Source organism: Tyto alba, unplaced genomic scaffold, assembly GCF_018691265.1.
Source record: "Tyto alba isolate M040663 unplaced genomic scaffold, T.alba_DEE_v4.0 Super-Scaffold_9, whole genome shotgun sequence".
Lineage (NCBI taxonomy): Eukaryota > Metazoa > Chordata > Aves > Strigiformes > Tytonidae > Tyto > Tyto alba.
In genome coordinates, this window is record NW_024881330.1 from 34,270,657 (window position 1) to 34,342,745 (window position 72,089).

Sequence of the window (72,089 nt, forward strand, 5' to 3'; positions counted from 1 at the left end):
GCTGAGGGCTAGTGGCCCACCTAGTAGTTCCATCTCAGTGAATTCTTTCAATGTGTACACAAATGACGCAAAGAGGTCATGTTTCATTCCCAAAACAGAACTGGAGTTTACTCAGCCAAGGTGTTTGACTGAGCACTGTCCAAGTCCAAGCCCCTTTGAAACCAAAAGGAAAACCATTCATATTGTAACTATTAGGAGAAAAGTTAGTAGAATATTACAACTGTTGTTCTTTTAAAACATGGACACATTTTAAGACAATATACTTGTCTAGTTATTGTCCTGTCAGATACAGAAGTGTCACTAACCAGAAATGTCTGAAGATCCATAGAACAGTTGCTGATGTTCCTTGAGGGGTAAGATAATGGAGAGATGGAGAGGGGCTGCTATGTTTCATATGTTGTAGAGCCTGTTTTGCCCATACAGCTATCTTGCTGGAGAAAAAGAATAACGCGAAGTATTCAAACTCTGATCTTTTTTTTTATATCACCAACATGATACTTCATATTCTGGTGGCAGACTCTCAAAAGCAAGCATTAGCTTGCTCTATTCAGTATAGTATTGCGTTTCAAAGTTCATAAATTTCAGAGGTGTAAAAGTAGCAGTGCAAGCAGACTAAATACATATATTTAAAGTGGAGCACATTCTGCCCTGTAATATAAAGCCAAAACTTGAGGCTATTTCAATGACATAGCAGTTGTGGCAGATATTCGATTTCCTTTTTATAATCTGTTTTTCAAGAAAACTACCTGTATAATATTCTAGCCTACAGTGTAGGTCCTCTACACTTGTTCTAGTAAATTGTTCCATTTTTGTCAGGAAAGGTATGAATAAATGGTTTCGGTTTTTATTAATTCATATAGCCTTTTTCAGGAAACCATGCGATATATTTTAAAGGACACTGCCAATTGCTTTAGAAATTTGGAATATTTGTAACAAATCTGTATAAAGTCTTATGGTTGCCTGATGTCTTTTATTTGGAAAGCCTCTTGAGCTTCAGTCAGGGGGATAGCACACATATAGGTGTATAGTGTAAAAGACAGTATGGATGTTATGTATTGATGTCCCTTGCTTTATAGCAATATATTTCTTTGCCTTCCTGTACAAGAATAAATATAGTGCTGCAAAGCACCATTATACCAGGTGCTTTATTTATACCTGGTGCACACCAGGAAGAAATTCTTTCCTGTGAGGCCCTGGCCCAGGGTGCCCAGAGCAGCTGTGGCTGCCCCCTCCCTGGAAGGGTTCAAGGCCAGGTTGGACGGGGCTGGGAGCGACCTGATCAAGTGGAAGGTGTCCCTGCCCATGGCAGGGGGGTTGGAACTAGATGGTCTTTAAGGTCCCTCACAACCCAAACCATTCTGATTCTATACCATTACTACTGTGTTCATAAACACAGGAAGGTAGAGTTTGGCTGTGCTATTATACCAGTATATTTAAAGTGATGTAGCTTTCTATCTAGGTAAGACTTTAGGCATGTGAGTTAACAGCCACTGCATTCTGGCCAGTGCGGTTCCTCATTCTCTTTAATTTTCCTGTCTGCACACAGGCATCATTGATGATAGCAGCAGCCGTGCACTGAACTCTTGAAACACCATAAAAGACTTGATGTTGTGCATGAGGTAGGTAATATCCTGCAGTTTCTCTTGCACATATGTTTTCTTCTGCTCAGAGTCCCATTGACATTGCAGGTGAAAGCACAGGTGTAAATGGGAGGAACTGTTAGGAGTGTGAGGACAGTTTGTTGCTTTGCATGTCACACTCCGTTTTTAAAGCACAGTATTAAACAATGACACTTCTCTTTCCGGAGCTATTATTTTTAAAAGGAAGCCATGTTCTATCTTTTAATGTACTTTTAGAGGACCCCAATCTTCAGGAAGCTACACTTGCTAAGGTGATAATTAGTTTGCTCTCCTTTAGCAAAATGTTAATCTAAAAGGGTTAATGTAAGTCTTAAATCCCAAAATGTTAAAACCAAATTACACTATATTTTGAAAGCTAATTATACAAAAGCATACAAAAGTAAAACATCAGAGCATTATTACAATATCTCTCTATATATAATATGTGCAAAATTCAATATACAAGCTTCTTGTTATTCATCCATGGGTTTTTTTTCAAAATAATGTAAATCTTAACTTATTTAAACCAGTATAAGTAGTTTGATGTTACTCCTGGGAAACAAAGGTTGTCGGTACAAGAACCTCCATAGCTTGGAGGACAAGCTGAACATGGGACTCCTACTTTATATGGTGCTTCTCCAATCCAATTCCCCCTGAAAAAAAAAAAAAAAAAAGGAAAAAGAATGCTTAGTAATTTCAGATAGGAAGAAAAAAAAAATTCATTAACCATACTTGTTTTGAGTGATTGAAGTTAGCGTCTGCAGTGATAAATGCCCTGTTACTGACAACATACATTAATATATTTCTGTAGGTTACTGACAAACATTGATCTAATGATTCCCCAAAACCATCAGGAGAATGGCCATGTTACTCAAGGCCATCGGTTCGTTCCATATCCTTTAGTCTCTGTGGCGAAGTCCCAGTCTTCTTGCTTTTGCTACAGCCAAGTGATTTTTCATTATCTGAGCCTGAGACAGAGTACTTTTTACTGGAGAGCTATATTTATGGGAAATTAGCAACATAAACATTGGTGCAAGGTTTTCCTTGAGCACTTTTTTGTCTGGCAGTTATCTTAAAAGCTCGATTTTGGAAAGTGGAAAAACAAACAGAGCTAAACCTTATTCTTAGGTTGCACTACCCTAGGTCCAAATTGTGAAGCTCTGAGGCTGAATTCATGGTTAGAGGAAAGGGAAAATGAAAACTATTTGCACCAGTAATGTATTAAAAGGAACTGTATTTGGGCATTTGTAGGGGTCTCACAGATGTTAATGGGAAAAGAAGGGCCCCCATCTGGTGAACAGAGCTGTGTAATAGAGCCTGGGGGGAAAGGGCTACAAGTCTGGAGAGTGATCATGTGAAAAGAGGTAACTCTGAAAGATCAAGGAACATCTGAAAAATGCATCCAGACTTTTAGGTGCTTATATAAACCCCAGGCTTTTAGAGATTCATGTAACACTCGTGATGTAGGCAGAAAGAAAGTTAAAATTAGATTTTTATTCAAATGTTATGTCTGACTGAGCAGAGAACTTTCCTCTAGTTTGCATGTGACGTGGTATTGCAGTGAGTAATGCAATTATTTATGAAACATTTTCTCATCCCCCACCTCCCAGCCAATAATATTGGATCAAAAGCCCTGGTCAGGGTTGCGCCTTGGAAGAAAGTAGGAATCTCTCAAATAACTTGCTTGTTCCTACTTCTCTTCCAAATGGGTACAGCAGACTGAGTGCTCAGGAAATATATTTAGTTTGATAACAGATATGGAAATCAAGAAAGAGTTTGCTGAAAGCTGATTTCTGCTTCATTTTCTATGCAACACATGGCTGATTTGTGTGAGTCCATTAGATAACCAGAGGCAGGACCTTTCTAAATTTTATAGTTATCCTCTTTAACATTTTTTTTTTTCCCCCCATTTCAGAAGTATAGGTATTTTTTAGCATTACAGCATGACATCAGTGACAATTATTAAGAGTTCTAAATCCTAAGTCTTTGCCTAATTCCAATCTTAATAACTCTGGTTGGGGTGTAATATTCACCCCCTTATTTTTCACAGGAGTTTCTGATGTGCTGGTTACTCAGAAGGATACAGCCTTTATTGACCAGCAAAGAGATTTCTCCATGCATGCCCAAGGACTCTATGCCCAATGTCCTTAACCTAATTAATTCTTAGGAATATAAACTTAAGTCAGGCAAGACCACTCGATATCCTTTTTGTGATTGTGCAAGTAGATGTGAAAATCCTGATTCTACTCCCTATCAATCAAAGGTCTACTCAAAATCTCATCCAGAGAATAAGCTTGTATCTCCAAGCTTCTGTTTGTTGCTTGAGAAACAGTGGGATTTTCAGACTGAGAAAATATAAAATGTCTAATTCATCGCTAACCAATACACAATCAATGCATCAGTTTTCAGTAATGCTTAATGTATAAACCTGGTTTTTTCCTATAAATGAAGATGAAAAATGTATTCTAGGAAGTTTTGAATTTTTAATAATCTTTTTCAAATTGAGAGATATAAAAAATAATATTTGGGTTTCTCTTATAAACCTGGATTTTACTTTGTCCATGCTGTGGATCTAAAAGTCAGATACAGTTTTTGCTGCCTAATCTTTCCTCCCTCACATTAATTTCTTACCACCCTTTTCTAGTAGATGTTAAAGTCAAAAGGACAGATAAATCTCCTTGATTTACAAAGGCGTTTTTTTCCCAAGTCTGTTTTCTTACTAAATCCTATCCTTTTTTAAGTTGCAAAATCTTTAAAAATTCTTTTACTCATGTAACAGCTAGAATAATGACATATTCTTGCATTTTCTTTACCACAAATGGACCTGTGCCACTAAGAGTTTATGGAAAACATGCTCAATTAATTATATTTAGATTCCTATACAGAACTATGGCTTTGCTTAATATACAGTCAGAGAAACCAACCATTTACACTGTCCATGCTGCTTTTGAAGCACTGGGCCAAACCAGACCTCAAATTGAAGCTCTCCCAGAGCCATATGTTATTGATTCATTCTGCACCCAGATGCAAGTTTGGGGTGATGTCTAGGAAACACTGGGAGAAAATTCATTTCTTCATTTCAACAGAGACCTCTGCACAGCTACCTGATATAGGGCCAGCTATGAGTGTCTATGACCCACACTCTGAAGGACCCTAATTTGGAAGGAAAGATGAGATTTGTAGACACTGAGCTTAGGTAGGTAGACTTTGTAGGAAACCTATGCTATGGATGCCCTTATGCAGCATGGTCATAAGCAAAGGCATCTTGTGGCCACAGGAAATCAACGGCCTGATCTACAGTGGGATTGCTTACCTGAGGAAGTCTAGCTCATCATGAGTATTTACATCAGAGTGAAGAAATAAGTAACTGAAAGTAGAGTCATCACAAAGGAGGAAGTAAAAAAGAATTATAACAACAACAATAACAGAAAACAAGCTTTTGGTTTTGTTCCATACACATCGAGTTAATTCTTTTCTTTCTTGTCATGCATTTTCTGTATGTTCAGATGTGAAGTTAGGATGAAGGAGCAGCCCACCGAAAAAGCACAAATAGAGGTCAAGCTGCAGAAAAAGGAGTAGCAGTCCTATGAGAGGACCAAAACATGCATGCAGTGTAAAAATAAACAATATTAAAAGAAAACAACTCACTTTGGGGCATAGTTGCATACCAAGTAAACAGCTCGTCGCCAAACAGATCCCCAGACGTTCATATTGTGGCATGTGTGGATTGCGCAGCCTATACGATTGGAAGTGGCCCAAACCATCTGAATAAATATTTGTTATTGGTGAAGTCCAAATTGAAAAGAAATATATAGATATACATTTATTTGAGAGAGAGCTATAAATACATCACAGAAAAGTCCAGCTTTGGACGGTAGATTTTGAATAGAAGAATGTAATTTATATAACCTGTGTGTAATGGGTGCACATGGGTCCATAACATCGCATGGGGCACCTGGGGTTGCAATCCTGAGGATAAGGGAAAGCATAATCCTTCACCTCATCATACCATGGCTTTACCAGCTGGAGAATAGATCGATACCTGGGTTTATTTAAAATACAGAAAGAAAAACATGTAATTTTAGATTTAGGTATTTTGGAACTTTCTGCAGCTAATCCTTCTAATGCAAGTCATGCAAATACACATTTCTCTACACATCAGTAGGGGCACAGTATTAAGCAATAAAACTCTTAAACCAAATGAACATAGATGGATATCACGTTTTGCTAGAATATTGTATGACACTTGCATCAGTCTAAGATCTGGATCTCAAAGTCTGTTCGAAGGCTGACAAAATAACTATTTTGTAGGGTATCTGCCTACCTTCCAGTTCTTACAGACAGGTTCTGGCCCAAGAATCTCAGTAAGTAGGAAGGTCCATGGTCCCAAATGCATGTAGCAGCCCAAGCCTCTGCAGATTTGGCAAGAGTTTCATCCCAAACCTGACAAAATAAAATATTCTTAGCAGTAGAACAGAAAAAACAAATAGCAATCACAGTGCAAGAACAGAAGAAGCAAGTATCCTAAGTCACAAATATAGTATCATAATACATCAGATCTGTAACTGGGCAGAGAGCTCTTGAATTCAGAAAACTATCGGGTGGCATGTACAGGATCTAGCATGATTTGCCCTATTGCTGGACAGAATTCCCACCCACATCATCAGAGGAAGTCAAGTATTCAGATCTACCTTTTTTCTGGAAAAGTCCTTCACTGAATAGGCATTCTCCTACCATTTTCTCTTCTGTGTTGATGAGATCCATGTGTGGAGAGGAGTGAAACATTGGATGGGACTCAGACAGAAGGTTAAAACGAAGGAGAGGCACATGGGGAAGAACAATTCAGCACAGGTATTACATACCCCACAAAACCCCAACACATTTGAAATAGGATCTCAGAAGTATCTATAGCCAAAGAGAGTGTGTGGCAGCTTTTCATATTTGAGGCCACAAGGTCAAGGAAAGGGATTCCACAAAGGCAAAGACTATGGATAGTTTCCAGGTGCAGTATGAGTTTCACCTCTTTATTCTGCATGGGAGCTGACATTGTTCCCTGCCTGGAATAAAAAGATAACAGCTCTGTAAGATGAGACAATTTTAATTCTTAAATTCTCCAATGATAGGAACATGACAAGTGAATTTAAACACTGTCTCCTTTATATGCTTTGCCTGCTCACTTACATGCTTGATTTGTAACTCTGCTATTTTCTCCATAGCAAATAGGCTTGCCTCAGCAATAATGGAGATATCAGCAATAGAACCTACTGCACTGCTAGAGCTCCAGATAAAGAATATACTGCTGTTATATTACAAGTACGCACAAATCCTAGTATATCTTAGTGTTTAAGTGATACCCAAGTAGGATATAGATCTTGGAATTAGATGTACGTTTTGAATACCCCAGGTTGAGTGTTTTGGTGCAGGACAGTTTTAGTGAATTGTAGACAGACTGGTGGGAACAGTGGTAAAATTGCCTACCCAGCCGAGCGCAGGCTTTTAAACACAAACCCAAACTTATAAATATTGAGCGACTATGAAATAGAGTATGCTTTCTGAGGTATGAAATAAGAGGCAAAGTCAGAAATAAGCTTATCAAAGGATAAGGTAGCCAACATCACAAATATTTTCTGTACTCTGAGCTAATAATGATTTCTAACACTGAATTCATAGTTTTAATTTTGCAAACCTGTGTAGTGAAAAGACTGACTACAGATCACGGACTAGGACTCTGTCTGGTAGTTTGGAAAATTACTTTAAGTGAAAAGAACAACGTTTAGTAAATTTTACAAAATTGCTATGTCATTGAACGAAACTTTTGCTAATATGGAGGGGGTGAGGTACCTCCTACATTAAAGCTGAAGGAGTGCAAGAGAGATCAATATGAACCTTTGACACAAATCATCTTCCATTCAAGTGGAACCACCTTAGGGAAAGTAAGATGGATAGTACTTACAGCAGCACGGATTTACTTCACACCTGTTCGTTAAAGGTCCCAGAACAAATTCAAAGCAAATTGCCAGTAAAAGGACAAAACAGAGAAGTGTCAGGACGAAGCTTGCTAAGAAGGAAAAGTCTTCAAACCAAGGAACACTTTGACTTCAGCTCTGAAAAATGAAGGGAGTTTCTCAGAGGAGTTAGAGATAAGTCTGTAACTTGGGAAGAGGAGCCTAAGCTGGAGCACTAGGGTACAACAGAGGGGACCCGGGACTGCTATGGCACCATCCAAAACCCTGAAAACGCTAAAGGGCCCAAGGGGAAGAAAACTCTGTACAGACATTTCTTCTGCTTTGTATCTCTGCCGTTAAGTCAACCAGCTGCATGTGGCCGGCATATAAAAAAAACCTTTATAATTTCTGCGGTATATCAGTGGTCCCAAAAAGAGGGCTTAAAGAGGGGGCAACAGTAGGTACAAGCAAAAAAGCGTGCCTGGGGAGTGTGCCTGAGAGGCCAGGGCCACAGTCAGTGTTTGGAGCCTGCCCAGGCCCAGGGGAACAGAGGAGCACATGGATCCAGCGCGTAGGTCCAAACACAGCTGCCTGGTGTGCATCCATACGGGGCAGCTCCGCCAGGACTGTGACACCCCATAAACACCCTTCTTTGCTGGGATTAATCATGTTTCTGGCACGAACGCTCCCTGCCAGGAGGCTGAACATGAGGTTTGCGTGCTTGCTCCCAAGTGACCTGGCTGCAGTCCCACAATAATCTAAATGTGTACTGTATTTGCACAAATAGCACCAAGCTCCTGATTTCCACCCAGCATATTTTCACGTACTAAATTGCCTTGCAAAATAGCATGTTAGGTGTTTGAAAGAAATGTGAAGACTGGACTAGATTTTCACTATCAATGCCCTCTCTACACTAGGCGCAGCCCCCGCCTTGGACAGCGAGAGCATTGCTAGTCTACTTTAATTTCTCCTCAGCTTCATTTTCTGGTTCTCAGGAATCATCTGCAGCATTTGATTGGTAAAGTTTCAGTGGGTTGTTTCAAACTCAGTTAAAAAGTTGTGGGTTTGGCATGTAAGCATTACTGTGATATATAGTGCACTCTGCTTTCCATTATCTATTCACTCTTGACCACTATCTGGACATAAGAAATTTTTGGCAAACATAAAAGGAGAAAGAAAATAACCACTGAATAAGAAATAAGAGAGAAGAGAGCATATGCGACACCTTTTAATTTCCTCCATTCCTCATTAGCAGGCTGGTGAAATGCCTTTTTACAGAGTCCCCTCCTGCTACATAAATCATTTGTATTTCATGGGAGAAGATGAAGTGCTTCACCCTCCATACTTTATTTTCTTAGAAAAAAAGGTGGTCTCATACCCTCTAGGAGTAGCTCTAGATCATCTCCATGAGAAAGGCAAATAATTAATATAGGCTGAAGCAGAAAAAGTAGTATCTCATAATGACCTAAAATCTTCTAAACTGTAAGAGCCTGTTCCATTAGTTCACCCTTTTCAAAGAAGTCTGATCCTGAGTCCACACTTGTATTAATCTGTATCTCAGTTCAGTCCCCTGTTTTGGGCATGTAAGAGAACAGTGCAAAGACATTTAGATATTTGAACCTATGAGGCTTCATTGTTGTACATAAATAAATAGCTTACAAAGAAACAGAAAAATATCCTAAAAGAGAAACTGAAGTAACTTGAAAGTCAGAGGGACAGTTTCTGTATGAGGAGAAATTAAAAAGCTCAAGGTAACTAGCAAAGAGTTTAAAAAAAACAGTGCGATAAACAAAATTATAAACTCTGAAATGATGGTGAACCCTGTGTTTCTACTAAACATGTTAGAGAAAGCTGTCTGACATGAACACAAAACTGCAAAAGGGAAAAAGGAGAAAGATTTGCATACTCAGTGGGTCAAGATCTGAGGAGGTGACTCATCCTCAAATGCTAATCATGTAAGCTCCCAGTGCCAAACTATGCTTAGTCTCTCCCTGGGGATAGCAAATCTTCACTTCTAGGTCATTAGTAGTTGGGGAAGCAGTCACCTTCCTTCCACCCAGCATAAAGATCCCCCCCAGACTCTCCAGATCACTGATCTGATCCAGCATGGAAACCTTCCCCACTCCCCAACTGAGTCTAACTGAGCTGCGATAGAGTTAAAGCATCTCACCACACTTCCATTGGCAACTTGAAGTGAACATCCTTTGGCCAATTTATTTTTCTTTCTTCAGCCAAAAATTATTTTCCTAGAAAGCTGTCCGACTGTGCTCTCTGCACTGCTCCCTGCAAGACTACACTTCAAAACTACACTTCACTTGAAAATTGTCAAGAGGACTGAATACGGGGAACAGGCCAGTGCTTCTACATGGGAAGTTTCAACAACTAGAGACCACTTTATGAGGCTTTATGAGGTAGCTCTGGGGTGTTCTCTGCACTCACACAGCACATGCTGGTTGAGAGTTAGGACTAAAATCTTAGCATTAATAAAGTCAGTGGGAATTTTGCCAGTGAGGCCAGAATTTCACTCAAGATGGGGGTTTTTGTTTGTTTCTCTCTGTAAACAGTAAAATAAATCCTTTTATTCCCATAACGTATAATGAGCAATGGAGTGCAAAATTAAATATCTTCAATGTTGAATGAAATTTCTTGAAGAAGCAAGCTTCCTTCCCCAAGGGAAGCCCTTTAATGTTGTGGGTCACAGTTCCCTCATACCCTCCCTTTCTATAGCTGTTGCTATAGCTGTCACTCAGTTGTTCCTAGATAGTTTCTATGTAAAAGGGATGGAGTTGTCCTTTTGTCCTTTGTTGGAACATCTTTGTTGGAACAGGAGGTCCTGGTCACAACTATCCTCTTAGGTATTAAAATGATGGTGAAGCTGAATAAGCATTATGATGAAGAAAAAGAAGAGAAACAACTACAATATTACAAAGATCTGTCCACAACATTTGTTGAAAAATAATTGGTTCTTCCCGGCATACTTAGCTATACTTAAATTTGAGGAATGGTGTACATAACCATTTTTCACCATAATTTGAACTTAGAAACACCGTTCTTCTGCTCATTCTCATTACAGTCAGAACTGTACTAATATCAATCGTTCAAACAGAGTAGCTTTCTCTTGACACTCTGCTCAACATACATCTTGGGGGGCAAACCCTGTTGCAGAACAGGAGGTAAAGCTGAAAGCAACAAGGTACTTCAGAAAGCAATCTCACTACTTTATCTGTAAGTAGAAAACACTGAACAAGTTTCCCAAATCAGATTGAATGGAGCACTCTTAATCTCAATCACTTGTTCTGACTGCAAGCTTTCTAAAGGACTGTTGTATTTATTGCAAATGTACTACTACTCTGGATAAACTTACCCTGTGGTAATTTTACCTGAAAAGGAAAAAGTTTCATATTCCTAGTTTTAAATGAACTACTGCAACATTAGCACAGCCTGAACACGCAAACTTTGCTGAGAACATCTGTGAATGATGGATATATGAAGTCATAGTTAAATTGCACTGACTAAAACAGAGCAGGGATTCAAAGCAGTGTTCTCGGGGTCTGGAGCCCATCATTGGTAATAATGAAACATCTGGCCTCGGGATTTTGATGGTGTCAAGGAACTGTGTCATTTGGGATCTGTACCTTTATTAAATCAGGGGGCATATATTTACTGTAGGCCTTCAGTATGACTAGGTGAAATAGTTAATGTCAGACCCTCCTTAAGGACCTTCTGTTTTCATGGAGCACCTCTCAGCTTCTCTGCACAACAGCTTGGAGTCCTTTTAGTCTGGCTTCATAATATTTGTACGTGTAACTACACAAAGGTTAGGAAACTAAATCTTTTTCTTGTGTAAGGTCTGATTCAGGAGCTCTGGATATCAGTGAAGCTCATGACATGACTATGCTTTTTCCTTGAATTAACCTCTCTCAGTAAGATGGTCCAAACACAGGCACCACGGTCTCGCTGCCTGGAAGCAGTATTAAAACACTGACTTTCAAGCTGACTTTGTGAGATGTCAGCTGGCAGCCCACAGGGCTCTAGGAATCAGTCTGTGTCTCTCAGAGTTCAGCCTGGCCATCCAAAGGATGCCAACACCTGGAGAAAACAATATGTCAATTTATTTTCTTAGATTTTTCCATGGAAGAGCTAGAAACATAGTACCAGTGCATTTAATGAATATTAATTTAATAATTTGCTGATTAGGAGGAAAAGCTCAATCATAGAAGTGGCCACATACGTCTATTACTTTAGCTTCTCGATCACATGCCTTAAGGTTTCTTATTGCTTTAGAGAGAACTTTCTTAACATTTAGCAAAAAGAGAGGAGAGAGAAGGTTTTCTTACTCTGTCAAGGCTTTCTCTCGTATTTTGAGTGATGCAAATGAGTTCTGGGATGTTATAGATCATCCAAAATATCACTAGCTAAGTTAGGAAAGGAAAGGACAAATGTCTTGGAACTTTACATAGACCCTTGATGGATGCTTTTCTTAAAAACAGACAATCCTTACCTCTGTAAGTGTAAAAGTATTATATTCCTATACTGCTACTATGTATACCAGAATATGTTAATGACTTGTTTCCCATTTCTGCAAGAGGGTATCTCCTCACTACTTGAAAAATAAGCAGAATTTCAACATTACATAATTTTAAAACGGGAAAAAAAAATGCTGCTCTATAAATATAAAAATGGGCATCAATTTCTATTACATCTCTTCAACACGCTGTCAAATAAAAAAGGAAAGACAATTCATAATTTTCACTTTCCATGTTGCTGATACCTATCCTGAGATTTATGATCTGATTGGTAAATTCTGTAAAACATACTGGTTTTTTTTTCTTCCCCACAGAAAGCAATTACTGGCTTCTTCCAAAGTCATCAATAAGATCTGTCAACACTTTACTGCATTTACTTCCCTTAAGAGTGATGTTATATTGTCTTTTTCTGACAACTCACTAATTCAAAAGTAAAAATAAAGCACACGCAGCTAAAATGTTTATTTCGGCTTTCTTGCAGGTAGACAGAAAGGACTGACTGAAGCAGTGGAACATCTCCCAAGTAAAAATGATACTTAAACCAGTAATATCTTTAGAGCTGAAAAGACAAACTAATGTTTTAGTTGTCCCCCACTAGAGATGCCACACCTGAGAAAGAATGACTGGTACTGTCACCTGGAATTGCACCCCTTTGTAAGTTGTTCTTAAAGTTCAGAATTTGGAAGAAGAAGAATTTAAGATCCATTATTCCTGGCAAATATGGGGAGTGAGAAAAAAATACCAACCTACCCTTTGGTAGTCTGGTTCTTCATTAGGCAATGTGTGGAGAAAGGAGAAGTATTACTCAGATGGGGATGACCATTTAGCCAAGGACAACTTTCCATGAGAAAGCTAAAATATTTTTAATTAAATTTTTTTCCTGATTTTCAGAGACAAAAATCAATCTGTTTCCAGATTAATCAGATATCTTCCTTGGAGTCCAGAATGTAGATTTCCAGTGACAGAATAAAATATCTAACTTAGTATTGTTATACCTTTATGCATGCCTTGCTGTATGAGAGACAGACATCATTACCAATGCAAATCACAATGAAATCTCCTCTTCTCTGCAATACTCTGAAATGGTTATTCATGGCAACCGGTAGCAAGAATTTATGATCTAAATACAAAGGAAGCAGAATACACAGTGATATAATGTATTAATGCTTTTCTCATTCTGTATGGACATCTGTATGTAAACTGGATGTTTTTAGAAGCATCTAACTTTACAGCCCTCATTGTCTCAAAGAAAATATGAAAAAAGGGTGAGGAGTAGGAGCGCTCCTTCCCTGAGATTGCCAGCAGATAGACTGCTAGATAGACAATATGGGCTAACTGGGGAATCCATAAAGATATGTTTTTAACCTGGTAGTTTAGGGGATCTGATAATGATCATTTCAAAGCATTCAAGCAATACAGAACTGTGCTTTCCTTCTTCTTTTGCCATCATAATCTTTCCTGGCTCAGTTTCATTGCCAGTAGCAAGGAAGCTCCCCTCACTTGCACAAGAATACAGTACATCCTCAGCAGAACATTGCTCTTTAATTTTCAATACCATCAGCGGCCCTCAGTACTTTACTGTTTGGTTTTCATGTTTGTTTGTTGGTGGTTTTGTTTTGTTGTTTTTTTTTTTTTTTTTTTTAATATGACATATCAGCTAGGATAATATTCTGCGTATTTCTCAGTGGCAAAACAAGTACTTTAAGCAAAACATACACCTCCTGGTCGCTCACTACCCTCCGAGGAATTCCCCGAGTGCCCATGGGGCGAGGGCTGCTGCCCGTAATGCCGCGACAGCCGCGGCATGGCTGGCCCCTCGGCGGCCTGCCACCGACTGCACGGGGGAGTCACAGGCACCAGGTACAGGTCTGGGCACAAATCCAGAGCGAGCAGGTCAAGTATGCTGTTTTAATCGCTCTGCTCTTCAACAGCTTCTTTACACCGCTACAGTTACGTGATGAGATTGCAAGTGGGATATGCAATTTGAATACAACAGAATGGCAATTGAGTACATATTGAACGGCAACACCGTTGCATTTTGTAGTAACGGAAAGCAGCAATTTGCTGGACAGTTTTGACATCTTATTTGTCATTAATATACGTTTACTGTGGACTCACATTAGTATCTTCAGATTGTTATTTGGCACAAACAAATCCACAGTGGTTTCTACACACCTCAAGAAAGATGGCTGGTAGAACCTTCTTTTAGCAGTGATCAGTCAAAAAATTAACCTTTCTACCTCAGACTTCTGATCTTTTTCTCCATTAGCCCTGTGCTTCCATTTGTTTGCCCAGCTGAAAATCAGAAGCTCTTACTTCCAGAATGGCAGCAAGTGGGAAAGAAGAAAACCTCGATTCAAGCGATTTCTTCCTGTGAGAAAAACGTTGGGAAGCAGAGGGATGAAATCCAACATGTCCAGCCCATCTGTGCAGCTGCACTCTGCAGCTGCTAGTGCAAGTCCCAAGGTGGCTTAGCAGATGTAGGCTGCTACCCTCCAACATGCAGGTCTTGTCCTCATGGGTCACTCAGCCCTGCAGCCTTGCACCAGCCACACCAGTTGCCCGTGCAGTGGCCATTTCTCCAAAATCCCACAGCAGCATGCAGGGCATACTGGAGTCCCTTGCACAACTTTTCCCCTTTTGTATAGCCAAACCTGTAGCATTTTCAGGCTCAGATGATTTCTGTAGGACCCCCCACCACGTCCACTACCCCAAATCTGGCACAAAGCTTAATAAAACAAGCCACCAGCCCTTCTGCTTGCATGCTTTTTCAGCAGAGTGACTGAAAGAGCCTCATCTCTTTGCCTTCACTTTTTTCAATACATACTGTGTGATGAAAACATATGAGCTCATTGGAATTTATAGACAGATTTGGCAAACTTTATATATTTATTTGGGCTCTGAGATAATTTGGACTCTAGGCTGTCTCTCTCTCTTACTCTAAGAATATGAATATTTTTTGCTCTCAACTGCCACCTGTTAGAAATTTTACTGTGCATACTGTAATTGGTGCCTACCACATGTGCAAGTCCTTTCCCAGTTGCATTAGGTAATAATTAGAAAGTTTACACAGAAAATTGCCAAAGTCTACCCTCTAGAGAAAACAATCTTGATGAGAATCGCAGTTCTGTACTTTCTTTTCTATACATTCTTTTGCAAATAAATAGAGGGTTAATACATCAAGCTGCTTGTCCAATACTCCACTGCAACTCAAAGTAAAATTATGCAATGCTTTATAGTCAATATACTCTCATATAACCAAACCTCTAAACATCTGATTCAGACTTCTGAAGGGCTCCTCAGTGTTAGGTTTGTCTTATAGTAATCAGGGCATCACAACCCAGATGTCCAAGAAACCTCATCACCAGAAATTATTGTCTTATGAAAATTCAAGTCTAGAATTCATACAGAAGTTTATATTCCTGGTTGTCTGTTTCAAATTCAAAGTGCTAACATTTGAAGCTCCTCTGCTGCTGATAGACAATTTGCTTCTTCTAAAGGTTGTCCGCATTTCTTTTCATGTTTGGCACCAGATTTTTAAACAATAAGAAACAAATAAAATGGGTAGGCTGTCAGATTTAATAACAATAAGCTTCCCTGATATGCTATTATTTGTTTAGCTTTTGGAGAAGTTAAATATCAGAGCTACATATCTTAAAATATTCAGTGCTTTCCTAACCTACTGCAAGGCATATTTTAGTTGGCAAGAGCTTATCTCAGAAGTGGTAACAAAAAGGACCAAACTTTGTCTAGCTCCATGTCACCCCAACAATTGGTCATAAGTCTGAAGAGGAAGGTGTCTGACCTCTATCATTTTAAATATGATCAGAGCAAATTGCCTTTTCTCAAAACCACAAAATGTGAATGAAAAAATGTATTTCTTTTGTGGTGTTTCATTTCTATTCTATATGAAAAAAAAAAAAAACCACATTTTTTACTTTTTTTGTTACTAACCACTGTATTTTTTCATTAAAACAAAAAATGACCTTAATTTCCTTAAAAGTTTTCAAAGAAAATACTTATTGTTTTCTAAGTAGCTCTAACTGAAAGATATGTCAGCATGACACAAAAGAAAACACATCGGAGCTTCTTCTTTCTGCAGGATAAAGAATAAGAACAATAGTTCTTTATTCTCAGAAGAAGAAAGCTCAATTTAAGATTCTTCCTCTTGATACAGATTAACAGATATCACTGTACAGACAGAGATGCAAAACCAATTCATTCTCAGTTAAGTTAAAATAGGCCACAAGCCCCATCCCAGGGCACCTGCAGATGCGTTCATACATGGAGGTGCTGGTGCTGACGACAGTATTCTGCATACAAAAACCAAACAAGTGGTTATCCTGGGGTTTCCATCTTTTGCTCTCTTTAAGATACACATTTCCACAGACCTGGCTAGGCTATTCTTCTTTTCAGATTTTCTTTTCAGGTATGGAAAGAGGATAAAAATGTTGAGAGGTTTAAGGTTACTATCATCTCCATTCATGTATGAAATGAAGTACTGTGTACTTTGGATCAATATTCTTGTGAAAAATGCCCTGTCTCTGTTTTTAGCCAAGAAGTTCAAGAGGTGCTACATTTAATAATAAAGGAATGTCTAATTCTGAGGGCTCTGGGCAGGCTGCTTTTCTATCTGAGACTTTACTAGGGTTTTTTTTGTTTGCTTAAACTCCTAGAAGGCTTTCTGCTAATACTAAATTTAAATAATGTAAATATTCTCTTCTAAAACACCATCAAGATGGATGTTTTACAATTCTCATGCATAAAACATTGGAAAGGAGTTTAATACCAAAGTAAGTTTAACACAGTCATTCTTTATCACATTATTTATCAACAATAGCATTTTGGGAGAAGTTCCTCAGATTTTTCAAGGAGTGTTTTCCAGGAAACGTCCTTTTCATTCAACTCTTAAACAGGTCTTCTGTCACCCACCCTGAATGTAACTGATGACTTGCATAATTCATATAGCTAGCACCCACTTGGATTTGACCCTAGGTGAACACCAGTTTAGTTACTGAGACTCTGTGGGGGTTCCTAGCCTTTTGTAGATGAAACTGCTAGAAAAATGAGCAGCATCCTGAATCTCACTCATAGCCAAAGAGTAGGACAGTGGTGCAGTAGGAAATAGGTAAGTGGATAAACTCATCTGTGAGGCAAAAAGAGTACTAGGTAACTCTACTGTGCCAAAATTAGCAGAAAGTAAGTTCCACCTACTCTTGCTTGCTTTCAGCTGTCAGTTGCCGTGTTTTGCCTCCACTGCAGAAAAAGGCTGAGTATGTAACATGACTGCTTCCTTTCAAAGCTGTCATGCAGACAGACACCCTTAACTGTAACCATGTAAACCACATCAGTTCCTTCTGTTTGCTTCTGATTTTCTGAGAGGATTGATATTCCAGAATGCAAGAGCCCATGTTCTTCAGGCTCCCGTGGTGTTGGGTTATGGCACCAGGCAGAAAGGACATACTCAGTTGAGCTAAACAGAAACACAAGTGGTAGGAGGGAGAAACTGGAACCAGTAAACACATTTCGCCATTAGACCCATTCTCATTTGTTCTCACCTCAGTTGTGAATTCCCAGCATGAAGCACGGTAAAAGTTACAGCAAACTGGGATAGGTGGACTACACTGGGGAAGCTCTGAGCTCCTTGATATCTCTCCTCCCAGAAGATGGGGGTGGACTATACTTAGATTTACTTTATGTTCTGGCATGATGAAAAGCAGATTAAGATCTTTGTACCCTGAATCATCATCTGATTACCTTATTTCAACCTTCATCATGTATATAGGATTTAAGGAAACAGGGCTATTTAATGGAAAAAGTAGGCTGCCAGTAACTTCTAGAGTAAATTCTCAGTTGCATTATGGCCTTGTGTCTTTAAGCATGCATAGTTAAAATGATGGGTCTAATTTGCTCTGACATTTAAGTGTGCTGTTCACTGATTTAACAAAAGAGCTGTAAATGGAGTGCAACTCTAATTTGCTCCAACATGCAGAAGTATTGTAAGACATGCACATGGAAATTAAGGAAACATTATATGCATGCATGCATCTTAATTAACACCAAGAAAACTGTCAGTAAATTTGTAAACAGTAATGTTTGAAATTAAAAAGGAGACAGTTTCTATTGAGCAGTTAAAAAGTGCATATGAAGATTAATTATCTGAGTTTTAGAGTGAAATATTTAGGTTAGACATTTGGAAATAATTTCTATTCCTAAGGTGAAATATTTGCCAAGAGATGTGACTGAGACAGCATCACTATATGTGTTCAGGAGTAGACAAGATGAAAACCATATGTATTTAATGCAGAAGGAAGTCCTGCAACAGAGCAGGGATAAACTATATGAATTAAGATATCCTATCCAACTCATTAGACATAAATCTTGAAGGAACTAGCCCTGCAATCCTTACTCACAGGCATAGATGATTTCAGTGGGACCATGTATATGAGCCAGGGCAAACAACTCAAGAACAAAATGTCCTCTAAGATTTGGAATGGTCTGTAACATTGACAACAGCAAAAAAATAGGTAAAAAGTTGAGAAGCTTATTTATCAGAAATGCTTTTGAATTGGGGAGAAAACCAAATTAACTCACTTTTTTCCATGTCCATTTAAAAGGCTTTAGGTATTAAATAGGACTTTGGAAAACTTGAAGTAGTTTTTTTTTTTTTTTTTCAGTCTGTCTTACCCATCACCTATTGCCCATTCACAGAGCATTTTTAAGATCACCTTGACAGCAAGAAAATTTTATCAAGACTTTCAAATTTAGGAGTGAAATAATAATCTGTGACCACTAAGTGAGTTATTTCCTTGCTTCTCTGACCTGACTTGGTAAGCTGTCTGCAGATCTTCACAGACAGGAAGCAAAGTCTCCAAATTCGTCACCTCAGCAAAGAGGGTCACTCCTGGGGCACAGAGTGCATGGATTTCCCCCCATGACTCACATGGACTCCATCACAGGACTACAAGAGCTTCTTTTGGAACACAGTTATTTTTCTTTCAGAAAAACAGTTCATTTCCTTTATCCGTTTTATCACAGTATTTCATGTGGATTTACTAGAAATGAATAGGCTCAATTTCTCCATTCCCTTCCAGCTCCTCTGCCACCAGCTCATGAGAAACTATCTTTACATTGCCATGAAATAACTCCTGGGTATACAAACTAACTCATTCCAGGCTAGTCTGGGAATCTTTTACTATTTTGAGTCCTACAAAGTGACATGTTCAACAAGGGGCAGATTTTCCCAAATATAAAAGTGCATTTATGCAATCCCTGAACAAAAAGGAATTGAAACTGTATCAGAACATCTTCTATACATAAGCAGACTCAAGCTTATCTTGAACATTTTTCTGCTCTCAAAATCTTCAGACATCATTCCACAGACATCTAGCTTCATGTTTTTGAGTGTGCAATCCTGCTTCATCTAGCACACTTCAGACATGATACTGCCAGTCCATTAATGATTATGTGGATACTGGGCTCAGGACTCATCCTTGCTGAGCCAACAGTGAACTACTCACAGCTTATCTTTTGGTACGGCTCTTTAAGAAGGTGATCAGATCACCTTAGAGTACTCTTAACTAGAGCAGATTTTCCCACTTTGCCTATAGGAATGCCATGGAGGAGGGAGTTCAATTAAGGCCCGGCTATATCATAGTTACTGCTTCTGCTTGGTGCATGTTAAACTGTAAAGAGCATGCCTGTATGTAAGCACCTGTTTGACCAGGTTTTGCATGCACACAGTGACGTGGGTTACAACAAAGACCATATGAGTTTTTAAGAAACTGACCTCAGGTGGGGATGACTGTAGGTAAGGTAAAAATAACATCTGATTCTCATAGGAACAAATATTTCAGTAATGAATGTTTTAGGACCCTACAGATAGTACCAATGCATACGAAATGACATATTTTATGAGACTCAAATTTCATCTGGAAACATATTGCAAATCTTTACAGGCCTACCAAATAGCTGAGTTGTTCCAGAAAGGCAACACAGCCCTTTGTAGTACATAATTAGCACTCAGATAAAGGGATTTTTTGATCACAGACTTCCACTGGATTTGCAGATTTACATACCTTTCATGCTGGAGAGCTGCAGGCAATTCTATACCTTTACCGATTTACGAGTTTTATGGAATCTCTCTGCTCTCTCCAGAAAAAATATGCAAAGTCAAGTGGTTGATTTTCACCCTTTGTCAGGTCAAAAGTAGGGTGTCATCTTTCCTTCTGCAGGTATGTCATCAGCTTTTAGAGCACAAGCAAAGACTGAATAATAAGTCTTAGGATGAGGAAGAATGAATCATGTCATAAGAAGACCCAGACTAAAAGAGGATGTCATTACTTGTACATTATAGGCCTGAAAGTTCTTATTTTCCTTGACTTTTCTTTACATACAGACTGACTCTAGATTTGTACTTGAATAAAACTTCCAGCTGAAGCCATGGCAGAACCAAAACCAAAAGGAAGACTAAAGTTTGACGCATAGGGTGCTAATGTCTCAAGAGAACGATTTCCCAAAGTCTAACTGGCTTAAGGCACACCAGTTTCTTTTACTAGGGACAGACAACAGAACAATGTCTCCCATCGTTGCTTTTGATTCCCCAGCTGTCCACTTTCACTGTGGACTTCATACAAGAGGCTGGAGAAGCACTCAGACCCACCCATCCCAAAGGGAATTAAAACACTCCCCCAGCTCTGTTACTGGAGTGTTCATCTGAACCCCCCCTGCCTAACACATGTGCATTCAAAGCCATTCTTCGAGACCTCTCATCCAAAGTCCTGCAACACACAAACCTTTCAGACAGTGGGGGCAGACAGAATAATGCACAATTTGTTCCAAGTATCTATAAATGCACTGAACATGTGAGAAGCAGACTGCATCAAGGGAAGGAACAGAATGTGCCAAGGAGGAAAGCCCCCCAAAAAAGCTGGGTGTGGAGAACTGGAATCACAAGAACCAACCCATACAGATAAATCCTTAATTCTTACCAGTGGAAAAGGAAATGCAAATGGAACTGTACAGAAGTGAGAATGTGATACAGCATTCATTAGAAGAACAGAGTTCCTAACAGAATTAGGAAAAAAAGAACAAAACACAATTTGACTGTGGAGAGAGAAAAGATGAGAAAACATCTTTTTCTTGTGCTTCCAAACTGCTTAGTCCTTTTCTACTTCAACACACTTACAAGAGATTTCCACAGTCTACCGCATCTGTAAGTAATTCCAGCTCTCTAACATGTGACAACCTTCTTAGTCATTGTTGAGGGAAATGGGAAAGGCCACTTTCATCACTACCGCTGCACTTTTCCATAGTGTTCAGGACAGGAACACACTTTTTTCAGCACGGTGTACATTGTGTACCGGTAATGACAATGTGTTTGTTACCTTATTTATGAAAATGAGTATTGAGTACAACATCTTTTCTGTATAACAGCAACAATATTATGTCCCCAGAAGACACAAGAGATGCTGTGCCATACACTGAAATTATACAGACACCGAAGAATGGACTAAACAAGTTCAAATGGGCATTACTGATACAGGGGTCCCCGGTCTTGGTATGGCTTACACCACGATGTCACCTTTAAGACATTCCTATCAAAGCTTTTATGTAGCCACAGAGATAAAGACTTGATGATGATAAATTTGTTGAAGTTGATAAATAGATGATGCCATGACAGCAGAGCAAGATATGTGTGATGTTACTCGCTGGGCTTTTTTTGCCTCTGTAAAGTTACATGGGACACACACAAACTGACTAAATTCTGAAAGAGAATTGGTAGCAAAGGGGCTGGCTGCCACTTTGGGATCCGAGTCACGTTGCACTCTGGATCATTACCTACATAGCTTGAGGTGCTGATCTGAATTCTACAGCATAAAGTCACAAAGTACTTTCCGACTGGGAAACCAAACACGAAAGAAAGCCTTAGACCTTACCCTTGAGAATCCTGATGGGACTGATGCTGATGGGTGCACAGGCACATCCTGTGGCTCACTGGTACTTGTAAAAGCGATAGTAAGAAGAGCAAGGAAAAGAATAGCATGCAAATTGTAAAGAGCATGGCTTGAGTCTTGATTTTGTATCAAACGTTACACAGTACCATTGCAGAGCAAAGCTGCAGCAGAATACCCAACCAATACAGGCAAAATCTTGACATTTATGCATATGAGTGTATTAAAAGAGATTTAATCAAGGAAGCTTGCTTTCTCTTTTGAAGTTTTTTTTACTGAACAGGCTAAGAACACTGCACTTACAAAACTCTTGGGAATATGACAGGGTGCTGGCTTCACTTAAGCAAACTTCAGGAGCACATTTCTAAAACACACAAGCCAGGGAAGGGCATGGTAGGCTGCCATTCCCTCAGACATTACAACAAGGTTTATTTATGTAAAATCAAAGGAAATGTCAGTGGAGAGCACAGCAATGAAAATGATGACTGAGCTTGACTTCTGACCTCTCTGTTTTTTCTGTCTCCGACCTTTCCACTTAACCAAGCTTCAAACTCAGCCTATGGTATAGCAACAGGCCTTCATACTGCAATGCTTTGAGTGTACTCAGCATTTTGAGGTGCTGCTGGGATGTGCTAAAAAGATTATATGATCAAATCCAGATTTAGGTAACATCTGTGATAGAAAGATGTCCAAATTATTAGTCATTAGCTGCTAAAAAGGAGGAGTTGCTGTTACTATTATCCCCTTTTTATGTCAAGCTGATGGTGTCCTGTTTCTCAAACCTGTTAACCATCTGTTGTCATATGAGAAACTCTGCAAGCAGATATTATGGTGCTGACACAACTTGTCTGTGCTTTCAAAACAGTGTGAATTCCTTACTTAAAAGGTAAAAAAAAATTTTACTTGGCCAACCTATGTTTAACATTAGAGCTCCACAGTATGCATGCATTCAAAGCTGGAACACAAAATAGCAAACACGCTGCTTTAGCTAGTAGTGCCAAGTATGAAATCACAGTGAATTAATAACTTCTATCATACCTGCAGGAACAGATAATTCACATAATGAGTATCTGCCAATAAAGGGAAAAGGTGCCTGCCACAAACATAACATTTTGAGCACACTGGAATCCTATATACTAGAGAAACATTTAAAAGCAGCATTGTATTTGATGGAAAAATAAAAGTATTAGGTGCACACAAACAATAGGCAGTAAGTAAAACACACAAGCATGAGACAAACAGTGCATCAGGCTAATTACTTTGCAAACGCAGTTTTACCATATTGTGTCCAAAAGTACTATGTGTGAGAGAAATCAGAAATGGTCATTGGCTACCTTTCTACATACACCAGGGCAATGACTTTCAGTGTACTCCACAAAAGCAGTGGGGCTATTTATGACAAGCACTTTAAACACAGTCATCACACATTGCGATCACATACTATTCCTCAAGCCAGCAAGCGGTTAACTCCCAACTTCATTTACTTGGATCCCAGAAGCTTCATTGGGACTACTCACGGAACTGAAGATTCAACAGGGCAAGTAAAAGGTTCAGTGTTCAGTATTTAGCTTTTGCTTGCTTAAGTTAATGCAACTTAAAAAATGTAAGGAAAGAGCATTTTAGTAAACAATAATAGTTAAAAATCATTTATATACTTAATCAAACCCTCACAATTTTTTTAAGAAAAGTGAATCAGTGTCTTACAGTTTGTGTTACTCTGAAGTAAACAAATGTCACTTACCATATATTCCATGTTGGAAGCAGGTGGGAAGACTTTGCCTCTGACTTGATTATGATAATCAAGAATGGCAATCATGTCATTCTGTGAAATGTAGCGCTTCCGCCTGGCTTTGGGGATTTTTGCAGAGTCCAGATGAGCTGCCAAAGCCGTCTCAATGTCAGTGAAATTATTTTCTGACAGGAGTAGGTCAGTGGAGTTGGGTAACACTAATGCACTTGTTTCACAAAGAATGGAAAATAAGAAAGCACAACTGATTGCAGCGATTACTGTCATTTTGGGGCCAAAGGAGAAAGATAGGCCACAGAGGTACCTCTGCCTTAAGTCAGGGCAGTAGAAAACAGATCTGTAGAAAAGAAGATGTCAAAGATGTGATTCTGTACATCTAGGTAGCAAGACAAAGTGAACTGGCAGGCTCTGATCAGAATAATGATTCTGTCTGTCAGCTCAATCATAAAAGCAATCCAGTCAGAACATGTTACTGAGCAATTTTCAATAACTGTATTAAGTGATAATATGTTCTTACTACAACAACACCAAGTGAAGTACATGATCAGAGCTAGTACTACTCCTGAAATAGTGACAGTGCTATCACACCAGATCACTCCATAAACCACACTATAAATCTTAACTGGGGAGACTGCAAGAAACCTCACAGCATGTTTTCCACTGAAAATTAAAAATACATCCTAGGCTATGCCTACCCCATACACATGGATAGTTTTGACACAATGTGGCACAGATAAGCTAGTATGCAAAAGACAACATATAAAGCATGAAAGCAGGACATCTTAGAAATAGCATTCAAATCTTTAACTTCAGCAAAATGTGATGAGCATTGATAAAACTGCATGCAGAGCAAACTTACTGAGCTGAATGGCTTACCTCTGAATAATACCAAGAAAAAAAAAAAAAAAAAAAAAAAAAAAGAATACAGTCTATTGTTCTCCCAGTATATATAGCACTCTCCTATATGATGATATGAACCTTTGTGAAGGAGTGTCTCTTATTACAAACTCCCAAAGAACAAAACTCTGCTGGTTTTGAAGCTTCTGGCCACAGGAGCTGCTAACAGCTTTTATATGTTACAGTCTGTAGGAGCCAGAACAGGCAGTTTCTCTAGAGATCCCTGCTTAGCCAAAACGAGAGGGGAGGAGCGCAGCGAAGTACAAGGCAGCGATTGGGTGGCATCCCTGGAGTGTAGGTGGTGGTTTGGATATTGAGTCACACCCCCAGTTTCTATAGTACAAAGAGGCAACATGCAAGACTTTTTTTTTTTTTTTTTTTTCAGCCGGTACTTCCTACCTTTTTTTCTCTGTGGCCCTTTTTTTTTTTTTTTTTTTTTTTTTTTTCGTCCCCCCTCATTTCACGAGCATCACGCTGGCTTGGCAAACGTTATTTTACGCAGCCCCTCGAGCACCCGAGCAGCAGCAGGGAGTTTGCAAACCGCCGCTGCCCCAGTCACAGGAAACGGAACCCGTGCAGCGCCGTCCCCCCCCGCCCCCAACACCCCCCCCCCCCCCGCCCCGTCCCACGCCGAGCCGTCCCGCGGGGCAGCGTGGCGTGGGTGCGGGCCCCGGCGAGGCTGGGGGGGGGGGGGTGTCCCGTTACCACACCCCCCCACCCCCCGAGCCACGGGAGGGCGGGCGAGCGGGCACCGCTCCGTTCATCGCCGAGCACCGCACCGCCGGTGCCCGGGGGGGGCTGCGCCGCTCCCCCCCGCCCGCTGCGCTCCCCCGTCGTGCGCTTCCTCCTCCTCCTCCTCCTCCCTCGCCTGCTCACCCTCAGAGGCACAGACACGCAGGGCAAAACGCAAGGCAGGTTGTGGCTAGCCGGTATCCGTTACCTGAACGTCTGCCCGTGAGAAACTACGGGAGCAGCAGGACCGAAAAGCTCTCGCCAGTGCCTGGGAGACATCTGTTTCACATTAAGTAGCATATAGCTGGAATTATTTAAGCACGGAATGGTCCAGCCACTCACACGGCAGAGCTGAGGGCATAGCACTGAGGCCATGACGAAAGCTAGCGGAGAGAAGCAGCAGCAGCCAGCAATTGTGTGCTGGGGACACGGGGTGGGAGCAACGCGGCGTCAGGCTGGTCCCCCACCGGGGCGAGGGGACCTGGGGCAGCACGTCAAATGAGACCCTTACCGAGGTGATCGCAGTGTTTTGTGGCATCGTAAAGGAGCTAGGAGAGAGAAACACAGCCGGTTTGGTACTACACCAAAACTTCTCGAGTGCTTAAAAGTTTCAGTAGCTCTACTAGAGAAGCAGTATGGGAATCGAGTATTAAGGAGGCGAAGTCCAGTAGTTAGAGCACGGGGCTGGAAGCCAACGCTCACGCTCTCCTCTTGGCTCTGCTGCTCACTCGCTGTGTGGCCTAACCCAAGCCATTTAATCTCTGTGTGCAATCTCTACAATGGTATAATAGTCTTCTACAGACATGTTGTAAGGCTCAAATAACTAGTGTTTGATAATGTACTTTGTGATGAAAGGTGCTAAGTAAGTATAAAATATCATCACTAATTATATTACTATATGTATACCCAGCCTGTCCAAAAATGCTCCTTACAGGTATTCCTTTACATGATTATACAAGAAACTTTAACGCATCATTTGTCTTTGCAGGACTAGATGTTGGATGATTTGTTTCATCCAATTTTCCTTCTTCTGAGATGAAGTGCATATTTCTTTATGTTAATGTCAAGATCTGTCCTCCCATTGTTTGAATACAATGGGAAGAATTCTCAGCTCCTTTGAATTGCTGCAGGTCCTTTGATTTCATCCGAGCTGCAGTAAGTTATCAAAGGGAAGACACCAGCTTAACATCTCACAGAGGGTAGGTTTTACTAGTTAGTCACACTATACATTGCTATAATTATTTCCTCATACTCACTCTGTGGCCGTACTTGGAGGCTGTTACGACATAGGGCTCTACACAGAACAGCTAATGTTGTAAAATAGCCATAACGTTCACAGCTGTAAAATTGAGCTGTACTTCCCTAAGAACAGGCCAGCTTATGAGATTTCTTTTATTTCCATTGCTTGTGGTTATTGCCTATTTGTTTCCATGTCTAACAGGCAGTCAATGTAACTACTCACCCAAAACATAAAAAAAAAAAGGCCACGAGCAATACTAACAAGCGCAATAGCAAAAGGTATGTTGTGAACATGAAAGGTCTTAGGATGTGAGAGTGCCTTGACCCAAGCCTGTCGTACTGATAAGTTCCCAATTAAGCAGCAGTGGCAAGTAGTGAAAGAGCAATGGTAATTCTCAAGCTTGACAACTAGGATACCTTAGACAATAACTTGCATGTGTGCATTCAGTTTTCTTCTGAAAGAAATGAGCCAGTGACCTGACGGGCAGTGAAAATTAACAAGCAAGACCAATGAAGCCACACTAAAGTCCTCATGAAGGTCCACGCCAAGGAGAGGAATGGATAAAATAAGGAGAAATTAAGAAAAGAAACATCAAAGATGTCAGCAAGCTTGTAAGAAGAAAGATGAGAAGTGCATGGAACCAACTGTAACATACACAAAAATAACTATTTCCCGACTCTTCAGCCCACTTAGAAAAGACAAAGAGAACAATCAGACCAGTGACAAAAGACAATTACAGGCCAGAGAGAGACATTAGTGAGACCTTGGAGCGAGTCAAAATATCTGTAAACCTTATTAAGAACAGAATGTGCCAGCCGAGGCAGCCACAACACAGTTACTGAGCAGTCTGGGGGGAAAAAAAAAAAAAAAACAACCCAGGGCAATAATTCTTGTACTTAATGTCAGCAAATGTTACCAATGACAAAAGTTATACAATCAAGAATGAGAATGAATGTAAAAGAAACTGAGAAAGAAAAATAACTCGGTTTATCTTCTGGAAGACTCTCTTAATTCTAGGAAATGGACTAAATTTTAAGGTTTCAGTAGAAAAAGCATACTTTTTCACAGAAACAGTGTTCATATGTAGGAAAAAAGTAGAAATGGCAATACAATATACTAGCATAAGGTCTAGATACTATATAGGGAATAGGCTGTACAGTGGCATGGGTCAAAGAGAAGAAGATATAAGTTTATGAAATACATCTTCTTTAACTTCATTGCACAATAAAAGTGATGACTCACAACACTCATGGTTCCTCTGCAATGTATTCCTTGGATTAAGAATATAAATTCTGGTCTTCTAATAATCCATTACTCAACAAAGTAGCATGAATTTTATAATTTTGACTGACGTATTTTAGTAAATGAATTATGACTGCATAGAAGCTGAATCATCATCATTTAAGAATAGCTTATTTACATCAAATTGCTTTTATGCTGGTTGCTAACATTAGACTGTGAAGCTTGAAACATTTAGTATTATTTTATTTCTAACTACCTTAAAAATACCTGCCTGAAATTCCAGATACTTTTGATGCTACAACTTTAATGCCAGACAATTTGTTCATAAAATTAAAACCTGAAGTATGTATTTTTTTCCTGTTCTGTATCTCTAGGCATAGTAAAGATCAAAAAGTCTCGCACATACACATTTCTCCCTCTTATTTTTTATACTTCATCATACTGATAGCTGTCATACAGAAACAGTGAAGCATTGAGAAGCTAAGTGGCGTGCCTGTAGTTACTCCCGGGTCCTAGACTACAGATCTAATTCTACCTCTGGATCATCCTGGGAAAGAAGTTAAGTTTCCTACTGTATCTCAAGGACAAAAAAAACCCCAAAACCCTGGCCTTTTTAGCACACAGTGAAATGAGAATAGGGAAAAAAATATTCATTCAAGAATGCTTTGGCAGTATCTACCTCCTTCTGGCAGTATAGTGACAGGAGTGTCATCAATTACAGCAGTGTCATAGATGTCTGAAATCACAAGCCAACCAGGCCTGTAGTGGTAGTTCTCAGTTTATGATTATAACAACTAATTATAAGTGTCCAAAGGGCTGTCTAAGTTCCTGAAAAACTAAAGGCAGCCAAGGATCAGTAGAGCCTAGAAATTATTTCAGTTTACTGAGGTAGATTTTCTATTGCCCAGACACAGACTTCTAGTTTCTTTTAAGTTGCCTGAACATTTGAGATGTCTGCTTCATAGATATGACACGGGACTTAAGAGGGTCTGTGCCTTTGTGAAGTACAGCGGGTGACCAGATGAGGGCATCTCAGGTTGCATCAGATGCCCACCCTGGCAGGTTGCTTGAATAACTCTTTCAACATCATTGACTGTATTGACCATATCTTTGTTGACTACACTGGGGCCTTAAGCACTCAATTTATATATAGGCATTGCTGTTGGTGTGTGTTCATCTTGAACTGAAACCTATCCAATATATCACCACGTACTAGAACCAAATTCCACCCAGAAATCAAAGCTTTAAACAAAGAAGATTGAACAAGTATAATATGGATAACCATATTCTCAGTAGTAAATGTTTTTCCTGAATTTCCAAACAAGCTTAAAATATAACTTCCATCAAGCACAAGCATTAATATTCTTAATATACTGTGGAGCCAATGGCACAGAATTGGGTGGCAAAACTAACAAAATTGGCGTATGGAAGGCTCGTGAAACAATTTGCTCAGTTTTGTCTATTGTTACTGGAAATATATCAACAGCCTAGAAAAGAATTAGTAGAAAATGAGAAACAATTATTTATAATGGGAGGAAATGCTAATTACATGTAGCAAGAACTCTGCTTTGCCAAGAAATTACTGCTGAGTAGAGTGTATGCTAAAGAGCTGTGCCAGGCATAATATAACATTTCTTAGAAATGAAGTAATTAGCACACTTTGAGGCACTGATAAAATCAGTATTCTTCTCACTAATACATCATCAGAAACCACTGGACACAAAGAAGAGAAGCAGAAGGGTTAAGAATTTACTAGGCTAAGTGTACTTGTATTAAGCACACATTTTCCAGACTTTCTTTTGGTTACTGTGTCACATTTCACTACTCTGGGTATCACTTAGGAATCTTATCATAAGCAACATAATGAAAACAGATGGATGCATCAGCGTTTAACTTGTTTGGATAGATAAACTATAAAACAAAATCTCCCCAGCCATCAGTGTAGTATCTGCAGTGCTTGTCTTGTGGGCTCACCATGACCAAGCCTAAGAATTTTTTTGTGTTTTAGCATAGCTCCTTGATAATGTAGTCCCTTTATATGGTGCTTTAAACATCTTTATATTTCAAAATGTAATTGAAAAATCCAGTGTATACCAATACTAAAAAAGGCAAGATTTCTCATTCCAAGTGCAGAAGTTCACATTTCATTTCTGCTGGTTTGAAGCATCCTTTTTAGAACTTTGTAGAGTACTGAAGTGAAAAAGAGTAATGTTTGGCTAGATGTTCAACATCTGTCAACTGCAAATCAGGTTCTGATTCTAGCATTGTGTAATTTTCAACACTTCTAATATTTCTTTTTTTTTTTTTTTTTTTTGTGGACAGATATGTAGCAACTTGACACCAGTTTTGAAGCATGGGTGTGTATATTCTGCAGTATTTTTCCTGACCTTTAGAGGGTTCTTCCTTCATGTGCAACTTCTGTGAGCAAAAGAACTTTCTAAATGATGTATGACCTGAATATGCCCAAATGAACTTTGCTTAAGGAAATTAAATTTAAACCTAGAAAAGTTTCTAAATATTTACTTTGAAGGCAGTATGGTTTAGTGAACAGTTCACTGTATTGGAAGCAGAAAATGTAACATCAGTTTTTTGATCAGTTGCTGACTTTCTTTGTGACTCTGGGCAAGGTAGTTTACTGATTACAACTTCAGGCAAGAGTCTAAGTCTGTGTCTATAAATGCCCTTCTGTCTTTTCTTTCTACCTATCATCTCATCTATTTTCACTAAACTGATAACATTTTGAGACCCAGAGTAGAATATAGTATTGTGTGAGTATTGCTATTTTTAACCATTTTTTTCCTGTGATAGATGTCTGCTTAGATCTCTCCTTCTCACCTTCATAACATTTTATTTTTATGTTACAAACTTGCTCAGCATTATACTGTCAGACATTCTGACACAGGTTTTCCACAGACCACCATCTAAGGAAATGGAGGAAGAAACTATTTCTCAAAACATGAAAGGTGAAGTAATGAGTTATTAAATACCTAATAGCTAATAAGCTAAACATTTCAATGCAGTAAAAATTCCTCATAAATGCAGCAGAAAAGTTAAGCATAGATTTCATCTCTTCATAAAAATGAATAAATCAACTTAAAAATAAAAAAAGGTAAGCAGAAGGCTTTGTGGTTTTTTTAATGTATATATACTGTTGGGGCAGAGGTATGAGGTGCATTTATTATTCCAGAAAAGTGAAATGGCATAAGGTAGTTATCAGACTGTACTACAGATATTTTAGGAAAACAGAACTCCTAGAGAGAAAGAGCCTTTTGAAAGATATCAGTTTCCTATGAAAACTAAAAAAGAGGATGAAACTTTTCAAACATTTACAACAGAGTTGAGACTGTTGAGTTAAACATGTAATTTTGAGGTTTTATGGAATCCTTAATTCAAGACTAAATTGTAGTAAGAATCAGACACCCAAAATGGAGAATGAGATTACTAGGAGAATGTGACTTTAACATAAAAGACAACTAAAATATACCAAACTTAAGCTAACAGACACAATAGTTTGCAGAGTAGTTTCCAGGCTCTTCTAGATCTTCTGAGACCTTCTAATATCTTCGGGGACTTGTAGGAAGTCTTCTAGGAACATTGGAGTGACTGATGGTGCTGGGAACAGGTAGCTACTCTACGCTTTTTCTTCTACCATATCTAGCAGTTTCTAAATACTTCTGTCAGCAATTTATGACCGAAAGGTGTATACATCTCTTATCTTCAGCTGCCTCCTGATTTGGGAGTGTCAAGCAACCATTCAACTAGTGCTAGGAAGAGACTCTTAGAGCTGTCAGGCCCTGACTGCAGCTCCTAGAAGAGCAATTTGCACGGCTGGGTGAATAGAGGGAGGCTGGTAACTGAAGACATTGTGGCACCAGTAACCATAGGGCACTGTCCCCAGCCCTATCTGAAGCATCTGCCTCAAAGCAGAGGCCTTGACCCAGACAGATTTCTGGAGGGAGGATGTGGCCATCCACATCCTAGCCTACAGGCTGACATGGTGTGAGACTGTGTCCTCACTTGCAGGAGCCATGTGCTGGCTGAGGAGCCAAATCACCACATTAAGGAGGTTTGGGACAAAGAACAGACTACATAGCATCTGGGAAGATGACAGGGATCCAGCAGAGATGAGAGACTCAACCTTAACTGCACAGAAGGAGGGGCAGCTCTACTGTTTGAATTATTGTAAGTGGAGAAGGTGAAAAAAGTTGGAAAAATGCTAGACAGGCTGGAGGAATGGGCCAGCAGGAATTCATCAAGGACAAATGCCAAATCCTTCAGCTGGGAAGAAACCCTTGATGCAGGCTGGGCCTACTGGGATACTGACAGGGGGCATCTCTGTGGAAAGGTACTTGGGGCTTTGGTAGACAAAATTAATATGAGCCAGCAGTGGCAGTGGCTGATGTCCTCACATCAAAGGCTGACAGCTTGACAGCTTCCTGGGATGTAGTGACAGAATCAATTATTCACTTTTATTTAGCAGTTTCTAGGCAACATCTAGTATACTGTAGTGCATCTAGTTTCCCCAGACACAGCCCACCCAATACAAGAAAGACACTGATAAGATGGAGTGACTTCAGCAGAGGGCCACCAGGATGATCAGGGGCTGGAGCATTTGCCCTGAGAAGAGGCTAAGAGTAGGTCTTGTTCAGCCCAGAGGACAGATGACTTTGGGGAAGAACTGGCAGAAGCTATGAGGGGGTAACTGAGCAGATGGAGCCAGAATCTTCACAGTGGTGCACAGCAGAACAAGAAAAAATGGATATAAATTGAAACAAGAGGTTCAGTCGGAATAAATTAAGAAGCTTTTCCCTCATGTGGACGGGCCCTCAACAGAACAGGTTGCCCAGGGAGTTTGGGCAATCTCCACTCTTGGGAGCTTTTAAGACCCAGCTAGGCAAATCCCTAAGGAACCTGGTCTGAGGTCAGAGCTGACCCTGATTTGAGACTCCTTCCAACCTGAGTTACTCTATGATTGCAGGACAAAGCCAGATCAATTTATTGGAAGAAAAGCAAGAGAATAATATTGTAGACTGAACTTGTAAAGCACAATCCCACAGGAATATCCAACATCGTCAGAAGTGACAGCTTCAAAGGGACTGTAAGGCAAAGTGAAGCAGGAAACAACTCTTGTTTTCAAGAAACGACAAAGACTGTATATGGTATGTAAGCAAGTATAGCCCTAAACTGTGTTCTGATTTTGGACAGAGGTTTTATTTTGGAAAAGTCTGGACTGCAGCTGGAAAGAAATAAGATTAGAAATGCTCTAGACATGAAAACAGCATTTGCAGTACTGGACAGAACTGAATGCAGCAGCATTCAGGGAGCAACCCTTTGAGGAAGCCTTTATAAATTATAAGTGAGATGCACAGGCACAGATTACATCTATATATGAAATATATATATATATATAAAAAAAAAAAAGGTTGAAAAATATCCAGAATCCTGGAACACAGTTAAAATTTAGTCATTTGTGAGGAAGATGATTCCTACTTATTAAATGTAAAGGTAAATCGAAATCGTAGAAAGGCAAGGCTTAGAACTGTTTCAGAAGATCTACCTGAAAGGTTTATAATAAAAAGTCAAGAAGATAGGGAGCAAAAGCTATGATTAAGGACAAGTAAAACTGATTAAAGGTAGAAAGAGAAAAGCCAAAAGAACAGATGCCATAGAAGAAATTCTAAAAAAATGTCAATGTTAAACTTTCGTACAAACTCAGAAAAAACCTCACAATGAAGAAAATGTTTAAGCACATGATAAAGAAAAGGTAGCCTCAGAATTAGTGTGTAATGATAGCTTCTCTTCCTTCAGGATATACAGTCATAAGACAAGTTGGCTTTTGTGTCCAGTAACTACAAGACTGATGAGATCCACATCCTTCCTTCTTCATCTCCCAAGTCCATGAAGCTGCTCTCAACACACTAATATATTGACATCCTTCAGTTTCTGAACTGCTTAAGTGCAGTCTTCCAGCGGTGGAGCAAGCTCACCCTCAGAAAGAAAGGAAAAGCAGAGTCCCTGACTCTAGTCTATCCTTTAAGAAAAACATTCATTGCTGTTGAGCTGTTACTGACACTCACTATAAGTGCTTGTTTTGCTATGAGAAGGTCAAAGATACTGACTTTGTCTGACTTTGAACTTCATCTCAACCCTATGACACTAGAACCCATGGGAAAGAAGCCTTGATCTACAGAAGGCTTCTTCCCATTTTAGGAAGAACTTGCTAACTAACCTTGTACTTAGGTCAAGTTACTCTGATTTCTAACATGATTTCATGTTTTGTTTTCCAAAACTTTTGAAGACCCTGCTATGCTATGCTTTCAGTACTATGCTTTGGACCGAGTAAAATTATTTGTTGACAATGTGGTATAGTTTAGCTTTATCCATAGTCAAAGTAGTCAAATGACATTAAAAACCATTCATTTGAACCACTCTAAATGTAAAACACCACTCCTGTTTACTAGTTGTCAGTGAGAAAATATAGGCTGTTTATCCGGCTACAAATATATTCAGTGAAGTTGCCATCTAAAGGACTTTTTTATGAGGAAAAAGCAACTCTGCGGGTTTTGTTTGACTCCTTTGACTATAGTTTATCCTGGTGTGACTATAGTTAAGCTTGCAACAAAGATGGTGAGAATTTGCAGAATACTGTGTGCCCTGTGATAAAGAACAGATTCATGTCAATTGGATAATTTTTCTTCACTCTGAAGAAATTGGGTAATTTTTCTTCACTCTTCCTCTTTCCAAGGAAGGATTAGTAATCAAAAAGTTTTTGATTTTTTGTCTACTTGTGAGGTAATACTGTCCCTGCTTCAGTCATTCTTGTATAAAGATAAGGTAAGCAATCACAGGCCTTTTGGGTGAGGAATCCCTCTTCGTAGATGTGTGAAGGAAGCTTGTGCTCTATGTACTTTTTCATTTCATCTGCTTCCCAATTGTTCAAAAGTCATTGTGAAGTGAAAAATGTAACAATATTCAGCGAAGTATCTGATTTTTATCAGAAGAAACAGGAGTCTCATATTCTTCTTTTCCTGCTTATGGTTACATATGGCCTTCTGTTAAGAAATGTTGTTATAAGCATTTCAAGCAAGTCTGGCCCTAATGACATTGAGAGAAAGAGAAATCCATTAGCATCAAACATATGTTTGATACTGGTTACCTCTGGAATTTTTGCCTTACATGAATTTGTTCCTCAGTGCTGATACTTTTGGTGCAGATACCCTAATCACTTTAGATCCTGGATAAAGCAACTTTTTTTCATTTTATATTTTCTATATAAACTGAAACATGCAGCCCATGGACAAAATGTTTTCATTAAACAATACGTAAAAGCCTTACTTTCAACAAAGAGGTGGAAAGTACACTGTGTAGAAAGCAAATGTGTAGTGCTGCGTTTGAACTGAGTCCTTTCATGTTAAAGAACTTTCACGTGTTTCTGTGTTTCCTATTAAAGCTGACTGAAGAAATGTTCAGTCCTGTAACCTGCTTAGAAAACTGCAGTGAACTAGCTCCATTTCAGGCAAGGCTCTTGGAAAGATTGCAGCACCTTGATGGGAGCATTCATTGGGGAAGAAAGATAAATGGCACGTTTTAGTTGTCAGTGAACCACTGACCGAAGGCATTCTGGGGAAACTATACCTTATGAGGCAGATAGGATGGGTAAAAGGCATTTCCTACCGCTGAACAGATGGTTTTATCAAGCTTGATCCTGAATTAAAATGTTGGACTTAACCAAAGGTGTATTTTTTGTTGTTGATTTGTTTCAACTAATTTTATAGCACTTATTCCTTGGGACTAAAAGATTTGAAGAGAGACGCATTTCAATTATTTATATCACCTGAATTAAAAATATTGTCACTGGAAGGGTAACTATTTTACTGCTTCATTTTGAAATCACTCCTGTCATCAGTAGTTTTCCCCTAAACACATCTGCATTCAATTTGGAAAAAACTGGCAAAGACTAAAGGAGACACCTTCAACTCATGTCAATCTTCTATGTCCTGTTAGATTATTTACACTTTTATGAATACAGGCAATACAATGGCCTCTTTGACCTCAAGCAAAGATCTCTGACAAAGATCTCTGGTAATACAACTAGACAAAATATTTTAAAAAAGGGGAACGGTGGTGTTGAGTTTGTTTTTACAGCAGGTTTGCCAAGTGATGCAAATGCAAATTGGAATTCCACATTCTGTATTAACAAGAGACAGAGCACAACATTATTCTTTGATGCCCTTCTGAATGTTTTTTCCCAACTGTATACAACAATGCTGATCTTTTAGTAAGAAAATTACATTCCTTTCTTAATCAGAGTTCAAGTTCATAAAATATAATAAATTCTAATGTTAAAATCCTTTAATTTAGTAAAACAAACCCATTGTTTTATCAGACATTTTGATATAGTGCTATTCAGAGTGATTTCACAACATTATTTTAAGCACTCACATAAATGACTTAAGTTCAATGAAAGTGGAGGTAGAAACAGCTCATATGAAATCAATTAAGTTCCACTGATTACACTGGGGTTTCATTTGGTTTCTATGTTTGCATGGTTACTCTGTGTGTTCTTTTTATTAATTTGCTAATAACTATTTTATACTGCATAATGACCCTAATCTAGGAAGATTATATTTTACAAGCTATATACAGGAATAGTTTTTCTCAGCACTGTAAAGCTGCCACTCTTCATTTCTCCTCCTGTTGGCATTGTTGGCCCCTGAAATCAGGCAGCTTTCCTGACTGAATCCCCAGGCTTTTAATAGCCAACACTACATCTGTTAAATAACAGTGATGTAAAAAAACATGGAAGGCACATCTAAGCTACCTAAGCAAGGCTGAAAGTTGTGTTGGCATATTAAATAACTGAAGTAGTTTAATCCACATATAATGATGGCTTCCATTTGTACCTGGGGCTACACCTTGAATTTACTTGCTTACAACAGTCATAACCCTGTAGCAAGCTACTCCTATACATTTGTTATGTCTTATAGAACATCTTTTCTCTTCTGAAAGAAAAAATAGAGCAAGTATTTCCTGAATGCTAGAAAAAATAACTGAGAATTGCTGATGCAGAAGTTAAAGAATTAGTGATGCTGTGTCCTACTGAGAGACACCACTTGTTAGTCTTGTACTGATGGAGAAAGCTAAAGCCATAGGAATCATTCGTGTTCTCAGAATGTTCTAACACTGCTCCAAGGCTAGCTGAAATTGTAACTTAATTTGTACCTATATAAAACAAGTGTTATTGGCTTCTCATCTACTTTCATCCTCAAGAGATGTTTGAGACTGGGAAAGAACACTGAAGTTAGGATGACATGATCTATCCCAATGTATGTTAAGAACTGCAATCTGTATTTCAACATAAGTCTTTGGAAAGCAGAGCCCCAGATCAGAAAATTTCACTTTACAGATGTTTACAACTTGACTTTACCAATTCTTCAAAATGTATAAAAGTGATGGATCCCAGTCAGTGTCAATACACTAGAGAGAACACAGTGGCTTTATTTAAGCATATTTCATACTCTACATCAACTGAAAGGACTTTCAGTAGTACACAACATATCACAAACTGAACTATGTTGCCTTTATCCTAGTAGTACAAAACAGTTCTGGCCAACAAGAATGAAGGAAATTTTTCAGAGGAACAAGGATAGTGTATGTTGTTTAGTCTTAAAGAGACATCTCAATATGTGTGTTCCAAATATTTTAACTTTCAGACAAATTAATTCACTTGCAATTTTGTTTGCAGTTTCAGTTAACTGATCGTTGAAGGTGTCTGCATCAACTGAGTCACACTGAAAATTAGTGAGACTAAAACTCCTAAGTCAGATACTAATATAAATCATACCAGGTAGATATGCCAAAAGTCAACTATTGGTCAACAGTTACTTGCAGGTGCAAACTCCAGATACAAATAGGAAGATGAGCATCTTGTTTTCATTAGACTGCTAAAGTCAAATACAAACATGACAATCCACCACCATTATCCTGAACTGATTTTTCATCTCCTTGTGCCAAAGCCAGCTGTGCCCCTGTCAGCACAAAATATTTTCGGCAGAACACAGCAGAAAAAGTGCCAAAACCAAAAAAACCCACCCAGCAGATTAAAAGCTAGAGCATTTCCTGTCAATCAGCAGGGGAAATATAAGAAGGCTAAATACAAGTATCCAAGTTAGAATACAGCTAAAACATCTAGGGAAATACCTCAACTCTTCTGCAGAGCTTAGTGTGATCTTTAATGACTATATTTAGTCAAGTACTCAGTTTCAAATTTTATAGGAAAATCTGATCTTCCAAAATGATACTGGGTTATTGATTTATTACTGGCTTACAAGAACAAATGCAACTATCTAAATCACCATTTCATGTTCTAATTAGTCTTACTTTGAACCTTTCCTCATGCCTGTGCACTTTCTCTAGCAGTGAAAAAGCATTATACCAGGAGTAATATGGTGACCATGCAGGTTCCTTTAGTTATTTTAAGTTCTAGTGTTACCAGTTGCTGAGCAGCCCATTTTAGAGTCAAGGGCCTTATTTCTCTAACAAGTAGATGGTAGATGGTGCTGTGTCAGCCTAAAGATGGTACATTTAAGGACATTTGAGGATGAGTGAAATCACTGCTGATGGGAATGATTAAGCTCTGACTGCTGTGTTTATAGTCACTGTACTGTGCCATCAGTGTGTTGTGGTGCCATAAATATAGTTGCATAGGAAATTAGATTTTATGAGTATTTTTCTTACAAACTTTTCCATTCCAAAGCATCATTTGAAATTATGTTCATATTCAAGAAAGCATTTCTAGATTTTCAGCATGGTTCTGTAAGGCTAGAAAAAAAATAATGATGCAGCATAGGTGCAGAATTGGATGGGCTAGCAACAGTGCAAAAACATATGTAGTAAGAATGCAAAAATAACTTTTTGCATTTTCTGTCTTTGCTCCTTTAGTGTTCTCCATTAAGAAAATAATCCGTATAAGCAAACACAGTCTACACCAATATATGCTGTAACACCTTAGCTTCCAAGACATGAAAAGGGTCCAATTTTCACAGAATAGTCTTCAATCAACATAAAGATTAGAAGAATTAAATGGTTAAAAAAAGAGCGTGGGTATGCCAACCCACATACAAATAGTGTCTTCCCAGTACAGGCCTCAATATTTATCAGTCAGAGTCTGATCTTGCATCCACCTCCACCCTGTGGAGCAGATTATCAGGATAAGTTAGCAATTCCAAAAAATTCTCCACAAAAAATACTACTACTGTCCCACAGCCATACTCACAAGGCATTATCCTGATTTGGCCAATATCTCAGTGTAACCAGTGGTGGAAGAATTTTGCTCTAAGATCAGAGAAGACCATATTTTAATGATGTTGTCTGGGATACACTGAAGTCAAATGATGTCTGTAGTTAAATGTGACTATAGTTTCATTCCACATATTCATGCTAAGTCTACATATGGTACAAGGCAATGAAGATGGAGGCCATTCATTCCAACAATTCCCTTGTTCATTCTCAAATTAGCTTAATTTCTCCCTCTCGAAATTTTTAAAGAAACTTATCAGACCTGACAAAACAGAAGCCACAATTGCTTCAAGTCTTAGATCACTGTGACAAAAGATGTGTTAGTTAAATCTCTCAGAAAGTCACTTAATATTTGCAAGACTGTTAAATGCAATGGAGTGAGTGCTGGTACACAGAATGGTGTACTTGTTCGTAAAGTATATGCATGCAACTGTCCAGAAATCCTTGCCAGCTTTATATATTGCCAAGAGAGATGCACTTCAACAGATCATCATTTATATTAGCAGCTGGACAAATGAAAGCAGTATGACGCATGAACTGGTTTAAGGAGAAGCCCCAACCTTTTACTAAGATTAACTGGAAATACCCCTTGTCATTTCATCCTAAAGTGTTCCTAAATAGATAATTTGAAATAATAAAAGGGTATTAATAAGCTGAAAAAGAGATAAATATTTATGTCACACCAAATTTTGAGCTGAAAATTATTTCTTCTGTTCTTTCATGTTTTCATCTCTCTTTGAACCAGGTGAAACCTGAGTCTTTCACCAAACTCGTCAGTTTGCCTTACTGAAGTTCAGTGCTGTTACTTCCACATCTGGGGTAGCATCAGTAGGAAACAGGTCTTTTTGCTCTTGCTTTGGCATTTAATTGCAACTTTGCCATTTCAAAAGCTGAAAAATACATGACAAGGTAGTTCACACTCTCTAATGAGCTTAGCACATGTATTTATTAAAATCTAAAGAAGAAAAAAAAATATCCCAAACTAATACCAGCTCTGGGGGCCTTATTCAGATGTAAATTACATCAGCATTAAGTAGAGCAAATGATATGAAAATGGTGATACTACATTAACACTGCCAAGTGACAACTGGAAGGAGGTTTGATATATTTGAACTCCAACCACAAAGTGAAACTGAGTGCAAAAGTAGTCTGAAATTAAGATTTCCAAAGCTGAGTATCCCTGTGACACAAATGACATCCAATTTTCTGCTGAATTATATTTTAAATGACTGCTAAAGTTCCTTATATAAAATTACCTACTAAAACCCAGGGAATTATTATGGAAGAAACATTTCCCATCAACATCTGGGTATTTTTAACTGCTCCATCTTTTTGATTGTTCATATGCTATAGTGACTTCATCACAAAATTTCCACATCCTACCAAAGTAGTGTTAGCTCTGTACAAAAGAAACTACTGGATGCCACTGCCACTGTCAAAGTTTTCATCTTAGGTGAATTTTGTCACTATTCTACAACTTCGGGTGTTGTAGCAAGTAGCAGCCAATAATAACCAGAATTGTGAAAAGCCACCATTAACCTGTGGGAAATGCATCCTGAAACTGAGATTGTATTTATCACAGAATTCATGAATCTTTTGAGTGAACCTGAGACCTATTTCTAAGGACTCTTTTTGCAACTCATGTTTTCATTTCAAGTATGATTTCCTTAAATTTTGCCCTTTACAGTGATATTCAGTTAAGATGTTCTGACATTATTGCTTTCTGAAATTGTAAGAAAAATGCAGAGTTTGAGAAGCTTTTTGAAGAACTGCTAAGAGAAGTTTCACAAATCCCTGGGACTTATGCTGATAATATTAATTTCTTAATATTTCTCTTCAGAAGAAGATCTATTTGCATGAGACCTAAAGATTCAAACTTAAGAAAAAAACATACAGGAACAGAAAAATTACCATATTTCCAATGAATTATATCTATGTAGCAGAAATGTTGAGCTTATATGGCCTAGCAGGAAATACTATGGTAAAAACTATCCCCATTTTTCAAGGTATAACTTTGCTGCAAAAGACAGTATGAGACTCCCTTCTTATTAAATATCAATGACTTCTGAAGCAAGCATTCTACTTTCCTAAGTAGAAATACTGTCTCTAACTGGCAGTCTAGATACTCCCTAGATCTAGATGGAGTCTTCAATTTCTGTTGGTTTTCTTTCAGCATCATCACTGGTCACGAAACTTTTAATGTGAAATTAAGTGATCAGAGGCATTTCTGTATCACTTCAGTTTTGTTGTAGGAGAGCAAGGGGTAAATTTTAGGTTTTCTTTAAATAGTGTCCAAACTTCTGCTTGTTATAATGACACAAAATAGGATCCTCACAGTATCAGATTTGTAAAGGAAAAGATAGAACTAAATGTGCAGCTCTATCTTTCATATTTTCCTGGCTCTGGAGAAATTAAAATGTAGCAAAATGTTATTTTTGTCAATAAACCAAATAGAAATTACACAAAATGCAAACACAGGAATCCAACCTATGACTAAGGCACCATTTTTAAACTCAGAGAAAGATAGTATTTTAATTGAAACTTTATTGCTATTTGTCATCTGCACCGGATGCAGCATTTTCCTGGGGGATGGTCTGAAAGCATAAGAGCGATGCCCCCCTGAGAACTAATTTTTTCATCGCTGTCTTTTACACATCTCACTAAATTCTGTCAGGAGAACAAGATACATCTCTTTGACCCTAAAAACATAGGGATTTAACTATTAGTTTACCATGAGGGAAGGATGAATGAGAAAGAATATCATCTATCATATCAACATACCAACATGAGGTAGTTATATTACCCAATTTCAGTGTTTACTTTATATATCGATACTAGGAGCTTAGGAGGAAATTCACATAATGTAACATAGTCTGATGAGACTTTCCCCTTTCTTCCCTTGCTAGTCAATGGAGAGATAGTAGTTTTTCAGAAGAAGAATCTAGTTTAGCACCACTGATTTAAGAGGGAACCTTTGTAAAATTCCACATCTCCTTGGTCTCCTGAGTCTCCCAGTATATTCAGCAGAGAAACACAGGTGTTTTCAAGCTGCACCTAATGAGCCTTTCACCAGCAGTCATGTTATCTGCTCCTGCTGATGCCAGATGAGGATGAGACTCAGAAGCCCACCAGCCCTCCCTAACCCTATCCTTTGCTTCTCTGTTTCCACAAGACTACTGGGCAAGTGCAGTTTGGACCCCAGTGTGAACCGTGGCATATGTACTCATATTCCTTCCAGTCACAATGACAAATGAAGACAATCTGAGAATATTAGTAGAGCTGAATCCTGCTAAGACCTCTTTGCATTGGCAAATTTCTTCCTAGTCTGCAACTTTGTTATTCTATATTTTTGTTATTGTAGATTATTCCAAAAGACACTTTTTTGGGAGCAGTTCTTACTGCACTCTCACTGGAGGGCTTAATTTTAGCCAGTACTAAAAAATGAGGTATTTGCATATACAAATAAGTTTTAGCTTAAAACACCGTTTCTTTTCTATTTCATAACTGTACCTAAAGGACCTTACACTTTTTTGTATGAGGACATAGGTATAAGTATTTTGGTACATCATATTACATTAAAGTACAGCTGTTATTTAATATCTTTTCATACTTAACATGTTAAATAACATAAAATTAATTGACCTGAGATGACATACAATGCTTGGATTACCATGTTAGGCCAGAGAAAGACTTGTGAATTATTGTAAGAATTTGGTAGCATTTTTTGTCTTCTGAATAATGGTTGTGGAAAGATTATGTCCATATGAAAGACATACGGTTCTTTAACATTTTTGCCCTCACTGTTCATAGATGGGATCATTATTTAAATCCTGAGTGCTAGAAGTATGAAAAACCTCCTGTACCATACCCTAAGTTATGAGAAAGCCTATGACACAGAGCTCAGATGGCAAATTCTACCTTCTCTCTCATTCTTGAGAGCACTTTGGAGTACTGTGTCCAGAGAGCACTTGGATGTTCTGGCCATCTGATGGTAATCTTATGGAATTATAGGCTAAGGAGGGGAAAGCAGGAAACAAAAAGGGCCCAAATATTTTGCCATTTAAATCACCAACGGTCCTGAAAAATCCATGCTTTAAAAAGAAAAACAAAAAAAAAAAATCAGTTCTTTTGCAAACTGCAGACTAGCGCAGGCTGGAAAGATACTTTAATTCAAGGTCGTCATCTCCTGCCAAAGAAGAAAGGCAACTGAAGATATTTTGAATATATTTATGGTCTTCAAATGTAGAGTTTGGGTTTCAATTTGTATTTACATGAACTAAACTTGTGGATAAAGAATATAAAGGAATCAGATCTCTAGTCCAAGATTGTCTCAAGGGCTGACTGATTTCCAGACGTCTAGCTAAAGAAGCATACAACATTTTCTTTCCACTTATAATTTTCCCCTCTCTCTTCTAAAAAGTTCATTCAATTTTTTAAAATAAAGTAATGAAAAAGGAAGTTGTAATATTTTGAGTTTTATTTGGAAGTTTGGTAATAAGATCAACTCTAGGGTATCCCAGGCTTATGTATGTTTGGTTTGGCTCCATACTGGCAGGGGCACAGGCATTTTCATCATGCACTACACTAGCCACTCCAGAAACATTATTAAAATATTTCCTTAGAGTCCAGGGTAGCCGTCACTGTATGATGTGACCCACTGAGGGATTTGGCAGCAGCTAGAGAATTAACCTAGGACCTGCCACCAGACCTGATCTCTACGTCAACCCCTACAAAATCTCCTTTCAGAGCTCTAAAAAATGTCCAACTTCATAAAATAAAACTAAGAAATTTTCTCCTTCACCTTGATGCTGGGCATTTCTTCCTTTTTTTTTTTTTTTATTCTAAGCCCTTGTACTAAACCCATCTCTCATCAAACTTTGAACTCATGTATCAACAGAGCACATATACCACAGTCTTCCAAAATGAAATAAAAGCTGTAAATACTTGTATGGCTACACCTTCATTTATTTATTGGTACTTTCATAACCAACTGTAGGATGGGATTTTATAGATTATCCCTTACTAAAACTGTCTCTTTGGGGGAATTTAACTCCTCTCTACTACTCCTCTGCACTGCAGGCCAGTATGAATAAGTCTGCCAAATCATGTATCACATATAGTCCAGAGCCTATCCCAAATTGGAGTAAGGCTTTCTGCATGCTGTCAGCACCACAGCATTATGAACTGGAGCACATTTTCTTCTTCCAGTTCAACAGAAGACCCACAGGAACAGCTTTCCTACCTTCCCTCTAAAATTCCATACAGGTCCTGCACTCACCTGCACTTCTGTCCTCTGTGAGACAAACTTTTCTCACACTCACAATGTCCCCCATCATTTCTTCACCACTCTGTGGGATGTCCCCCATGCTGATTTTCCATCTGGTAGATTCTCATTCTTCTCTTTGAGCACTCAAAGAATGCTTTTAGCAGATAAGGTGATTCTTTTCTCTCTTTGGAGTGCAGCTTTAGCAGTTAGCACAATATGGGAGGGATTTATAAGCTGACATAAAATTTGATCCAAAATGTGCTTGTGCTCAGAGCTCTCAGGACCCCTGTTGGATCAGGGTCTTTGAATGGTAGCTCAGGAGTCAAACTCAGAAGGAATTTAATATTTAGCTCTCCTAGACACTTTGAAAATCCTAGTCTTAATTCCAGACTAGTTACTAAAAATATATGTGGTTTTTAAAAAGTTTGAGAGTAGCTGGTTGTACAATCTGTAGTCAACAAGACTGTTAGAACTCATTGAACTGCATTTTAAAGCTAACTCAAAGATGTCTTTCACTCTTCAGGCTTTTCTCTCTTCAAATCTTCTGTGCTGCTTCAAAATGAGAACACACATTGGATATTTTCTCTGTAACATTTGGCTGTCCGTCAGAGTAAGAGCAATGTTAGGTGTAAATCATAAGAGCACTCTTCCAATTTAAATATTATTTTTGTATTGGATCTTAGACTATTCCCTCATATATCAGCTGTTCCCATGCAGACCAGCACAAGAACATCTGTTTAAAAACAATCTGTTTATTTTATTACATCTCCCAAAGTTGTGCTTGTGAAAGCATACAACAACACTGGGAAACGGAGAAGCCGTCTTATTTCTTTGAGTTCACTTATAATGCTTAGTTTGATGAAACAAAGACTGCCTAATCAGCTCACACTGACATTTTGTTCATGTGTTGTTTCAAAGCAAAGCAAATGAAAGAGGATCTAAGGATGAGAACATACCATTTCTGGGTATTACCAGGCTCAGGAAGAATGTACAGCTAACTCAACACTCTTGTTTAATGAACTACTTTTATATTTTGCAATTATTTTTATATGATGAAGTAGGTTGGTTTTATTTCCTTTTGAGTTTTTTGGTGGTTTTTGTTTGGTTGGTTGGTTTTGTTTGTTTTTTGGGGTGTTTTGTTTTGTTTTTTTTTTTTTTTTTTAAGTAGCAACGTTTAGATTATATTTGAATAGCTAAATGAAATTTTACTTAGAATGCATGTTAAAAAATACTGGCTTCAGTTTTCTATTTACTGCTGATACATTCACAGTTAAATAACTGATAAACTGCAGGTGTACTCAGTTACTCAGTTACCAATACAATTCTGTAACTAATTATTGTTGCTCTGTAAAAAAAGTATTTAACATATGTACAAATCTTCTTATGTGATGATTTCAAAATGCTTTATTTATTAAGTCCCACAGTAGTCCTGAGAATCAATCAAGAAAATCTCTTTTTCAGCCTGCAGGAAGGGGAACTATAGGTTAGTACCTACATACCAGAGATGTAGTGCCCTCTACGTGTGAGACTGTTCATGTCTCAATTACACAGAAAACAACCTGACCTGTTCAGCAACTGAGACCTGAACAGTAACAGATCGTGTCGTTTTCTGTGGCCAGGATTTGGAACTCTGATTTCTTGGTCAAAAGAAACATTGCATCAAATCGAGTATCACCCATTGTATGAGTCTATAAAGTGTTTCCAAAAGGCTCAGGCTGAGTCAATAGATCAGGGAATGTTAGACAGTTTTGCTGTTTCTCCAGTGACTACAGTGATAAAAATAGATTACAGAAATATGCTGGCTGTAACAGAGCCCAATTTTATTTTCAGGAAATGCTTTGGAAAAAAATAAATTCTCTTACAATATAAGAGCAAACATCTTGTTTTCTGTATATATTTATCTGCTATTCCAATCACATTCTTACTTCCTCACAGTGTGATTGGTATTACTGTGTCCAGAGCAGTTAGCGTAGCTGAGCTCTCAGACCAGAGTTTCGAGTGGCACAGTAGAATGGCAGAGTTTCAAGTTTTGAGGTACACTTGCCATGAAGGAAGCACACATTTCAAAGTCCTAGGCATGGGCTGCAGCATCAACAAGTGTCTTGACTCCTGTGTAGGGTCTCAAATGTGCTATATTGCTTACGCTTGCTGCAGTATGTGATAGTGACCCGGCTCTCCAGGGCCTGCAGGAAGATGGCCACTGCCAGGCTTAGCTTTCTGGTTTAGGACAATCGAAGAGAACCAGCCAGAGGGGGTGAGTAAGGGAACAAGAGGCAGGGGATTAGTGGATTGGCCATCACATGGACTCAGGGTCTCCTGGTTTGGAAAGGAGAAAGAAATAGGAGTCGTGAGTGAGAATAAGAGCGTGGAGCTGAATTCTCACATTGAGGTCACTTAAATGCCTTTTTAAATAGTCTAGTCCTAATATGTTCTCTGCAACAGAAAAAAATAACAACAGATGGATGCTCAAGGACTCAGAAATACTAGATCACTTTGTTAATATGCTAAAAAACATGAATGTCATATCAGTCCAAAATAAACTATTTTTATTGAAAATGTATTTTCAGAACACATCTTTTGGTTAAAGTTTATAAAAATACACATCACCCCCCTTTGTGGAAGAAATATTTTTCAAGAAGAAATCCTCCCTAAACAAACAAGGATTATTTGAGACAGTTCCTGCAACTCAGTGCATGTGTTACATACCAGTTTTTGGGATGGGAAGTTAAATGGGTTCTTTTGGAAGACACCTGCTAAGTTACCCCAAAGGCACAAAACATGACTTGAGAGTTTTTACTAGTATTGTGCAGACTGCTGGTGAGGCCACTAGATGCTGCAGTTTTTAATCCTTGTTTAATTAAAGCTGGACAGTGTCTATGCATGTCATATATCCATATATGCACACTTTACCTACCTCATTATTTTTCCTTTTATTTTTCAGTAAAACATTGCAGTGAGATAGCATAGGGACCAAGTACTTTCTGGGCCATCAGTGTATCTTTTCTGATGGTTCATGATTACTCAAGAGGTTTGAATGTTTTGACTGCATCAAAAGAACTGTCTTGTGAGAGCCCATCTAGAGTACTGTGCCCAGGTCTGGGTCCCCCCAAAAAAGAAGGACATAGACATGTAGGAGACAGTCCAGAGGAGGGCCACGAAGATGATCAGGGAGCTGGAGTACCTCCCTTATGAGGACAGGCTGAGGGAATTGGGGTTTTTCAGCCTGGAAAAGAGAGGGCTCTTGGGAGACCTTCCAGTGCTTAAAGCTAAAGAGGGACTTCTTACAAGGGTATGTAGCGATAGGACAAGTGGTAATGGTTTTAAACTGAAAGAGGACAGATTTATTTTAGCTGTTAGGAGGGAATTCTTTACTGTGAGCACGGTGAGACACTGGAACAGGTTGCCAAGAGAAGTCATGGATGCCCCCCTGGAAATGTTTGAGGCTGGCTTGGATGGGGCTTTGAGGAACCTGGTCTAGTGGAAGGTGTCCCTGCCCATGGCAGGGGCGTTGGAACTAGATGATCTTTAAGGTCCCTCCCAGCTCAAACCACTCTATGATTCTATATTATGACTGTTTGATTGTTGCCTTGGAAGGACAAAGTCATTAGGAAAAAGCAGCTTATCTGCCCTTTAGCCCTGGAAAGCCAGATGAGTATCTGTATGGGCTATATATGGTCTATAGATTTTATATTATATCTGCCTGCTTGAACACCTTGGAGGAAGTCTGGAGCCCAGATCTGTACTATGCCAGGACCTACAAGAAGGACATTGTCATAAAAAAAGTCAGAAATACTGCCAAAAGACATAAACTACCACACATAGGCCAAAGAACTGGAGTTTTATTCAGAGAGACAGCAAAGAGAATTTAGGAGTTTAGGTGGGTGAACTTGGAACAGGTCTACAGCAAAACATAATTATTCCCATACGTTTGAGAAGGGGAGTGAAGGATTTGGAGAAATGGACTGCAGGTTAAGAAATATGGGTCAGAAAACCAGTAAGTAGGGATACAGTAGACAGGAAAGATCATTAGCTGAGGGGAACAAAGGAAAGAGAAATGAAAGATGGAGGAAGGAAAATTAAATTTCTGAGGATATGTGGATAGAGCCTTTTTTGTATGGAAGTTGTGGCAACCAGAAGATCTTTACAATGAGAGGAGGTGTATATAGAAATTTATGAAACCTATACATTGTTTTATTAAGGGGAATAAAATAATTTTTAAAAGATATGGCAAAGGAGAAAGGAATTTCACTGGTTCTAGGATAGGCAGTGCAAAGAAAGAAAATTTTAACACTAACAGTAGTTGAAATTATCTAATTTGTAAAAAAATGTCTTTATGTTGTTTATGTAGGAAACTTGATCTGGTCAGTAGTATGAAGGAACAAAAAGAAATAAACATTTTACATATAAATTGAAGCAATTGGGGAAACAAATTCAAGGGAACAGAATTATGGAATGGAGTTGGAAAGGGACTAACAGAAACACATCCAGAAAAGATAAGAATAAAGACAAAAGAGGTGAAGCATCAGTGGGCTTTACTGATTGGGAAAAAAAAATAAAAAAAAAATAAAAAAAAAAGAAAAGAAAAGCAATTTTACTGGACTCAGGATCTTAGAAATTTAGAAGCCAACACTGAGTGTGGCTATGGAGAGGAATCATTGCAGTATTATTACAGATCAATGGATCTATAAGCTATAATAGTGTGAGAGACTTTGCTTTCACAAATACAGATTGGAAAACAAATGCTGTTACTCATGATGAGACCTTAAAAATGTGATATCTTACACCTAATTAGTGAGACAACTACGGATCATGTTACAGACCTAGTCTGAAGACATTGTAGAATATTGTAATAAGAAAATAACCTTGCAAGGAGTGTTCATTGACATATTCAGTTTAAAATAAATGGAAAAAACAACACTACCACCTCTATTCCAGTGGCACAAATATGATTAAAAAAGGGAAATTCTAGTTAATTAAGTCATCTGGACTGAACTCAAGACTTGTATTTAGTGGAAGACTTTAGGCAAATGTTCATAAACCATCTAGAACGTGCTTCCATTTGAAAAAAAAAAAAAAAAAAAAAAGACAAAAAAAACATGCAAGGAAAAGCTTTAGACCTAGCTGGATGAATAAACAAAAAGGATATTAGGAGTAAGCAGAGAGCTGCAAGGAATGGAAAAAAGGACTGATCAGCCAAGAAATCATCTCTTAGAGGTCAAGAAGTCTAGGGATAAAATGAGAATAGCCTAAAGTCAAGCTGAGCTAGACCTTTAAAGGATATTAAAATAAATAGGAAAAAAAGGCACTTTGGGAATATAAATAAAAACAGAATAAATAAAAGAAGAAGAAAGGCCAAGGTTGAGATTAAAGATAATCTAGGTATGGCCCCCCTACTAAATGAATAGTTTGCCTCAGCTTTCAATAAGAGTAATTATTTCAATATGAAATGGAAGAGGTAAAATTAATAACAGATATTAAGATATAAAAATTATCAGAATGGAACTTGATTTAGAACTCAGACATCTTAATGCAGTCAAGATTAGATAATTGGATAATCATCCATTTCATAATTTTGAGATAATTAATAGGCAGGGTAGGAATTTCAAAAGAATGAGATTGTGAATGAAAGCATAAGATCAAAGAATAGAAAGCATTACACCTATATGGAAGGTAGGAAAAAGGATGCTATGCAGGCGACTACACATAAATCAAACCATAATATTTTGCAAGGAATTAGACAATTCATTTCGAGGAAAGCAAAAGTACAATAAAATAATGGACTCAAGTCAAAAAGTAAAATTGAGTTTATGAAAGTTATGTTTTGATAAACCATTGTGTTATCTTTCTTTGCTGACATACATTGTGTTTTTAATGAAACAATTATTGCAGCTCAAACGTAACCATGTTTGCATAAAGTATATAATGTAGTGTGCTATGGGAAATAATGAGCTGAAATGAAGTTGTTGAACAACTACAGAAGGTAAGGATTTTGGCTAAAGGGAAGACCAAGGATAGAAAATATTTACTGAAAATACATAGTGAAAATATGTAAAAGTACTGAAAATACCTACATTAGACAATAGAGAATATGTATGACCTTTCCCAAATTTTGCTGTTGGGAGAAGATTGATTCATTCATGCTCTTGCCAGAAAAAAAAAAAAAAAAAAGTGTGTGGTAGTGCAGTGTTGTTGATGAAAACTTGGATGACTTTGAGGATAGGAGAAAATGAAAAGAAAAAAAAAAATCAGTAGTCCAAAGCAGGTACATTTGAAAGTAATAACAAAACATCCAATAATAAATTACTGAAAACAGTACCAAGGGTGAACTGCTTTCAGACGTGGCCACAAAAAAGATGGAAGAAGTAAAGCAGACAACAGACAGCAGGAAAATAAAGTTCCATATAGTCTTCTTATATGGAATGCTGCAAAAAAAAGTCTAGTTATCTACATCCACAAAAGATAAAATCAGAAGAAATGCAAAAAGCTGATGGGTCAGAAAACCTATATTGAGAAAGGATAACCAGATCATTTGACTTGCTTACATTTATCAAAATCAGTGGCAGAAACTTCACATAGAAATGGTCAGAGTTATGGAAGCATACAATAATTTGAAGTGTATTCCAGGCTGTCATCTGGTTCTCATGCAAGTTTATCAGTGCAAATGCCTGATTATTTTCTTTCACAAGTTCCACTCTGGTGTTTGAACACATTGAAGTGGGTTTTTTCTTAAGTATCATCACTTTTTGTTTTAGGGTAGGATTTTCTTAGTGAACAACTAACTTTGAGCCATCAGACTTTGCTCTTAAATCATGAAGATGCTTCTGGAAATCTGATCATTGCTATTATAATGTCTATTTTCACTATTATGGTTGACAGTTCACTCCTGGTTTTGAGGGCGGCTGTTGTCATGGAAAGTCAAAATCTTATGCAGAAATGGAATTCCTGTGGAGTGCTTTTACTATTAAGTTTCAGCATCAAACTTTGAACAAAGTGGTGTATTTAGTAGCAATGGAAACCCAGTGCAGAGAAGATGGAATCTTTCCAAAACTAGATATGACTAATATGGACTAACTGGAAATCATATCACAGAGGGGATGTTTTTTTAGTCCTGATGAGAAACTATGTTTTTTTAAAGAAATTTCTATACAAAATAAAGCATAAATAATTACAAAGCAAATTCATTAATTTTGTAAGATTTTTTTCTTAATAAATGTACTTACATTAATTTTATATTAAGGCTTTAATTGATCTTTTTCATGTTTATAGTAAGACAAATTGTAAGTACTTGAAGAATCCATACTAGATCCATTCAACGTGTAGGATACTTTTGTGAAACTCCCTCTAGTCACAGAAGCTCTTGGATTAGCCATTTGCTGCAAACGCAATCTACAGGCTCTAAAATTTCATAGCCCTTTCTTCCTTTTTTAAAAAAAAAAAAATCATAAGTGAGAATTAAAAACTATTTTCAGGGTATCATAAAAAAATCTGCAATCTTCTGACCCCAAAATGTTGTGCTGTTGAGTGAGAATGACTTACACTAAACTAAATGTAGCTCCCCTTCTATCCAAATAAAGGGGGAAAAGCTTTTCAGTAGAGTCTGCAGCTTTTCTGAAGACTTCTAACAAGAATTTTATAGCAATTTACACTTATGTCTTAGTAATTCTTACCACATGTGTGGAAAAAAAACCTTAAAATATGTTAAAATGAAGTAATAGTCCCTGTAAATGATTGATAATCATCTGGTAGCAAAAGAAACTTAATATAAATAACTATGGTGTTAAAGATGTCTACAACCTGTCCTCTGAGTTGCAAGAAGTACAGAAACCATATAATCATAAGCCAGAAATAATGAAGAAAGTGCAGATGAGAGGATGAGAATTCTCATAGCTGCTCCCTTCCACTCTGTCTTTTCTGTCATAAGCTATACGGACTTTTGTTGATTTTTCTGATAATTATTCCAGTGAGAAGGCAGAAAAAGTATGGAAAGCCATCAGGACAGATATAAATATTCGTGTAATACTTTTAGCCACCCCTCAAAGGATCAAACTATAAATCTATATTTCAGTGGGTCTTAAACCTAAAAGCCAAATTCTGCTACTTCTTAATGACTGCTTTATACAAAATTCTGAAAAAGAACAGTTATGCAAGATGAGAATTCTCTTATATTGCTATGCATTAAACTTACACTAATAACCATTGAAACTGAGTGTTTCATAGCTGAATGGGTGTTGCCCAGAGAAACTCAATGTAACTGCAGCAGAAATTAGCCCACTGAAGCCCCATCTGCATTTCCTTTAATCTCCCATACCTGCATAAGAACATCACGGTTTAAATATTTTTTAAACAGCAAGGATAAATTCATTTGTGTAAGGATGTTACCAGTAATTACTATAGAACGCTATTAATTATAAATGCTATGCTACTCTAATTACTTGTGACCGGAATTGTAATAATTGTGTACTTTACAAATAAAAATGCTGTCCACTGCTGCACAAGGTTTTTTTGTCTTTATCCTCTGCATCGAGAGCAGCAGTACCAGTGTACAGATCAAGTTGGTGGTCTTGATTTGAATTTATTTTTTTTCCAATTCCTCCAGCCTTTCTGAGTGACCACGAGTTACAAGAACCTTATTACAGTTCGGCTGTCTGGTTTTCTTAGGAACTACCTTACCTCTTATATGGTACTTGTTCTTCTCAAATTCTTTCATACTTTTTTTATGGATCTCTCTCTATATATTTTTCTTCCTTCTTTCTTCCTACCCTATGCAGAATTTGCTGGCAGCTTTTGTGTTAGTTAACTAGAGGCAGACAGTCATACTCAGACAAAATAACAAATGACTTGGACTTTCACCCCAAGGCTGCAGTACGGGGAATTTGAGCTGGATCTTTTCTAGGGTAGAAAGAGATAGAACAAAGATTTCTGTTTATATTTTTAAATGTCTTCTACACTGAGATTGTAGGAAAAAATAAAATGAGTTGTAATAACTGTAGTGTTGCATAGTTCTTAGCTGCCTTTTACCTGACAATCTCACAGGATTGCTGTATCAGCATAAGCTATTTAAACTCTTCTTTTAAGAGATATCTAATTGGCAATAAAGCTTTTTTTTTTTTTAAAAAAAGAAAAAAAGATAATGAACAAGCAAAGAAAATGGAGAATTGTGCATCCTTTGAAGCATTCAAATACTGTATTAGAAGATATGTTTTAACAAAACACAGTTTACAGGATAACAGATGTTAACTATAGAGAACTTTGTGTTATATAATGTACAGAAGGTGACATTATATAATCAGAGTCCATTTTACAGTTTATGATTATGTGAAAGAGAGAAGCGAGGGTGCAGGGTGTTCGGTGTCTTTCTCTTCCATCCTCTTTTTCATCCTCTCCAAACGCACACTTAGACTAATTCCCTTCCAGTCTCTCCTGGATGAGTAAATGAGTTCAACCTTCCACAGTTAAAAATTTTAACATAAAAGGTTGGTAAGAATTATTCCACATTTTTGCTGCCATTCCACTTTGGACTTCCATCCATTGACTTTTCAGTTAACAAAGTTTTCCACCATACCATTATAAATTGATCGTGAACTCTTATTGATCAATAAGATTTTTCTGACTTTTACCCTTCTGCTTCTCTCCTCCATCCCACTGGAAGGGACTGAGTGAGCTGCTGCATGGGTCTGAGCTGCCCCCCCAGGGGTTAAACCACAACAGAAGGGTAGATCCTGAAAAGTGTTTATATTTCCGAAAAAGGTTTGGACTTTGTAGCATTAAACCCTACAAATCCCTGAGTCCTGGTATCTATTTTCATTACATATCAATGCTTATCCATGACTAATCTAGCTTCCTATATCTGACTTCAAGTTATATTTTAGCCTGGAATGCCCTACACTCTACCATATACTTGTAATTTAAGTAGAAGGGTTTTCTCCTACACAGTTATTTGATCCCCCTTTCTAGATTACATGAATGCACTGGCTATCAGTCTTAGTAACAATATCTGTCTAATCAATAATATTCTACAGCTGATTACATCAGCATTAATACATTAAAGAGAACCTGGGCACAGGCTAGAGCACTGACCAAAATTTATCCACACAGTTCGGTTCTACATATGCCCCCAGGCTTCATTTGGCTTATGACAAGTACATCTCATACAGACAAAGCATGGACATGGTTCAGAGGGCAGTACAAACCTGTGACTGTAGCCAATAGGCAGTGTGGATGACACCACCCTGGTTTGGGGGAAGTGGGACATGGATGGAAGTTGTGCTGTGCCACTTGTCCTTTGAGCTAGAGAATGTACTTTAGCTCATTTTATTGTCTGCTATAGAGTAGCCTATTGGGCACTTACTCCACCTGGACTACACAACACATAAAAAATTGCTTTTAGAGGTACATGTGAGACATTAAATTTAAAAAGTCTAAAATACTATTTGCCCAGATCCTTTTTAGTAACTCCAGAAGATTACAGAAATACAATTTAATATTACAAAAGCAGTTCTCATAAGGCAAAATAAAAGTACTCAGAGTAACTCAAACTGAAGGACTTTATCCCCTAATTCAACCTTCAGTATTAAAACTTGTTTTTTACAGCTAGAAGAGAAGCAATAACATCAAGAATTTATTATAGTAACTAGGAAGCAACACGGAAGATATAAGAATTGTCAAGATGTCTTACTGGATCTAAATGGTGGAGCTATTAGTGATTAAAAAAACAGATGTGTCTAGATGAAAGGAATTGATTGTTATTATACGTGAATGAGATGAGGGAGTGGAGCAGATAACCCTTAATAGACTTTTTTTTTCCAGTCTAGAGAATTCTGGGAAATAAAAGGGTTACCTGCTAATATAGTTCTACATAAAACTGGGCAGTTTATTATTTTTCAGTTTTCATAGTGTTGAAGTTGCTACTTGATTGTTTGTCATTTTGACTGTAATTAATGTGAAAGTTTCTATTCAGTACTGAAAATGTAAGATTATTGTATAATCATTATCAAATATTAGCATATGGTTTTATCTCATACGACATTCATAAAGTTGAAGGAAGTGACAATGTCAAGGAAAAAGAAAGGACTTCAGGAGTGAAAGCAGATAATTTTTTTCTCTAAAGCAAAACATTAACATTTTGAAGATACTAACTTTCATCACCACTTAAGGCACAAAATATCAATTTCTTTAGGTTCCTTGAGACAAAATGTGCAATTGACTTTTACTTGTCCTCCTGATAGGAAAATTAGTAGATCAACTGGAAAGGTAGGGTTGTAACAAGTTTGCCTTTAGTAAGACTTTTGACATTATCTCCCACATCAATCATGTCTAGAAGCTAAAAAGGTGTGGGCTGAAAGAGCTGATTGTTACATGGACTGAAAACTCACTGGATGGATGATGGCTCAACATCCAACTGGCCAGCAATTAATGTAAAGGCCTGTATCATTCAAGATATTTGTCAGCAACCTGGAGCACAGGACATATGAGGAAAGACTCAGATCTGGCCTTGTTTAGCTTAGTGAAAACGAGGCTACAGGGTGATCTAATAACATCTTACAACTACCTGAAGTGGTGTGATAGAGATGAAGAACCCCAAATTTACTCTATTGCTTGGAGCACTCAGATCAAAGTAAAAAGCATCCACTGGGGCCAGTCCAGCACTGGAACAGGTTGCCCAGGGAGGTTATGGACATAGACCTCGGAGATTTTCAAAACAAGAATGCCCTGGTAGCTCTGGTCTAATGTTGGTAATAGCCCTGTTTCAAGCAGAGTGTTGGACTATATCACTTTAAACCAACATTTCTGCAATTCTGTGAGTCTGTAATTTGACTGTTCCTCAAGGAAACCATTTGATGACAGCCTGATAATCAGCACAAAGATGACCTCGATCCCTCTTCCAAGCTTAGTCTTGCATATCCAGAGTTCATACATATGCCAAATTTGCATTGATCAAATTGAAGACTTTGATCAAAACAGATCTTGCTCTTTAATTAAATAGGAGTACTTAGAGTGGCATTAAAATCAAAAAATCAATAAAGAAAGTCTGCTTTAATCTGACTAAGCAGAGAGCTGGAACCATAGAAAGTGAAAAAATAAAAAGAAGAACCATGACTTACTTAATGTGTCTGATCCCAGATACAAATGGTAAGACCAGGACAGGAAAAATAGGAGTTTAGGGTTTTACATAAAGAATTGTGAGACTTTTATTTAGGACTATGTGAGTCCTGTCAGTTTTGAACAACAAGTATTCCCTTTATGTTTAATTGTAAAGAAATTAAAAAAAAAAAAAAAACAAACAAAAAAAAAAAAAACCACAAACCACCACTTTTTAAGGCATGTGTAGAAAGGAATTCTTCACTGGAATAGATTTCTTCATACAATTAACTCAGAGTAGAAGGTTGGTTTTTTTTTTTCTCAGAAGTTATTATGTTCCTACCAGTAGTCTTTTTACATAACCATATTTCATGGTGGTGTATCAAAGGAGAGAAGTTCCACAATGGATCTCCTATCAGGTATTCCATGAGAAATTTAAAAACACAATAAAAAAAAAAGGCAACAAAATTTCTATTCCAGTTTCTCACAGCAATGAATTCTTCATCAGAGACAATGTATTCGTTCAGTATTCCACTCTCAGTGCTGGGTAGTTGGTCTCTGAATCAGTCAGAGGTACACAATCAAAAATTAAAGAGCTGCTATTCAAGAATAGTTAAAGTATTATGAGTTTTTAAGCAGCACATAAAGAGAAAACACTTTCTAATAAAATTTGCTAGTAACTTTTGGTTTGGCTACCCTTTGTACAACTTGAAAAGGTACAGGAATGGCAGTGTTAAAAGGAAAAATTTACAAAATTCACAAGTAGTTTTGTGATCCAGATGAAACCACTTACCTCATGAGCTCGCTGTCTGTCTTCATGGTTGCAAACTACAAAAGTTTACAAACTCTCAAACTGGAAATTTTAATTTCCATCAGATTTAAAATTTAACTCAAAAGTTTCCCATTTGGGAAATATGAAGGGTTTGTTGGGTATTTAATTAACCCAGAAACATGTTGATACTTTATCTGCTACATATTTGGGTCTTTTGTGCCAAAGAGCTGGTTGTGTCTTACTTTTGGCTAATTTAAATAGAACCAAGTTCAGCTAGTATAGAAAGTCAATTCTGGAGTCTGGTGCAGCTACATGTTCAAGTACATGCTGTAACAATGGTGATATACTAGATGTTTTGATTATCTACTCACATTTTAGAATAAGCAGATCAAATATTCTCAAAAAAAATAAATTACAATACTTTGTACCAATATCATGAGTTGTTTGCTCTAAGGGATGGATCTGTGTGTCTAGGCAGATTTTTTAAAAAATCCAGTGAATCCAAGTATAGAAGCATTTGGATACCCAGTGGAAATAACATTAGTAAAAAAGGAATAGATTGTTAAATATTGAAGGTATCAATTTCAAAGCATATCTGTGTGAAAATCAGAAATATTATTAGGACTAATTATTTTTATTTTTACTTCATATAAATATGAAAATGCAGAACACAGATGATTCTGAAAACAATTAGGAGATTCTGCATCTGCTCTTGTTTAACAATTCAGATAAACTGCAATAGAAATAGTTTTCAAGTGGCTTTCCTTCCCTCTGCTGTGCATGCTTAGCTTGATGTGTTTGTTCTAATTAAACAAAGTTTAGTCTGTTCCTTGATAGCAAAAGCCAGTGCTAAACCATTGACTACAGCAGTAGGGGTTTAGGTTAGGATCCAGATCCAATACCTTTCTGGCAACCAATACAGTGTATTTAGATAGAATACAGGCACCAAAGTCTACAACAACAATCCAGAAAGCCAGTGCTACTGTGGCCATCTACGTACACATCTCACTTATCAACTCCCACTTAATTCTCAAGTTCTAAAACTACCAAGGCTTCTGTGCACACACAGAACCACCTTAACCTGAGGAACGAGGTACTGGCAACTATCCGTGTTCTTGTATGATGTAAAGATGCACTGGTAAAACAGTTGAGGTGGGATTAATCTTAGCTAGTTTTAGATACATCTATGCATCTCAAGTGTTGATGCCTGCATAGTAGACAGCTACAGTCCAATGAACTTAAACCAGTCCTAACCTCACCCTAAGGTTTCTGGGGAGGAGACTCACTCCATTAGCTATGCTGCGAGCACATCTGATATCCAAAGGCAGTACCACAGTGCCAAAATCTTCCATTCAAGATTACAGCCAATAGTAGGATCTTCTGCTGCAGAATGTGCACTGAAAATGGAGACCTGGAGTCTACAACTCTGTCAGTCTGACCAGATTAAAATTCAAATTCATATTTGTTACATCCAAAAAACCATAACATTTGATTGGAATGATCAAGAGCAGCAGACTCCTGTTGCAGCTAGATCATTGGGCACCTGGGAGTACAAGTATAATAAGGCCAACAAGATCTCAGAGATAAGGTGCCTGCTGGCTAGGGCATTCAGAAACAAGTTCTAATATGAAGCCTTTTCCACCTGAATTACGTACAGCTTTTTATTCAGCAATGTATATACATGAACAATCCTGACATAAGGGGCTGGAGTGGGTATAATAAATACAATTACACTTACTCAAAGTTAGGCAGTTCATAATCTCAGAGTTCAAGTTCTTCTGCAGTCATAGAGAGAAGCGTGTTTACCCCATAGATGGTAGGTTTTTAAGATAAGTGGAATGAACTTTGCTATAGGTCACCTGCTTTCCATCTCCTTTCTCTTCTTTTCATTGCCTATAATATAAGGGAAAATGAGATCATTTTACTAAATTAGACACAACTTCCAAATTGGCAGCATTAGATCCTCCTTTAAAACCAAGGTTCTACTTTGCATTTTGTGACTGTCTAGTAGTAACCATAATATTTCAGATACCATCCCTTCAATCTTATGGAGAACAGACATTTTGTATTGACTGCTCTGAATCCCATTGGCTCTTTTTTATTACACTGCAGACTCGCACATTATCTCACTCATCATCCTCTGTCACCTCAGGTATATACTTCAATATCATTGCTTTCCAGATTTAGCCTTCTTGTTGAGTGCCTGTTTTGAATTAATTTTCCCCAGATGTATTTGCAGTTTTCCAAGTTGACTCTCATTTTGTTATTCTCGGCCCATGTTTCTATTTTTTTTAGGACCCTCTATTATTTGCCTGTCTTAACTGCTGCTGGCACAAGCTGCAATTTAACATCATCTGTGAATTTCATTACCATGCTTGTGTTTCAATTCCAGGCCATTTATGCGAATTTTAAATAAGGCAACACCTTAAACAGAGCCTTGTGGCACCACTATAGTCAGCTTATACAACTCAGTATGTTGTTGTTTATTATCATATTTTTTTGTGTTCTGTATGCCAATTTTCAGTTCATGTGATGGAGTTCAGATCCAAGCCAATTTGAACTCATTTGAAAAGTAAGATTTCATCAGACATTGTATTGAATGCTATACCAAAACCCAGATGATATCCCCTTTCCTTTCTCAGTTGCTTTTGTAACTGTTCCACAAAAAATAATCAACATTTGTACTGCACAGTTTTCACTTCATAAATCCAGACTGCTAATATGTCATGGGTTTATAATCTTCTTGTCTGCTTTACGCCAGTTTAGGATTAAGCCTTGCATAAAACTATATATAACTTGGGATCTGGCTGCAGGTAAGTGGCAAGATCTCCCTGGAACTCAATGAAGTGCCTGGACTGATTGCAGTGATCTTCATGGGGGAGCAGTGTTTTGTTACGAGAGCTCTCTCTAGTGGTCCTCGTCACTTCACACATCGTGTGACTTCAATGCAGCAATCTAGAAAGGCTGACTGGGATACACCTTCCTTCTGTGAATCTTTGGAGGCATAAACCTGTTTAGTTCCAGCATAAAATTATAATAAAATCATATTAAGAAAAAAAAATAATAATAGTAAAAATAAGAATAAACTCCTGAAAAAGGCTAACGCATGGTAAAGTTATAGAGGAAGCCTTTCAAAAGCAATTAGTGTAGGATTTTTACCGCCTTCAGTGCTGGAACAGACATAAACAAACACATAATATTTAAACACATTATGTAGTTGAAGAGCATAACATACATCCAAATCATACTCACCATATAATATCTAACAACAGGTACTTCCTAGGGTTGTTAGATTGTTATAGAGGTTACCTTTTAAAAGCCTCTTAAAAAAGCACAGATTTTAAATGGGAGGTCCATAAATATATTCTATTTAAAACAAGGACAGCTTACCAAATCATATTTGAAGTGGGAATATTTATTGCTTTCCCTTTTTTCACTTCCGGATTAGTGAGAAAAGGGTCAGAGCTCAGACCAGCAGGCTCTTAAATTCAAAAGGAGACTCTATGAATTATATTACTCAGTGGCAATAACCACTGGTAAATCGATGTACATACAGTATTCCAGGTGATAGCATATATAATAAAGTGTATAAATGCTTTACAGTAAACTTAGGGTAAGTACATATTATTGTATTGCATAACAACTCCCAGAAAAAAAAAAAAAAAAAAAAGTTTGGCCTTCTTTTTTCCAGACTCTAAAATGAAAAGATCAAAAATTAATGTACTTCTATTTGCTGTTACTAATTTCTTTATTAGGAGTGAAATGAAACCAACATCATAATACATCTCCCTTTTGCTGAAAAAATTAATATTTTCTCAAATCTTGTTGGATACTGATTTTTTAAATATTATTCCAGTTATATTTGCCTTATTTTTAAACATAAAAATTGTTGGCATCTGTTCAGTAAATGAGTGTTTATTATATATCTGCTTTAAAATATACTTTACTGAAAACACTGTGTTTACAACTAAGATAGGCACTTCTAAATAGACACTTCTAAGAATGTGTTCTATTCAGAAGAAACCATTTTCTTCTATGAGTGCCTAAAAATTCTTCAAAGTAAACCATGTGTGCACAACACTTCTAAGAGGACACATAAGCATTGACCAAAATCCCCTAGAAGTATCTTGATCATGTTTAAGTTAAGCACTTGAACTGAGGGGAAACTAAACATCAGTTTAAATGCACCCATGAATGGTTACTTAAATCACAGCATGGAATGTCCCTAAAGCTGTGGAACTCAACAAAATACGTGCTAAGGCACTATGGCAGAAATGAGACATAAATAATTAGATAACTGTTTTGAGAAGACCAGTTATTTTCACCCTAATTAAATTCTTTTAAAAGCATTTTTTACAGAGTTCCAGGATTCTTTAGTATCTTCAGGAAACTGAAGTCTGATCCAGGCCCTTTTGGAGTCAAAGAAAACCTTGCATTAATTTCAGTAGAAATAAGACTCCTTAGGAAGCAGATGTGCTTACATTCCACTGTCAAAAATAGGAGCTAAGCATCTGCTCAAACTTAATCACACGCTTAAACACTGTCCAGGACTAAGGTCATGGTTGCCAGGACCTGATCTTGCAGCACATATAAATCCAACTGATTAATGATTTGGTTTGCCTGCTGGATAAAAGAAATGTAATAGGAAATACAGGGTTTGGGGTTTTATGCTTCATTTTTGTGCCACTTAAAAAAAAAAAAAAATCTATCTGTTATGAATAAATAGAGTTCACTTGAGTTAGTGGAAATGCTATTACAAATTATTGTATATTCTCATTTATTTCAGGTTGGAAACCAAAGAAGAATACTAGCAAGAACAAGATATAACGAAAAACATTGTGTGACAAATAGGCATACAGGCAAACAAGCAGAGTTTGTCAAAGAAGTTAAGGTTGCTTCTGAAAAGTAGACGTGGTGTCCTATAAACATAGAACAACAGAGATAAAACTTAGTAAAGGGCAAATAAATGTTCTCCAAATATAGAGAAGACTTAATGAAAGACAAATAAAAATTTAAGGCTGAGGGAAAGTTTGGTAGTATAGGATCAACAGGTCACTTCAGTTACTGGAACACTGGAACAGAATCAGATTATCCATACTCTTCCAAGTTCAAATTGCATAAACTGTAATTCTGATATAAATTAAAGGAAAGTAATGGAAGGAGGGAATTATGGGAAGCAAAAGGAGTAAGGATGTTATGGAAATTGTGGGAGGAGGATGTGGAGATGCAGCTAAAAGCAGGATGCGGAGGCTATGCCAGCTGTAAAACAACTGTGTGCTGAAGGTATACCAGGTGAGATTACCACTTGTGACACAAAACAAAAAATATTATCAAAACCTACAATAAGAAGGGCCCAACCTATGCTTGTCTCATGGAATCTCGGAAGGCTCCTTCTGCTTCTAGTTGCTATTAAATTCATGCACAGTCCTATGAAAGACGGTAAAATCAGCAGAATAAACTGGCAGCTGTTTATAACAATTTTTCTTTAACCCAGAAACAAAGAATTCTACAGATTCAGACTATAGATCACCAGTTTTACAAAAACCATGCCAATTTAATGCCTTTAATAGTAATCGAATGGGCTTTCAAGTACATTAGGCCACAAGTTATCTAGTAACTTCAGAAAATAGACACTATTCATGCACGTTAAGTCTCAAGCAAGATACATTCCAGAATTTGCAACTGTTTTTTTTTTTTTTTGCAAAACCCTGCACTTCTGTACATATTAGTCCATGAGAATTTGGGGTTTCGATTTCTTTTAAATGTAGTTTACTCACCTCAAGGATGTAGGACATGTTATAAAACAGGCTATGACAGTTTAAAGGTTCAGATTGCTAGTGAAAGGAACTCAAAAATATTGTTATTATAATCTCATTCTTGTAAATCAGTCTCATGATATCTGGAGCATAGTATATTCCAAAGGTTAAAGCTGTCATGTCTGATGTGTCAGTTCCTCGTGTAAGCAATTTCCAGTTGCTTAGTTGGGAAAAACAAGACAGCAAGATCTAATCCTACAGCTTTCACCTAAGTGAAAGAGCCTGTGTTTCACCTAAACAGCTCTTGCTGGTAAACTGAAAGAGCACCTAGAGCTTTGGGGTTGAAACAAGATGCTTTCAGGGGCTACAGTAGAAACATCATATGTTTCTATGAGAATAGTCATGCTGCAGTGGAATCTGACTCAAGGAAGGCCTTAAAGTATCGGGACCTAATCCACCTAATCCGCTACCATCCCTTTCTACAGGCATCTCTTTGATTCTCTCTCTGAAGGTGTCTGATATGTAGCAACTGTGCTCAATGCAAAATCATTCCACTATACTTTCTGTATCTTTGAGCAGTCCTACATACATTATTTTTGTTTCTATCTAGCTCTTCCTATTTGGGATAGTTTATTTTGCCCAAGTTTTATTTGAGTTGGTTTCTCTGGGCATTGGGCCCAGTTTTTGTTTAACTTAGCTCTTAAAATCTGTACAACAGCCCAGATGTTCTTTCCAAAAAAATAAAAGGATGGGGGGTGGGGGGGGAGCTTTATACACCCATTTTAAAAAATGATCATGTTGTAAAGCAGCAGCAGGGATAATTTATAAACCTGCTGAATGCATTTGTACGGTTTATAGCAAAATTATGCTCCATTACTGTTCGGGACTTCAGTTTAAAAGGCTAACAAAAATGCTGACTAGGTGGAAGAGGAAACACAAGGACCACTGGCATACAAAAAATGTTTTTTATTGGAACATTAATTTAAAATTATTACTAAGCAGAAGGTAAAAAACCTTTAGTAAAGATGGATCTAGCTGAACTATGTCAGAGTCATACTTTTATCTTTCCCCAAAAAAGTAAGGACTGTGGGAACAATGCAAATCAAGAACAGGCCCAGCAGCTTTTACTGGACCTAGAGTAAAAGTTTCAACTAGATCTACAGCTTTAAGAAGCAGAACAGTACAACTCCATATAGCAACAAGCAGCTGTCAAAAGAACTGTTTCAAAAGAGATGTGAGGAAATATGGAATAGGAAAGCAGGGACTGTACCCAAAAGGGAGGAGCAAAGCAACAAAAGTCAAAGAAACAACTGAACCCATTAAATTATTATCAAAGAGTGGTTACTCATGTATTTATCTTGTGCCACAAGTGACATCAAAAGCTGACATTACCAATAGGTTAATACTTTCCCAGTGAACAGTAGAAGAAAAAGTTTGAAAACATCTTTTATCAAAGGATAGCTATAGCACTTACGTTTTTTTGAAGCCAAATCCCCAATCCTGAGAATGAAGCCAAGATTTACCCATAACACAGGGGAAATTCCAGGTAGTGTAGAAACAGAAGAAAAGGGATGAGAAATGATAAGAAAGTAAGGTTGAATATAAGGCACACAGTGTTGTTAAAGTCATTGTGGCATAGAATATTTCTTAGGTTTCTAATTAGTCCAGACCCCCTGTGCTCTCTTTAACACACATTGGAAACAAGCTCCTCACAGAATCTCACCCAGCAATACAGGATGAAAAAAAAATAATCCCTCTCTAAGCAAATTAAGAACATCGTAAGAAGTATTGAATACTAGAAATATTTTAAACCTTCAAGGGAATACGCTACCCTAGTTTACAGACATTTTAGTTATTCAAATGTTTAACTCATGCAATATCAGCTTATAAAAAGTAATTACTACCAATATGTAAAATCCTGGGATTCCTCTGATTCTGTTTGAAACATTCTTCATTACATGTACAATTTTGCTCCTTGGTTAATGAACACAGTATAGTCACACTCTCTGTGTTTGCCTGTAAAGACTGATGTGAAAACTCCACCACCCTTGGCATTAAACAGTAGCCCTTAAAACATCAACCATGCATAAAAAAATATTTCTTCCACAAAACTGTAAAACATTTAATTATTCAAATGTACATCTGTGCAGTAGAAATATAATTTATAATTCAAAATATATCGCTCTTAGAGAGGGATTAAAAATTTTCTCCTTCCTTGAAGAAAACATTAGAACCCTTCCCTTCCCACAAAAAGACCCAGAAGGCCCTGCCAAAGTCTCCCTCTCTTATGGGAATCACAACATTTTCTCATTATTTTCCCTCAGAAGAAATATGGGATCTTCTGAAACAATTTTTATTCTGCCAGTTTCCACACATAGCTTTAAAATAGAAGGCCTTACTGAGAAATTAGAAAAGATTATGATTCAAGAGAGAAAGGAGACTGACAGTAATATCACAGAGACTTGTGCAATAATAATATGTAGACAAGCTAGATCAAAGCCTCTGAAAAAGTTTTTCTTAGTAAATAAGATAAGCAACCCCCATTGCCTCTCAGTCTAGTCAGGAACAAGTTCATATTTTCCAAAGCCAATGTTAACAGCAACTGCTGTTAAGATCAGTGACAAAAAATTCAGCTAAATCTCTGTAGTTGCAGTTAACATTTTAGTCTTTGAAGGAGTATATCACCTTTTTTTTTTTGCCTCTTAATAATATAAGCCAATACATACAAAAACCATCATTGTGAAGACAATCATTCTACTAGACTAGTTCTTGAAAGGCAAACTCCAGATATGAACAAAGGCTTTCTCTGCTAACTTCATGATGGAGTTCTGTTGATTTCTTCCTGGTTTGACTTGTTTTACCAAGAAAAGAACAGCAGCTCATATGTACCAGTTTCCCAAGTGTCACAGCAAGTAACACACATTTTCCCATGCTGATTAGCCTTTAATTTAATTATATGAGGTGACAACTCTTTGTTACTCACCACCACTGATAATACAGATATTCTTTTGGTTTTCCTTCTCTTTGGCTTTATTTCCTAAACCAGAACAAAATCCTCTCAGTCACTAGGTTCTTAAAACTATGTCAGCTGTACCTGTGGCACACAAGTGCTATTGTAGAAACTGAACAGTCAGATAACCCACTTTCATTTTTATTGCATCCTATGGATTCATAACCTCTGTGACGTCCATCAGGGAGATGGTCTCAAACACAAAGATTTACGTCTCTTCCTGAACGTCTCCTCCCAGTGGCACCTGAAGTTCCCTGATAGGAATTTTGGCTGCAAGTGTGGAAGCCTGCCTGGGACAGAAGGGAACGCTCTCCTGAGCAGCCAGGGGGTCCGTCCAACAGAATTCATACTTCATTTAACCTTACAAACTTAAAATCTACTGCATAAAAAGATCTAAACACCTGGTTATTGTTTCTTGTGGGACTCCAGATCAGAATTGCAAGATTCAGAAGTGGATAATACTGTTATTATTTCTAGGCAAACCAGCCAAATGTTGTACCTGAAAATCTTCTGTGGTGTTTCTGCCTTTCAACATTAATAAAGGCTCATTTGTTAACATTTCTGATGACAGTTACAATAGGCAGATTACACTCTGCAACTGGCCCTCCTTTTGCTTGGCTTTAGAGCTAAACAAGTCTTTTGGGGGACTGGGGTAAGAGGTGGGGTTTCATTTTTTCATAGCTTCCGAGGCCAATAAACATTAGATCACATAGTCTGACAACTTGTATATCAGAGCACATTAACTATCACTCTGTTACCCTCCTGGTGAACCCAGTGTGCTGGATTATATTAAAGCACTTAAGGTCTCAGGAGATTTATGTGTCAGGAACAGTAGAAACCAAAATGGCTTCACAGAATTGCAGATCGGTTGAGGTGGGAAGGGGCCTCTGGACATTGTGTGGTCCAACCCCGCAGTCTATGCAGGGCCACCTAGATCCGGTTGCCCAGGACCATGCACAGATGGCTTTTGAATATCTCCAGGGAGAGAGACTCCATAACTTCTCTGGGACTTCACTGGTAAAAACCCCTGAAACACTAAGGAACTGGTTAGAAGAACATGTAAGGTTTCTTCTTTAGCTGGAGGTGCATATGTTGTTGTCATCCTCAGTGCAAAAATAATTCTCTCCAATACCTCAAATCAAGTAATTTGTTAAACCTTGAGTATAAGACACAGTCAGGTATATAATAAAGAGCATTATCTTCATGGCAGAACATTGTCCATCTGTCTGCCTGCCTGCAGAGTCAACCAATGCACAGAACTCAAAGAATAGGAATCACTACCTTCTCTCTCACTTTTCCAAAACAATGAAGGAAGAGTGATTATTTTTCAAGAATCTTCACAAGCTGAAGTGTGAGATTTTCAGGTGAAATTCTATTTCAGGTCACTGCTCAAACACAGACCTGCAAGCAACAATATATTTCAGAGAATGTAGCATTTGCTGAGTATGAAGGAATAAAAATAAAGATGATTAACAAATTATCCAGATCTCAGATTTCAGTGACAGAAAGGACCACTGCAAGTGTAACATGCAAGGCACCCAGCATTTGCACTGTAGAACTTCCATAAATTAGAGGAAGTTGCTTCATTTGATTACAATTCCTAATTTTTTCCACATTTTCCAAATTATCTTTGCTCTTAGGAAATTCCATCATATATCAGCCGGTCTAATTTTATCTTTGGTCATACAATTACCTTTCTGTCTTCATCAGCAAGATAGTAAATTTCTTACTATAAATGATTTCTCCCTACATTTTTTTTTCTTCCATGTTTAAATTGTTTTCCTAAAATGACCTGGTCACCTCTCAGATTTCCTCATGATGTATTGCATAGACTGAGATCTTTATATACTAGGTTTGTTTTCCAAAGCCAGGAAAATCATTATTTTGGCTCTTCTCTGAGCTCTTTCAAGTAATTTAGACCCCTTTTGTGCACAGCAGGCATCAGAAATGGACAGGATATTCCTGCACTTTAGGCATAGTATAGCATTCTCATTTTCATTCTTTTAATGGTTCCCTATTAATTTAGTATAATACAGGCCTTAAAATATTATATTTCTGTGTCAGATGCTTTGGAAAAATCCTGATAGTTTATATCAGTAGCCACTTTTATCAGTTAGATCATGTCAAAAATCTTGCCTGTAATCCTATAAGAAAAAAAACAGACAAGGTTTTCAAGTCTTGTTCTCCAGAAACCTCTGTTGGCTGGGATAAACTATATTTTTAATTTCTAATCCTCTGTAGACACAGGACTGCATTTATTGCCTCGTTATTCTGCCTAGTATCTTCACAAGATTAGTATGTCTGTAATATCTCAAGTAATTTTGGTCATTTTCTGATATTAAATCATGTTGGCAGTCTTTCAGTCTTTTCCAAGGTTCTTAATTTTAATTTCAAAACAATAAATGATTCAAAATGCTTCTTAACTAGGTCTTTTCAGGCCTCTCATCTGAAAATACTTGGGTTTGCCTAATGCCTGGACATCCTCCTTTGTTTCACATGCTAAACATTATTGCCTGTATATCTTTTAGCACTTTTATATATGCAGTTGTTTATATTTGAAGTTTTATATAAACACTTATTTATAATCTGTGTCCTGTAGTGTTCCTTAATTGTGTTTTTTTTCTTTTTTTTCTCTTGGATTTCCTTGCTCATCCTTGTTTGGCTTTGTGATTCTAGGGTGGTCAATCAATAACTTCTCTTGTCAGCCACCTGCTGTATTTTCAACTTTCTACTTATTAAATCTAATTCCCCTTTTTTTGTTTTCATTCTTTCAAAATTGGTTGTTTTCTTTTTGATCTTTTTGATCAGAGCTGCTCATTGCTGTATGTACTCCTATAAAAATATAGAACAGTACAATTTAATCTAATATATGACTAATTGATATGTAACATTGTTAAAAAGTTATTCAGGCTTCAGTCAAAAAAAAACAAAGGAATGTTTTAATGAATAGAGAAGTGCTGGTTTTCTATGCTAACTTCCTGATTGATGTAAAGAACACACTTCTTATTATCTCAATAACTATTTGGCAGAGGTCTAGTTCTGTTGCACCTTTTCATGCACTTGAGGAGAGTGATCATGTATTTTTCCTAAACTGATGATATTTTTTTGAGAGAGAGAACAGTCTTTTTCCTCAGGAAAATGTTAAGAATTAATCCACTTGGTCTGACAGGTTCCTGAAACCTGCACAAACTGAGATCCCATAAATTTAATTTCAGGGATAATCTAGAAAAGATATAAAGATGAGGACTGTTAGTATGATTAAGATATTGGCCTGGGATTCCAACAGCCAGGGATGTAATGCTTTGTAATATTTCAAAATTTCCGTTGACCTTTTACAAGAATCCCAATCTTTGCAAGTTGAAGGTCTTCATCTGCAAAATAGAGCTAACACCTTATTTCTTCCATCCTTCATATTGTAGTCACGGTATGGAAAAGACAGACTTCTCTTTGGTAGCCAGCACAACAAAGCCAGATCTCAATTTTAGCTTGAGGCAAAAGCAAGAAACTACTGTTCCTACAGTTCTGCTTTATATAAATGTCAAATTGTTACAGAACACAACCATCTCTACTAAATGAAAATTCATATTATTAAGAAGTACCTATGATTTCTATTGGCATCTGTTTGTTTATCTTAATCTGGTCACGGTCACTGTGTAAATGCAATGACATATGCTACAACAGGAATGACTACACAGCAGTTTTCTCATACTGAAAGCTCATACTTTAAGATAAAAGTTCTGTGAATTTTGCTTGGATAAATGCCCAGTTTATCTGCAGGAACATGTCATTATGTTCCACAATTACTGAATGTTGCGATCTCCATCTCTTAATTCTTTGGATGACACCTGAGCTCAACAAAATGTCAGAGCATTTTGGCTTTTCAATTAGACACTTCAGGACAATGAACTTAGGGAAGAAACATCTGATTCTGCAAGGTGCAGAGGGCAATGAGGAGTTGCTGGCCATTTTCACTTTACATTAATTATGCTTAGGATTTTCAATCTTTAATTCCAGTCAAGAATAACAAGACACAGACTTCCAAAGTCTTTTTTTTCCCCTTCTATAAGCCCATTCTGTTTAAATATGAAGTGAAGTACAAATAACTGGTTTCCTGATCTACAACAAGCATTGTTGTGGATTCCTCCAAAGTCCAAAGAAGGAAGAATTTTACCATTTCCTTATTGTAATCATTAGTGGGATGTCTTCTTTATCTAACAGCTATTTTAAAAAGAGAAAATTTTGTGGGAACTTAAAATTTTTTTGACATGTCTAAGTTGGTTGATATTAGCCAGTGGGTTCAGATGCTAGTGAGAAGGAGAGCTGGACAGACACAGAAAAAGCCTTTTGCCTTTAAAAATCAATCAAAAAATAAATCATTAATAATAAAAGTAAGCCTGTGTAATGCATTTGGGTATGATGCTGCAAAAAATATGTTCAGGCTTGAAGGGTGTATAGAAAGTGGACAGTAAAATTTTTACATTTGACTGCAGTAATATTTTCAATAGAATAATTATTTTACAATTTTCCTTACCCATTCAATTGCCTTTGATCTGAAACACTGCAATAAAATGTAAAAAAAATTAAATTTGGCCATTTGAGAATTACAGGGAATCAAATTAGGGCATGAACGAGCAAACTAGTCATGATAGAGGTATAGGACTTGAGTTTCTGCAGTTTGTTTGCCTACTTCTGTTGGATACATCCCTACAAAAAAACTTTGGGAACAGTAGTTAACCATCCACACTGTAGACAGGTAAACTGAAATGCAGAGGACATAACTGGTCAGGGGCAAAAAAAGCAGGATAGTATTTCTCTGGAAGCTGCTTTAAACATTATGACAAACAGGCAGGACGCTGATGTGCAAACCAAAGCACTTCAGAGTGCTAAATTTTGCTGGCTATACCCTTAACCAGCATAATTTGATGTAATTCTGTTGAATGCTACAGCAACAGACCAGTGACTTTACCTCCAGGTGATGGAGTATGTTTTGGGGAATCTGGGAGTCTAGGTGTTTCATTAAATCAAGCTCTGTGACATTAAATCACCAGGTTGAAAGTTTCTGTTTTGTGTGATGCCATCGATTAAAAACACATGATTCTACTCTCCATAGGTTGTATGTACAAGAAATGAAAGATAAAAAAGCACATATTCCTGTAGCATATAAAGCACATTATGTATAAGTATTTAATAAACTTTAGTATAAGATGGTAAAACCATATGTGAATAATAGCTGTCCAGAGTCATGAGTTTATAAATATTACTCATAATAAATCTATATATAAGTATTACTCAGTACACCAAGGACTGTCCTATGTATATAATCTATGTATCTGGGTAAATAATTGAAATGTATCAAAAGCAATAGTAGAAAAATATGTGTAGTGCAAAGATAGTGAAAGAAAAATAATTATAAGAAATAGTGAGGAAGTGATTTGAAGAAAAGGGAGTAGAGAAAGAAGGGAAGAGTGCACTGCAAAATATGTAAGGGAAGTCATGCGAAATCACATGAATAAATTTGATAAATAGAATGTAGAAAAATTAAGCTGGCTAGTTCACTAACTACAGACAGTGACATGGTCAGGAGCCGTGTTACATAGCCTCTTCAAAAAGTTTCTGAACTTCCACTGCAGTTGCTAGGAAAAGAGGCAGAAAAAAATGATTAAGCGTAATGGACAGCACAATGTTACTCCTTTACAGTGATAGCAGTTTTATATTTGCTTCAATGCACATGAAATTACTCCTGTTCATATGACAGGCTATCCATTTCCTTGATCATACAAAGAGTTGTTCTTTATATATATTGCAGTTTAAATTCCAAATTATATTTATTAGAGTAACAGCAATGCAATTGAAATATTTTCCAAACTTCATTTAAAATGTCTCACTTAGCAAATTCTCAAATCACATTTGCATTTTTTCACAGCTTGCATCATCTATCTAGCTTTTAGTTGTCCAGGGATGTCAAGCTCCATCTTTGTTTTCAAATTTGTTTCCTACTGTTGAATTTA

The 72,089-nt window shown here is 37.5% G+C and overlaps 1 protein-coding gene across 1 annotated transcript; it reads right to left on the reverse strand.

Annotated features, from left to right (window-relative positions):
- Positions 1–1,291: 1,291 nt before the first annotated feature.
- PI15 (peptidase inhibitor 15) lies at positions 1,292–24,900 on the reverse strand. Its single transcript, XM_009962565.3, has 6 exons — positions 24,667–24,900; positions 23,785–24,127; positions 5,944–6,062; positions 5,529–5,661; positions 5,268–5,383; positions 1,292–2,272 (listed from the first exon to the last, which is right to left on the reverse strand). The coding sequence occupies exons 2-6, from the start codon at positions 24,055–24,057 to the stop codon at positions 2,137–2,139; spliced, it is 777 nt and encodes a 258-aa protein (XP_009960867.1). The 5' UTR covers positions 24,058–24,127; positions 24,667–24,900; the 3' UTR covers positions 1,292–2,136.
- Between the last annotated feature and the right edge of the window lie 47,189 nt (positions 24,901–72,089).

Excerpts from the sequence above, each read along its gene's own strand:
- PI15 (XM_009962565.3), bottom strand. The coding sequence starts at position 24,057 with ATGACAGTAATCGCTGCAATCAGTTGTGCTTTCTTATTTTCCATTCTT. Across the intron at positions 6,063-23,784 it reads CTTCCAACATGGAATATATG|GTTTGGGATGAAACTCTTGC; the intron begins GTAAGTGACATT and ends TTATTTTGTCAG. Across the intron at positions 5,384-5,528 it reads TGTGCACCCATTACACACAG|ATGGTTTGGGCCACTTCCAA; the intron begins GTTATATAAATT and ends ATATTTATTCAG.